Genomic DNA, 72089 nt, shown 5'->3' on the forward strand with positions numbered 1-72089 from the left:
TACTTCTCTTTGAAGTATGAAGGCTAGCAAGTTTTTTGAAAAATAATGCAAGATAACAAGTTGGTAAGATACAATGTTTTACATGAAGCAAGCTAACAAGTTTTGTATTTTTTTGTGATATGTACGTTTGCAATTTTTGCTTCTCTTTAGATGTGTTAGCAAGCAAGTTTTTCTCCTTACAATTTGTGAGCTAGCAAATTTTACACATATGAAAGTTGGCAAGATTTATGCATCATTTTGAGATGAGCAAGCTTTTGCTTCTTCTTGAAGTATGCAAGCTAGCTAGCAAGATAGCAAAATTTGCTCCCCCTATGTCATTGTCAAAAAGAAGGGAAGAATACAATTTTGTATCTCTTTTTCTTTTTATATCAATTTCTAAACTATGACAAAGGTAAATAGCATAGATAAAAATTAAAGTCATGAATGTCGAAACAATTTTTCATCATGAATATTTCATCATTGCATGCATCATTATCATAAGTTGAAGTATTGCATGCATAATATCAAATCATCATTCATAAGTACATCAATGTTTCAATCATTATTTCAATCATGAAAGATTAAGTCTAAAATTCGAGAAATCAAGAGAAACCATGATCCATTTTAATAAATCTCCTCTTAAATAATTAATGAAAAGAATTCTTAGGAGATCATGATATAGATAATCAAATGAAATTTTAAGTCATGAATTTTGAAAAAGATATTCTCTTTTATAAATCGTAAGAGGAAATGTAGGAGAAAAAGATTTCAATTCATGCATAAGAAATCTTATGATTTACATAGAAAAATATTCTCTTTAGTAAAATACCAAGAAAAATTGTAGGAGTACAAAGAAGAGATCTTGATTAAAAAAAATCTCAAGTAATTCCAAATAAATCAAGATCATGATTTTGATAATACTTATTCAAATTATATCATCAAAATCATCAAAATCTTAACCTTTCTTTCAAGAGATTCAAAATAGCATAAATAATTTTGTTGGTCCCTTAGTGAAAAATCGATAAAATAGAGAAAAAAGAAATTTTTAAGAAAAATGCTTTTCTCATTTTGTTTCAACTTATTGATTGATTTTACATATACATGTTCTTTTCTTTTAAAACCATGCATCATTCATTAATACCAGAAAAGAACTTTCAAAAGATCGCAAAAATTATCATGCATAAGTTCAAAATATAAACTCGTTAAGCATGCTTTCAAATCATCATCATATTTTCATTAAGACTTCAAGCATGGTTTCGTTGAATATAATGTTGAATGATTCTTGAAGATATCTAAACCTCTTTAGTTTCAATTTGTTTGATTGACTTTATATTAGTATGCCCAAATATTTGTTCTTATGTCAAAACCATGCATTAATAGAAAGATAAAAAATCATCAAGATCAAAAAGTGTAATGCATAATTTCAAAACATATGATTTCAAATCATTACTTCAAGTCCTCATGCATAAAAATCATCAAGATACAAACATTTTTATTTATTTATCATAAAACATATAATTTTCATGATCATTTTCAAAATTACTAGAAAGATAAGCATGATCCTAATTTTTTAGTATTTTCATTATATTATTAAACATGTAATTTTCAAGAAAAATAATTTTTCTAAACTAAAATAACTCATGAGAAGCATTATGTAATTTCGAAATACGGCAAAGGGGTTTTGATTACCTCATTGTAGAAAGTCATTAAGGCATAGTTTGCTACCTCGCCTTTATTGATTTTGTTTTCGTCTTCGGAGGAGCTCGATTCATCCCAAAGTGCTTCCCTCTTATTGCGTTCATAGCAAGTAGTTGTATTCTTTTTGTTCTTTAATTTTTATTTCATGAACTTTTTAAATTTCATAGTGAGGAGTTCAAGTTCACCATCACTTGAGCTTATGCTCGAGTGGGCTTCAATTGTTCTTTGGAAGGTGGTTCTCAAATTCTTCACGTACATTGCGCGTCATTACAGAGGTCATCAAATACCATATAACTTCTTCAATTGGTAAATGGTTCAAGTTCTTTGATTCTTGTATTGCTGTTATTTTCAAATCCTAATTTTTAGAAAATGATCATAAAATCTTATTAACGAGTTCAAAATCTGAAAAACTTCTACCAAGTGCTTTTAAACCATTAACGACATCCGTAAAACAAGTGAACATGTCTCCAATAGTTTCTCTTGGTTTCATATGAAATAGTTCAAAATAATACATTAAAAGATTGACTTTAGAATCTTTTATACTACTCGTGCCTTCGTGTATGATTTCGAGAGTGTGCCATATTTCGAAAGCCTTTTCGCAAGTAGAAACCCGATTAAACTCAGTTTTATCCAAAGTGTAAAATAGAGCATTCATAGCTCTAGTATTTAAGGAAAAAATCTTCTTCTCCAAATCATTCCAATGGTTCATTGGAAGAGAAGACCTTCGAAAACCGCTTTCGACAATATTCTATAAATTCAAATCCAACGAAAGCAAAAAAACTCTCATTCAAGTTTTCCAATATGTGTAGTCTGTCTCGTTGAATAAAGGAGGACGAATGAGAGAGTGACCCTCTTGAAAGCCGAAAAGAGCCATTTCTATTTGGGTGTTAAACCAAATATGAAAAACGAGGCTCTGATACCAACTATTAGGAACAAGTCAGCACTAAGAGGGGGGGGGGGTGAATTAGTGCAGGGGTAAAAATTACATCGGTTTGAAAATCTTCGTATGTTAAAACCAATTTCAATGAAAACTATTTCGTAACGATCTTAGCTTGAAACACGTTCATAAATATATTGAAAGCAGTAAGCAAGTAAAGTAGTTTGTAGTTAAAGTAGATTCTCAAGATAAAATGCAAACCAGATTTTATAGTGGTTCGGTCGTCATGACCTACATCCACTCTACCGATTCTTCTTCCGTCGAGGCCATTAGCATCCACTATCGGTCTTCCTTTAATAGGCAAAGACCAACCATCTTTTATAATTTGATTCTCCTTTTACTGGGTTTAGGAGAAAACTCTTACACCCCACTTACTCCTCTCTTAAACTATTCTAACACATAGAAATTTTGAGAGGAGTTCACACAAGATTGCAGCAGCGTTTCTTTTATTTTTACTCTCAAGTCTTGTGTTTTTGAACCAGAGATGAGAGAGGTATTTATAGGCTTCAAGTTGATTCAAACTTGGAGCCAAAAAATATCTCATCCCGAGTTTCTCAGGTACAGGCAGTACCACTGCCTAGTATCCTAACAATGGGTGGTACCACTGCCTGACAAAGCTCAGAGACCGAGCTCTAGCGGTACCACTGCCTGATAGGGGCGGTACCACCGCCGGCGGCATTTACTACTGGCGATACCACCGCCCAGACCAGCTAGGAGACTGAGTCTCTCAAGGTCAGGCTTTCAGCATTCTGGTTGGGCCTTGAATCCGACCCAAACCAGCCCAACTTCGGGCCCAGTTGGCCCCTAATAGAGTTGATGGGATTACCTCCCAATCCCAACTCCAATTATGTGATAACTACGATTCCTAAGACATTCTAAGCATTTTAGTTTCGGTATGTCAAATGCTCTTCTGGCGAGCTTCCGACGAACTCCCGATAATGCTCTGGTAGACTCCTAGTAAGCTCCTGGGCTTCACGATGATCTTCTTGGTGAGTTCCGATAAGCTTCTTTGGCAACCTCCTGGACTTCTCAGTTGGTTCCGACAGAACTTCTAACAAACGTCCGGACTTTCGACGAACTCTCAAACTCCCAATGAAATCACGTTCTTGACTTTGAAACTTCATTTTGCTTTATGCCTTACTATCGTAGTTAATCCTGCACACATTAAAACAATTTCAATTTAGATAATCATTACAAAGCTTTGAATCATTTTGTCCGGCATGTCATTGGGTCTTCGACGCTTCGTCCGATTCTTCGGCGTATTATCCTCTCTTACGGCCTATTGCCCAATCGGCCAATTGACCTCTGCAACTCCGATATCCTTGGAGCAATATCCGATTTTCTTGGCTCGATGCCCGAATTCATGGCTTGAAGCCTTCTGCCGATACATCGATAGATCCTCCGGCCCGACGTCCAATCTTCTAACATGTTTGCTCCGGCCCAACATGATTCTTCCTGCTTCAATTATCTCTCCTTAATCAAAGCTTCCTACCTCACTCAAAATACATATCAAATCATAAACATATATCAATTTGTTTTATCATCAAAATGCGAGATCCAATAGGGCCGGAGAAATATGTCAAAAGATTGGACGTCGCATCGAATGATCGGTCGACATATCGACAGAAGGCTTTGGGCCACGGTTTTGGACATCGGGCCAAGAAGAATGGATATTATGCCAAGTATATCAGAGTTACAAAGGTCAACTGGTTGATTAGACAATAGGCTACAAGAAAGGATGATGCGTCAAAGAATCGGATGAAGCGTCGATGGACCAATGACATGCCGGACAACATGATTCATGCTTACTAATAATTGTCTAGATCTAAGTGTGTTTTACATGTGCAAGATTAACTATGATAGCAATGCATAAAGAAAAATGATGTCCCAGAGTCAGGAACGCGATTTTGTTGGGAGTTCGAGAGTTCGTCGGAAGTCCGAACATTCATCGGAAGTTCTATCGGAATTGATCGAGAAGTCCAAGACCTTGCCAAAGAAGCTCATCAGAACTCACTAAGAAGATTATTGTGAAGTCCAGGAGCTTGCCGGGAGTCCGCTGAAACATTTTCGAGAGATCGTTGAAAGTTCACCGGAAGAATCGCCGGAAGCTCATCGGAAGAAACTAGACTTACGGACTTGTTTAGCTTAGTATATGTCTTAGAATTCATAGTTAGCACATAATTAGGATTGGGCCAACCCAATTAGGGGCTAGTTGGGCCCATGTATGAATTATGTTGGGCCCAATGAAAGGCCCAAACAATGACCTAAAAGGTGACACTGTTATGGCACAGTCTCCGAGACTATGTCAAGCAGTGGTACCATCGGTCTGGGTGATGGTACCGCCTAGACAGCCTCTGAGAGGCTGCAAGCGTTGATACCGCCCAGTGGTAGGGTGCCAGGCGGTGGCACCGCCCAGTGTCAGACTGACACTGGCGGTGGCACCGCCCAGTGTCAGACTGACACTGGCGGTGGTATCGCCCAGCATAGGCGGTGGTACCACCCATACCCAGGAAACCCGGGATGGGATATTTTTAGGCTCCAAGTTTGAATCAACTTGAGGCCTATAAAAACCACTCTCATCCTTGGTTAAACACACAACTGAGAGCAAACAAGAAAGAAAACTCTATTGTAATTATGTGTGAAACTCCTCTCAAAGTTCTAAGTGTTAGAATAGTTTGAGAGAGGAGTAAGTGGGCATGTAAGGGTTATCTCCTAAACCCAGTAAATAGAGGATCAAGCTATAAAAGGTGGTTGGTCTTCGCCTATTAAAGGAAGACTGATAGTGGATGCCGATGGCCTCGATGGAAGAGGAATCAGCAGAGTGGATGTAGGTCATGACGACCAAACCACTATAAAATTTAGTTTACATTTTATTTCTTGCAATTTACTTTTATAGTAAACTACCTTTCCTCCTTATTGTGCTTTTACTACGCCGACACTTACGATCAAGCATTGAATTTCAAGTTATCTTCTGAGTTTGGTTTTTATCGTATGAATCATTTTTTGAATCTATGATTTTACCGTTGCACTAATTCACCCATGTCGACTCGTTCCTAACAGTTCGGATTAAATAGTTCGGATTAAGAGAGAAAGTGTTCTCTAGGAGAATCTAATTAGAGTGAGACTCGAGCAGAAACCGTATGAGTTTGACAACACCATACCCATTATATGGTCTCTAGGATATTAGATGGAAGAGGGACTATAGGTATACGGCAACTGAGGAAAATAGGTCCAATAGATTGGATTCTCCAGTATTGTCGAGGGACTATGGCTCAGTGGCCTAGTACATCTGCAATCGATGAGTCAAGTGAATTATTATGGAGATAATAATTCAAGAAGCCCGAAAGAGTTCTTACAGGTAAGACTCATGGCGAGGTCGATATTGGGCCTAGAGGGTCATACACATATTGCTAGTCATAGGTGCCCAACAAGCCAATCACAAGAATCTCTTTGTGAATCTTTTGCTAAAACTATGAGTCTTGAATTCGAAATGAGCTTAATGGGAGAATTAACATTCTTCTTAGGTTTACAAATCAAACAACTAAGCAATGGCATCTTTATTAGTCAAACTAAATATGCCATGAATTTATTAAAAAGGTTTAATATGAACAACTCAAAGGCTAGTAACACTCCTATGAGCACCTCCACTAAGTTAGAAATTGATGAAAGTGGAGAAAGCTTTGATCAAAAAACTTATAGGGGTATGATAGGAAGTTTACTTTACCTCACTGCCACCAGACCAGACATCATGTTCAGTGTAGGACTTTGTGCTAGATTTCAATCAAACCCTAAGATATCTCATCTCAAAGCAGTTAAAAGAATACTTAGATATCTTAATGGAACCACAAATCTAGGATTATGGTACCCAAAATCAAAAAATTTTGAGTTAACAGCTTATGCTGATGCGGACTTCGCTGGCTGTAGACTAGATAGAAAAAGCACATCAGGATCATGTCAATTTTTAGGACATGCCCTTGTTTCCTGGTCATCTAAGAAACAAAGCTCGGTTGCTCTATCAACAACCGAAGCTGAATATATTGCAGCAAGTGCATGCTGTGCACAAGTTGTATGGATGAAAAACACTTTAGAAGATTACAAAGTTAATCTTAAAGATATTCCCATTAAATGTGATAACACGAGTGCAATATGCTTAACTAAGAATCCTATACAACACTCAAGAACAAAACACATTGATATTAGACATCACTTTATACGAGATCATGTCACTAATCATGACGTAACCATAGAGTTCATTGATACTAAACATCAACTAGCTGACATTTTTACAAAACCTTTAAGTGAAGAACAATTTGATTTCATTCGAAGAGAATTAGGAATGTTGATGTGTCCGAATAGATAAATTTGTTAAAATTATTTTTTAGACTATATTGAATGATCAAATCACTTGATTGCCATGTTTCTATGATTATATGTGAAAATCTGCAACAAAATCTTGTCCAAATGCATCTTATTTATTCGAATGCTATAAAACAGATTTTCTCGTACACCTTCATGAGAAATAAGTTTCTGAAATAGATTTGATGAAGTGATTCATGTGTATGTATTCCATCCTGCAAAATCTTTACATAGACAATTGATTATAACAAAAAGGGGAAGAAGTATTTAAAGCAATCTATGTAAAATTCCTCTATAAGCTTGCTATTATTATTTTCCTGGCATCAAAATTACTATGCTTTTTGTTGATGACAAAGGGGGAGATATATGAATTGATAAACACTGCCATGATTAGAAATACTATGAGTGATGCTATAAACACACTGCTATGATTATGCCATCCTTGCATCACCAAGAGATATATGAACATGTGCTAAAGTTTACATTATGTTTGCATTATGCCCTGAGTTGATATCTTATCATGTGAAGAAAATGCAAAACTTGCTAGAATATTTCAAATGTGTGCATCACGTAATAGTGCTTCACAGCTTTAAATGATAATGTTCAAACTACATGATGAATAGTTACAAACACAATCATACAAACTTGATGATGTATGTCAAGCCTTGACATCATCTTTGAAGAGATACATCATGATGAGTATCATGATGGGAGTATTGATAAGTTTAACTGATCTAACTTATCAATACGTCACTTGAATTCTTAGGTCTTGAATTCAAGGTTGACTTATCTCAACTATGGCATATAGACAGGGGGAGTTAAGGATAACTCCATTATCAATTGATTGTCATCATCAAAAAGGGGGAGATTGTTGAATCTCGGATTTTGATGATGAAGTCAATTGTCATTTGTTGTCTAATCTATGTGTTGAGATAAGTGTGCAGAATTAACTACGATGAAAGTTAGACAAGCAGCAGGAGTTGCGCCGGAGTCAAGTTCATGATCACGTTGGGAGTTCGAGAGTTCGATGGAAGTTCGGACGATCGTCGGAGGTTCTGCGAGAACAGATCCGAGAAGTCCAGAAGCTTGCCAAGCGAAGCTCGTCGGAACTCGCCAAGTGGATCGTCGCAAAGTGCAGGAGTTTGCCGGAAGTCCGCAGGAGCATCACCGAGGGTTCATTGGATGATCGACGGAAGTTCGCCGGAAACTCGCCGGAAGAAGCGATTGACGCACCGAAGCAAAGCTGCAGAAATTGTCTTAGATCTAATCGTAGTTAGCACGTTGATTAAGTTGGAAAATGGGAGGTGATCCCATTAGCTTAATCTTGGGGCAATTGGGCCCCTGAAAGACTGAAATTGGGCCGAATGGAGCTAACCATTCGGACCCTGATTGCACCAGGAGGTGCAACCGCCTAGGCTAGGAGGTGGCACCGCCTGGGCTAAGCCTCCCAGCGAGACTGGGCGGTGCAACCTCCCCAGCCAGGAGGTGGCACCGCCTGAGCTCAGTCTTCGAGCTAGACTGGGTGGTGCAACCTCCCTGATAGAGAGGTGGCACCGCCTAAGCTCAGTCTTCGAGCTAGACTGGGCGGTGCAACCTCCCTGATAGAGAGGTGGCACCGCCTGAGCTCGGTCTTTGAGCTTTGGCAGAGAGGTGCAACTGCCTCAATCAAGAGGTGGCACCGCCTGGGCTCAGTCTTCGAGCTCTACCAGGCGGTGCAACCTCTCCAGTCAGAAGGTGCAACCACTTGATCCCGGAATTCCGGGATTTGATCGTTTTGAGCTCCAAATTTGAATTGGGTTGGGGCCTATAAATACCCCACCCATTCAGCACTGAAAAGATACAGACCTACACTGAATTCTTGATCTTTTCTGTGATTCTAAGAGCTCAAATTTGTGTAAAGTCCTAAAGTTCTCCTCTTTCTGTTCTTCAAGTCTTGAGTTGTAAAGAGAGGAGAGAAAGGTCCTGTAAGGGTTGTCTCCTGAGTCCATCAAAAGGAGTGAATCTGTAAAAGGGCAGTTGGCCTTCGCCTATTGAAGGAAGGCCTCTAGTTGACGTCGGTGACCTCGTCGGTGGAGGAAGCCAAAAGTGGAGTAGGTCAAGACTGACCGAACCACTCTAAATCTCTGGTTTGTGTTTATTTTGAGCACTTATCATTACTGCAAACCTCCTACATAGCTACTGCTCTCTGCGCCTTTACGAACAAGTTTCTAAGTGCTGATCTTTCCGAATCTGCATTCAGACATAAATCGGTGTTTTCATACGTTACAGTTTATGTTTACGTTCTGATTCTGCAAAACTGTCTTCTGCGCTTTTACGAATGAAGTTTCTAAGTTCAGATCCCTTTAAAACTACGTTTAGACGTAAAACTGTGTTTTTGACGTAAATTGCGCAAACTGTGTTTAAAGGTAAAACTGTGTTTTAGACGTAAACTACTTTTAAACGTAAAACTACGTTTAGATGTAAAACTGCGTTTAGACGCAAACTGCGTTTAGACGTAAAACTACGTTTAGACGTAAAACTGCGTTTAGACGCAAACTGCGTTTAGACGTAAAACTATGTTTAGACGTAAAATTGTGTTTAGACGTAAAACTGCGTTTAGACGCAAACTGCACTGCGCTTAGACGCAATCTGATCTTAGACGCAAACTGCACTTAGACGCAATCTGCATTTAGACGCAAACTGCATTTAGACGCAAACTGCGCTTAGACGCAAACTGTGTTTAGACATAAATTGCACTTAATCATAAGTATTCTTAGAATCAGCTTTTGCATCAATATGGTTTTTATCAAACGAACACAGCTTTCGTTTTTAATCGCTGAAAGATTTCCGCTGCACTAATTCACCCCCCCCCCCCTCTTAGTGCTCTCGATCCTAACAATTGGTATCAGAGCCCAGTTAACTCTCAAATGGATTAAAATCCAAGAGAGATGGCTTACGCCGGAAACTAAGAGGGCCATTCCATTACACGTCCACCCATGTTTAATGGGACGGACTACACCTATTGGAAGACCCGAATGAGGATCTTCCTTATTTCTATGGACGTAGAACTCTAGAATCTTGTTGAGAATGGTTTTTCAAAGTCTTCTCTTTCAATGATCGATTGGAACGATTCGGAAAAGAAGGCTTTCGCTCTTAATGCAAAGGCTATGAATGCCTTATTTTGCGCACTTGACAAAAACGAATTTAAACGTGTTTCGATTTGTGAAACTGCATTTGATATTTGGCACACACTCGAAGTGACTCATGAAGGCACAAGTAGAGTGAAAGAGTCAAAAATCAATCTCTTGTTACACTCTTTTGAACTTTTTCGGATGAAACCGAGTGAGACTATTGGCGACATGTTTACCCGCTTTACGGATGTTGTCAACGGTCTAAATGGACTCGGAAAAAGTTTTTCAGATTTTGAGCTCGTAAATAAGATACTAAGATCCCTTCCTAAGAGTTGGGATCCTAAAGTCACTACTATTCAAGAGGCAAAAGATTTAAACAACTTCCCTCTTGAAGAACTAATTGGGTCATTAATGACCTATGAGATGACTTGCAAAGCTCATGAAGAGCAAGAAGACATCCTTCAAAAGAACAGGAAGGATATGGCACTTAGAACTTTGGAAGATCACTTGAGAGAAAACTCAAGTGATGAGGACTGTGACGATGACTTGGCACTTCTAACTAGAAAATTTAAAAAATTCATTAAAAGAAACAAGTTTAAGAATGATACTAAAAATAAACTTGAACCCAAGAAGGATCAAGTTATTTGCTATGAGTGCAAAAAGCCGGGACACTACAAGAGTGATTGTCCCCAAGCCAAAAAGAGAACAACAAAGAAGAAGGCGCTCAAAGCAACATGGGATGATTCGAGCGCATCTGAGGAAGAGGAGTCCAACACCGAGCAAGTTGCTCATTACGCCTTAATGGCCATCGGAGAGGAGGTAACGAATTCATTAAATGCTGATTTATCTTTCGATGAATTATTAAATGCTTTCAATGACTTATTTGATGAATGCAAGAGTATCAGTAGAAAATACAAATTGCTGAAAAAGGTGCATGATAGTCTTACTTGTGATTTTGACAAGTTAAAAGTTGAACATCATGATAGTTTAAATTCATGTATCAAATGTCATGATTTAGAAACTTTCCAAAAAGAAAACCTGCTACTCAAGGACACCTTGAAGAAATTCGAGGTTGGTAGCAAGTCATTAAATATGATCCTTGCAAACAAGGGTCACGTTCCAAAAAGAAGTGGAATTGGATTTATGAGAAGTCCTCACCTAAATCCAACCACTTTTATAAAAGGCTCCATCTTACATGTTCAACACCAAGCAAAATGCAACTTTTGTTACAAAATTGGACACAGGACACATTATTGTCCATTCAAGAAAATTAGTCCAAACAAATTGATTTAGGTTCCTAAAGGAACCATGATAAACTCTATGCAACATGATAAACAATGTAGATCTATCTTTGAGGCACCCAAAAGCAAATGGGTACCTAAAAATTATCCTTTCTTGTAGAAACCCACACCATCCCAAGCTAGGAGCAAGAGATGGTACCTTGATAGTGGATGCTCAAGGCATATGACCGGAGATCCATCTCAATTCTCTAAGCTCACTAGCATAGATGAAGGCTATGTTTCCTTCGGAGACAACAACAAGGGTAAAATCATTGGCAAAGGAACCATAGGTAACAAATCCAACTTCTTTATTGAAGATGTTTTGTTAGTTGATGGTTTAAAATATAATCTCTTGAGCATTAGTCAATTATGTGATAAAGGATACATTATCAAATTTGAATCTAATGCTTGTATCATTGAAAAACCCCATAAAAACATGTCTATGATTGCATTAAAACAAAATAACGTATACACTATTGACATCAATGATTTGTGTAATGAAATGTGTTTTTGAGTTTTAAATGAGGATGCTTGGCTATGGCATAGAAGATTAGGTCATGCTAGCATGAAACTAATCACTCAAATATCATCTAAAGAACTTGTAAGAGGAATTCCTCATATCAAGTTCATCAAAGATAATGTATGTGATGCTTGCCAATTAGGTAAACGGATTAAGGGTAGTTTCAAGACTAAAAATCAAATAAGTACCTCTAGGCCCTTACAATTGATCCATATGAACTTGTTCGGACCAATCTCTTCATCAAGTCTAGGAGGTAGCAAATATGCCTTTGTCATTGTTGATGACTATAGCAGATATACATGGACCTACTTCTTAAAACAAAAAAATGAATGCTTTAGATATTTTACCAAGTTCTGTAAACTTGTTCAAAATGAGAAGGGTTCTATGATTTTGTCAATAAGAAGTGATCATGGTGGAGGATTTCAAAACCATGATTTCCAAGAATTCTGTGAACTCAATGGATATAACCATAATTTCTCTACTCCAAGAAATCCTCAACAAAATGGGGTAGTAGAAAGAAAAAATCGAAATCTACAAGAAATGGCAAGAACCATGTTGAATGAACACAGCCTACCCAAATACTTTTGGGCCGAAGCTGTAAACACTACATGCTATATTTTGAATAGAGTACTAGTAAGACCCTTACTCACCAAAACTCCTTATGAGTTATAGAATAACAAAAAACCCAATGTTTCATATTTTAAAGTCTTTGGGTGTAAGTGTTTTATCTTAAATGAAAAGGATAACTTAGGAAAATTTGATGCTAAATCCGATGAAGGAATCTTTCTTGGTTATTTTTCGGTTTCTAAAGCTTTTCGTATCTTCAATAATAGAACTTTAATTATTGAAGAATCCATTCATGTTGTTTTCAATGAGATTTCCGAAATTAAGAAAAATGATCTTGATGATGATGTTAATTTTGATTCCTTAAATTTAAATGAAACCCCTTCTCCAACTAGCAACTTGGATGCATCCACTTCCGAAATATCCTTACCCAACGATTGAAAGTATGTAGATGCTCATCCTAAGGAGCTAATATTAGGAGACACATCAAAGGGGGTTCAAACACGATCTTCTTTTAAAAATTTTTGTGCCAACGCCGCCTTTCTCTCCCAAATTGAACCCAAATGTGTTGATGAAGCCATGAAAGATGATTCATGGATTATCGCTATGCAAGATGAATTGAATCAATTTGAGAGAAATGAGGTGTGGACGCTTGTTCCTAGGCCAAATGACCATTTAGTAATTGGTACTAAATGGGTTTTCAGAAACAAGCAAGATGAAAATGGTATCGTGGTTAGAAACAAGGCTAGATTAGTGGCCAAAGTTTTCAACCAAGAAGAAGGTATCGATTACGAAGAAACCTTCGCACCTGTGGCTCGATTGGAAGCCATAAGGATGCTCCTTGCCTACGCTAGTAGTAATAATTTTAAGTTATTTCAAATGGATGTTAAAAGCGCTTTTCTAAATGGCTTTATTTCCGAAGAAGTTTATGTTGAACAACCTCCTGGATTTGAAAATAATAACCTCCCTAAACATGTGTTTAGATTAACTAAAGCTCTCTATGGTTTAAAACAAGCCCCAAGGGCTTGATATGAGAGACTTAGTTCTTTCTTTATCAAAAATAACTTTACAAAAGGCAAGGTTGATACTACATTGTTTATCAAGAATTTTGAAAATAATTTTCTCATTGTTCAGATTTATGTTGATGATATCATCTTTGGCTCTACAAAAGAATCTCTTTGTGAATCTTTTGCTAAAACTATGAGTCTTGAATTCGAAATGAGCTTAATGGGAGAATTAACATTCTTCTTAGGTTTACAAATCAAACAACTAAGCAATGACATCTTTATTAGTCAAACTAAATATGCCATGAATTTATTAAAAAGGTTTAATATGAACAACTCAAAGGCTAGTAACACTCCTATGAGCACCTCCACTAAGTTAGAAATTGATGAAAGTGGAGAAAGCTTTGATCAAAAAACTTATAGGGGTATGATAGGAAGTTTACTTTACCTCACTGCCACCAGACCAGACATCATGTTCAGTGTAGGACTTTGTGCTAGATTTCAATCAAACCCTAAGATATCTCATCTCAAAGCAGTTAAAAGAATACTTAGATATCTTAATGGAACCACAAATCTAGGATTATGGTACCCAAAATCAGAAAATTTTGAGTTAACAGCTTATGCTGATGCGGACTTCGCTGGCTGTAGACTAGATAGAAAAAGCACATCAGGATCATGTCAATTTTTAGGACATGCCCTTGTTTCCTGGTCATCTAAGAAACAAAGCTCGGTTGCTCTATCAACAACCGAAGCTGAATATATTGCAGCAAGTGCATGCTGTGCACAAGTTGTATGGATGAAAAACACTTTAGAAGATTACAAAGTTAATCTTAAAGATATTCCCATTAAATGTGATAACACTAGTGCAATATGCTTAACTAAGAATCCTATACAACACTCAAGAACAAAACACATTGATATTAGACATCACTTTATACGAGATCATGTCACTAATCATGACGTAACCATAGAGTTCATTGATACTAAACATCAACTAGCTGACATTTTTACAAAACCTCTAAGTGAAGAACAATTTGATTTCATTCGAAGAGAATTAGGAATGTTGATGTGTCCGAATAGATAAATTTGTTAAAATTATTTTTCAGACTATATTGAATGATCAAATCACTTGATTGCCATGTTTCTATGAATATATGTGAAAATCTGCAACAAAATCTTGTCCAAATGCGTCTTATTTATTCGAATGCTATAAAACAGATTTTTTCGTACACCTTCATGAGAAATAAGTTTCTGAAATAGATTTGATGAAGTGATTCATGTGTATGTATTCCATCCTGCAAAATCTTTACATAGACAATTGATTATAACAAAAAGGGGAAGAAGTATTTAAAGCAATCTATGTAAAATTCCTCTACAAGCTTGCTATTATTATTTTCCTGGCATCATAATTACTATGCTTTTTGTTGATGACAAAGGGGGAGATATATGAATTGATAAACACTGCCATGATTAGAAATACTATTAGTGATGCTATAAACACACTGCTATGATTATGCCATCCTTGCATCACCAAGAGATATATGAACATGTGCTAAAGTTTACATTATGTTTGCATTATGCCCTGAGTTGATATCTTATCATGTGAAGAAAATGCAAAACTTGCTAGAATATTTCAAATGTGTGCATCACGTAATAGTGCTTCACAGCTTTAAATGATAATGTTCAAACTACATGATGAATAGTTACAAACACAATCATACAAACTTGATGATGTATGTCAAGCCTTGACATCATCTTTGAAGAGATACATCATGATGAGTATCATGATGGGAGTATTGATAAGTTTAACTGATCTAACTTATCAATACGTCACTTGAATTCTTAGGTCTTGAATTCAAGGTTGACTTATCTCAACTATGGCATATAGACAGGGGGAGTTAAGGATAACTCCATTATCAATTGATTGTCATCATCAAAAAGGGGGAGATTGTTGAATCTCGGATTTTGATGATGAAGTCAATTGTCATTTGTTGTCTAATCTATGTGTTGAGATAAGTGTGCAGGATTAACTACGATAAAAGTTAGACAAGCAGCAGGAGTTGCGCCGGAGTCAAGTTCATGATCACGTTGGGAGTTCGAGAGTTCGAGAGTTCGACGGAAGTTCGGACGGTCGTCGGAGGTTCTGCGAGAACAGATCCGAGAAGTCCAGAAGCTTGCCAAGCGAAGCTCGTCGGAACTCGCCAAGTGGATCATCGCAAAGTGCAGGAGTTTGCCGGAAGTCCGCAGGAGCATCACCGAGGGTTCATCGGATGATCGACGGAAGTTCGCCGGAAACTTGCCGGAAGAAGCGATTGACGCACCGAAGCAAAGCTGCAGAAATTGTCTTAGATCTAATCGTAGTTAGCACGTTGATTAAGTTGGAAAATGGGAGGTGATCCCATTAGCTTAATCTTGGGGCAATTGGGCCCCTGAAAGACTTAAATTGGGCCGAATGGAGCTAACCATTCGGACCCTGATTGCACCAGGAGGTGCAACCGCCTAGGCCAGGAGGTGGCACCGCCTGGGCTAAGCCTCCCAGAGAGACTAGGTGGTGCAACCTCCCTAGCCAGGAGGTGGCACCGCCTGAGCTCAGTCTTCGAGCTAGACTGGGCGGTGTAACCTCCCTGATAGAGACGTGGCACCGCCTGAGCTCAGTCTTCGAGCTAGACTGGGCGGTGCAACCTTCCTGACAGAGAGGTGGCACTGCCTGAGCTCGGTCTTCGAGCTCTGGCAGAGAGGTGCAACCACCTCAGTCAAGAGGTGGCACCACCTGGGCTCAGCCTTCGAGCTCTGCCAGGCGGTGCAACCTCTCCAGTCAGGAGGTGCAACCGCCTGATCCCGGAATTCTGGGATTTGATCGTTTTGAGCTCCAAATTTGAATTGGGTTGGGGCCTATAAATACCCCACCCATTCAGCACTGAAAAGATACAGACCTACACCGAATTCTTGATCTTTTCTGTGATTCTAAGAGCTCAAATTTGTGTAAAGTCCTAAAGTTCTCCTCTTTCTGTTCTTCAAGTCTTGAGTTGTAAAGAGAGGAGAGAAAGGTCTTGTAAGGGTTGTCTCCTGAGCCCATCAAAAGGAGTGAATCTGTAAAAGGGCAGTTGGCCTTCGCCTATTGAAGGAAGGCCTCTAGTTGACGTCGGTGACCTCGTCGGTGGAGGAAGCCAAAAGTGGAGTAGGTCAAGACTGACCGAACCACTCTAAATCTCTGGTTTGCATTTATTTTGAGCACTTATCATTACTGCAAACCTCCTACGTAGCTACTGCTCTCTGCGCCTTTACGAACAAGTTTCTAAGTGCTGATCTTTCCGAATCTGCATTCAGATGTAAATCGGTGTTTTCATACGTTACAGTTTATGTTTACGTTCTGATTCTGCAAAACTGTCTTCTGCGCTTTTACGAACGAAGTTTCTAAGTTCAGATCCCTTTTAATCTACGTTTAGACGTAAAACTATGTTTTTGACGTAAATTACGCAAACTGTGTTTAAAGGTAAAACTGTGTTTTAGACATAAACTACTTTTAAACGTAAAACTACGTTTAGACGTAAAACTGCGTTTAGACGCAAACTGCGTTTAGATGTAAAACTACGTTTAGACGTAAAACTGCGTTTAGACGCAAACTACGTTTAGACGTAAAACTACGTTTAGACGTAAAACTGTGTTTAGATGTAAAACTGCGTTTAGACGCAAACTGCACTGCGCTTAGACGCAATCTGATCTTAGACGCAAACTGCGCTTAGACGCAATCTGCATTTAGACGCAAACTGCATTTAGACGCAAACTACGCTTAGACGCAAACTGTGTTTAGACATAAACTGCACTTAATCATAAGTATTCTTAGAATCGGCTTTTGCATCAATATAGTTTTTATCAAACGAACACAGCTTTCGTTTTTAATCGCTGAAAGATTTCCGCTGCACTAATTCATCCCCCCCTCTTAGTGCTCTCGATCCTAACAATAACTATTGCATAAATGCATATATATATTGTGATGTCCTTTGATTTGTGCAATGGGAATCGGATCGTGATGAGATCACAATAATGAGATTGATTCACCTTTAAACACATATCCTAAATAATCACGGTCATAGGTTACTCGAGAGAGACATCGTGATAACCGGATAGACTAGTATGCAGTATACCCATCCATATGATGGATGCAGTTGGTCTCATAGCTGCTCGTGTAGGGACACTAGGGATACAATATAGGTGCTCATTGGAGAATGAGTTCACTGATTGATCCGCTTACGAAATGCTAGATGGTTGATGATGCCTTATTATCAGATAGTGATTCCCTAGTCCTAGTGGTATATCTGGTCCTTAGACTTGAGACACCAAGGATGTCCTATATGAGTGCTCCACTCTTTGATACCAGACTTATAGGTTTGGCAGTCCCAGATCTAGTACAGTTGGTCATTGGGAGGGGTAGTCGACCTTACGAGGGCTATTGAGTGTCGATAGAGGATCATCCACTCTTGGCGTCATGGGAGGAATATCTCATGTGTTCTTGCTCAAACAAATCCCTGGCCAGGGTCATTCGGGTTGAGAGAGAAAGAGTTCTCCGGGAGAATCCAATTAGAGCGAGACTCGAGTAGAAACCGTATGGGTTTGACAGCACCATGCTCGATATACGGTCTCTGGGATATTAGATGGATGAGGGACTATAGGTACATGAAAACTGAGGATAGACAGGTCCAATGGATTGGATTCCCCTATATCGTCTGGGGACTATGGCGTAGTGGCCTAGTACGTTCGTAGTTGATGAGTCAAGTGAATTATTATAGAGATAATAATTCACTGAGTTAGAAGGAGTTCTGATAGGTATGACTCACGGCCAGCTCGATATTGGGCCTAGAGGGTCACACACATATGGTAGGTATTACGATAAGTAGAGGTTCGGATATGAGATATCCGACGGAGCCCTTGTCTTATTGGATGCAGATCCAATACCCACTAGGGGAGGACCCATTAGGGTTTGACAGGGGACCTCTATAAATACGAGGGATTCAGAGCCTCATAGGCTAGAGCCTTTGCTTGCCTTTCCTATTCTCCTCTCCCTCTCCACCTCAGAGTAGGCCTGGAGTTTTGAGGAGCGTCGTCGCAACCCTGCTGTGTGGATCACCGCTAGAGAGGAGGACGCTTGACCTCCTTCACCCTCTCCTAAGGATCTGCAAGGAAACAGGGATATACGATCTCCCTAGGTAACACAATCTACTCTATACATAGTTTTAAGTTTCGCGGATTTTGCGCACCAATCTTCGCATGACGACGAACATCTCTTTGGGAATCGGGGAATTTGTTTTCTTGTTCTTCCGTTGCGCATGTGATGTCGCCCCCAAGATTTCCCAACAGTGGTATCAGAGCTAGGTTGTTCGTGCGAATGATTGGTTTTGAACTGCGAGTGTTGTGTTTAGGAAGAATTTTGATGTCAAAATCGTTGATGCAAAAGTGAGAAAGGGCAGCAATAGTTGCTGCCCTCGATCTGCATGCGTGCAGCGCAGTCGTAGGCAGGCAGTATAGGGGTTGCGTCTGCAGCAGCCGACCGGCGGCCTGCTTGCAGTGGGATTGCGTCCGGCGGGGCTGGCAGCCCGCGGGCAGAGGCGCATGCGGTCGCTTCTCCCGCAGGGTGAGGCATCGCAGGGCAGCGACGCATGCCGCCGCTGCTCCCGCGGGGGCAGCGCCGCCTGCAGGGGTGGCCGCCCAGCGAGGCAGCACGGCCTGCAGGCGTTGCCTCGCGGGTAGAATCGCCCATGGAGGTGGTAGCGCCCGCGGGCAAAAGCACCCGCGGAGGCGGCAGCGCCTGCGGGGCCGCCAAGTTGCGGGGGTAACGCCACCCGCAGGGGCGCCAACCCACGGTGGCGCCCACCTACAGGGGCGGTGCCCCCGCCCCGTCGCACAGGCCGCCGCCAGCAGGGTGGCGGCAGCGGCAGCAGCAAAGGGGAGTAGGGCATTAGGGTTTTCTGGGCAAAAGATAGTTTTGCCCCTCGGAATTTGAGAAATTCTAGTTTCTATTTTTTGTCCAAATTATGAAAATACCCTTATGAATTCAGAAATTCCCTATATGTCCTTGATTTCATAAAATACTAATTAATTAAAAGGTTTAGTTGATTATTATTTTTTATCATTATCTAGTAGTCCTACATGATGATGATTATTTATACATGTGATGTATGATGTGTGGACGGATGATCATGGACCGTGTGATGTGTGTACTTATGATTATTATTATTAAGGTCTGCGTGCCTCCATTATATTTCTCGGTTATTGTCGGGCCTGCATGCTTATGATTAAGTTGTAATCATATGAGGAGGCGCAGTGGGAGCGTGGATGCGATAGCGGGACCCACGAGATGGACGATCACAGGGCATGGAGATGCACCGTTGCACAAATAGATCTTGATGTGAGTGATTAGGCCTACTAGCTCGGGCCTAATCACATTAAGTTGTAGTCCATGATCATCTGGTGTGATTATTTATACACATACTAGATATGTATATATATTTGCATGCGATGTAGATATATATTATATATGTATATGTGTGACATGTCATATTAGGAGACCAAATCATAGAAACATCTCTCGATAATATTAAGTCGGTAAACGTGAGGCAATTAGATTGACCCACGTGGCCTTCCATCGTTATAAGTAGGAATCGATTCCCGGTGTAGGTTGAGTTGGTCGAGTCCCTCGAGACTCACCTATATCGCGGTTCGCTATCTTGCTTACGAAATAGAGATGTCACCGGTGACCTGAGGGCATGCTATGCTTGGTCGAGTCCCTCGAGGGTATATCATCAAATCAGACTCATCTTGTAACGAAGGTGTTAACTTAACCGAGCATCATGGTTGGTCGAGTCTCTCGAGGCCATGGTGATTCGGAGGCCGAACAGGACGGGAATCACAAGGAGTTGTGATCGGCAAGAGTTGCCTACCTTTTAGGCTTAGTGTGATTGATCGAGTCCCTCGAGGTTATACTAAGATGCTGATTGGATCCTGATCCCCACTAGAAGTCTGTCGGAGACTTCCGTTTCATGTGCTGAGGGTGTCGTGTGACTCGTTAGTAAAATAGTGGGAGTATATTAAGATAGAAGTCCATATCTTGATAGTTTATTTCTTGCAAAATCTGTATGTTATTCATTTCTGCTGCATCTTTATTTTCAGAAAATGTCGCTTTCAAATCCCTTATGTGGCATACTTGATGTCAACCGCCTCACTGGTCCAAGTTATATGGATTGGCTCCGTAACTTGAGAATTGTTCTCACAGCGGAGAAAATCGTGTATGTCCTTGATACAATGATGCCTACGCCCGAAGAAGGGGCAAGTGAGGATGAGATCGCTCGCTACGTGAAGTACATTGATGACTCCACTCTTGCTTAGTGCTATATGTTGGGCTCTATGACTCCTGAGTTACAGAGACAACATGAAAAGATGGATACCAGATCCATTCTCCTACATGTCCACAAATTGTTTAAGGAACATGGAAGGACTCAGTGATATGAGATATCCAAGAGCCTCTTCCGCGCTAGGATGACTGAGGGGACACCGATTCAGAACCATGTCCTAAAGATGATCGAGTAGATAGAGAAACTCACAGGTCTAGGAATGGTTCTAGAGGATAACTTATGTGTGGACATTGTGTTTCAATCCCTACCCGATTCCTTTTCACAGTTCATAATGAATTTTAATATGAACAAGCTTGAGGTGACTCTCCTAGAGCTCCTCAATATGTTGAGGGAGGCAGAGAGTACTATTAAGAAAGAGAAGCCAGTTCTCTACACTAGTGAGACCAGAAAGAAAAGGAAAGCAGAAAGGTCCCTTAAGAAGGGAAAGGGCAAGGGCAAACTAGGTAAAGCAAAGGTTGCTAAGAAAGACCCAGCAAAGGACAAAGGCCAATGCTTCCACTGTGGTAAAGATGGGCATTGGAAGAGGAACTGCAAAGAGTACCTTGCAAAAAGGGCGAAACAAAAGCTTGATGAAGCTTGAGGTATATTCATGATCAGTCTCCATTTGTTAGACTCTTATGATAACACATGGGTATTGGATACTAGTAGTGCTTATCATATATACAATTCGTTGTAGGTTCTGACAAGGCCTAGGAGACTAGAGAGAGGTGAGATGGACCTCAAGATGGGTAATGGAGCAAAAGTTGTTGTAGTAGCTGTTGGCGAGGTCACCCTACATCTGCCTAGTGGAGCTTTTATTGCATTAGATGCATATTATTTTGTTCCTTCTATTATCAAAAATATTATCTCCATTTCTTGTTTAACAGTTAGTGGATATAAATTTATTTTTGAGAACAATGGTTGTTCGATATTATTAGATGATAAGATCATCACGAAAGGAACATTGCATAATGGTTTATTTATATTAGACACTACTCCACATATCATGAATGTAAATGTGTCCAAAAGGAAACGAGATGAGATGAACAGTGCATACCTGTGGCATTGTAGGCTAGGTCACATCCATGAAAGAAGGATTCAAAAGTTGCTAAATGATGGATATCTAGATCCATTCGACTATGTGTCATATGCAACTTGTGAGCCTTGCATTCGTGGAAAACTGACCAACTCTCCATTTAGTGGAACTAGAGAGAGAGCCACTGAGTTGTTGGAACTCATACATAGTGATGTATATGGACCCATATCAACTCATGCCATTGGTGGTTACTCCTACTTCATTACATTTACTGATGATTTCTCAAGGTATGGATATGTGTACTTAATGAAGTACAAGTCCGAGGCCTTTGAGAAATTCAGAGAGTATAAGAATGAGGTGGAGAACCAGACTGGAAAGAGTATCAAAACTCTTCGATCAGATTGAGGAGGTGAGTACTTAAGTACAAAGTTTACTCAGTTCCTCAAGGACCATGGGATATTATCCCAATGGACATCTCCTTATACACCTCAGCTCAATGGTGTCTCTGAAAGGAGAAATCATACGTTATTAGACATGGTACGATCCATGATGAGTTTCGCTGACCTACCCATCTCATTCTGGGGATATGCCCTAGAAACCGCAGCTTACCTTCTGAACAGAGTTCCAACTAAGTCGGTAGTGTCTACACCATATGAGATATGGAAAGGGAAGAAGCCTGATCTTAAGGTTGCTAAGATTTGGGGCTGCCTTGCCCACGTTAAAAGACACAACCCCGATAAGCTAGAATCAAGGATAGAGCGATGCAAATTTGTGGGATACACCAAGGAAACTTGTTGGTATTATTTCTTTCATCTGGAGAACCAAAAGATCTTTGTAGCTAAGAGAGCAGTGTTCCTTGAGAAGGAACATATTTTTGACGGAGATAGTGGGAGAATGATAGTGTTGAGTGAGGTTGGCGAACCAAGCTCAAGCACCACTGTACAGCCCGAATCTGTTCAGGTACATAATACACAAGTTTCAACTTTATGCAGGTCTGATAGAGTATCCCATCCTCCTGAGACATGTGTGGTACATATTAGAGGAGAGGATGTTGAGGATATTGATCCTCAGACCTACGAGGAGGCTATTATGAGTATAGACTCCGGGAAGTGGCAAGAAGCCATGAATTCTGAGATGGATTCTATGTACTCCAATAAGGTTTGGAACCTAGTTGATGCGCCCGAAGGTATTGTACCCATCGGTTGCAAATGGATCTTTAAGAAAAAGATCAGAGTAGATGGAAATGTAGAGACCTATAAAGCAAGGCTAGTGGCTAAGGGGTATCGTCAAAGGCAAGATATTGACTACGACGAAACCTTCTCACCTGTAGCAATGCTAAAATCCATCAGAATTCTATTGGCTATTGTAGCACACTATGATTATGAGATCCAGCAGATGGATATAAAAACCGCATTCATCAATGGGAACCTCGAGGAGGAGGTGTATATGATGCAACCTGAGGGATTCGTGTCCAAGAACTGCCCAGATAAGGTGTATAGGTTGCTTAGATCCATTTATGGACTAAAGCAAGCTTCCCAAAGTTGGAACATAAGATTTGATGAAGCAATAAGATCTTATGACTTCGTTAAGAACGAAGATGAGCCTTGTGTGTATAGGAATGTAAGTGGGAGCGCTATCACCTTTTTGGTGTTATATGTTGATGACATCCTGATCATTGGGAATGACGTAGGAATGCTATCCACAGTAAAGGCTTGGTTATCTAGACACTTCTCTATGAAGGACTTAGGGGAAGCATCCTATATCTTAGGGATTAGAATCTATAGAGATAGATCCAAGAGGATACTTAGCTTGTCCCAGTCCAGGTACATAGAAATCATTGTCAAAAGATTTGGCATGGAAAATTCCAAGAGAGGTCTCATACCAATGAGACATGGGATATCGCTTTCTACGAGTATGTCCCCAAAGACTCTAAAAGAAAGGGCGAACATGAATATGATACCTTATGCCTCAGCAATAGGGTCTATCATGTATGTCATGCTATGTACTAGGCCTGATATAGTGCATGCTCTGAGTGTCACGAGCAAGTATTAGGCGGATCCAGGCTTGGAGCACTGGAAAGCAGTAAAGTGTATCCTTAAGTACTTGAGAAGGACTAAGGATCTTTTACTAGTATATGGAAGTAATAACCTTAAGGTTGAAGGCTACATTGACTCAAGTTTTCAGTCTGATGTCGATGATAGCAAGTCGAATTCAAGGTATGTGTACACCTTGAATGGAGGAGCAGTGTACTAGAAGAGTTCCAAGCAAGATACCACTACTGACTCGACCACAAAGGCGGAGTACATTGCTGCATCAGATGCAGCAAAGGAGGGAGTCTGGGTGAAGAAGTTCATCACAGATTTGGGATTCGTGCCGGGTAGCAAGGAGCCGATCTCCTTATATTATGATAACAACAGGGCGATTACTCAAATAAGGGAACCCGGGTCTCATCAGAAGTGTTCTGAGGAGGTTCCAACTTATCAGAGAGATCGTAACCCGAGTAGATGTAGCAGTGGAAAGAGTTCCATCCGAAGATAACATTGTAGATCCACTGACAAAGCCGTTGTCTCAGATTGTCTTTGAGCGTCATGGGAGTCTGATGGAGATCAAACACATAGGTGATTGGCTTTAGGTCAAGTGGGAGATTGCTAGTCATAGGTGCCCAGCAAGCTAATCACGTGAGTGATGTCACGTATGACTTGATACAAAATCTTTTTGCTTATTATATTTTGGCGTATATCACTTTATAACTATTACATAAATGCATATATATATTGTGATGTCCTTGGATTTGTGCAATGGGAATCGGATTGTGATGAGATCACGATAATGAGATCGATTCACCTTTAAACACATATTCTAAATAATCCCAGTCATAGGTTACTCGAGAGGGACATCGTGATAACTAGACAGACTGGTGTGCTGTATACCCGTCCATATGATGGATGCAGTTGGTCTCATAGCTGCTCGTGTAGGGACACTAGGGATATAGTATAGGTGCTCATTGGAGAATGAGTTCACTGATTGATCCGCTTACGGAATGCTGGATGGTTGATGATGCCTTATTGTCAGGCAGCGATTCCGTAGTCCTAGTGGTATATCTGGTCCTTAGACTTGAGACACCAAGGATGTCCTATATGAGTGCTCCACTCTTTGATACCAGACTTATAGGTTTGGCTGTCCCAGATCTAGTACAGCTGGTCATTGGGAGTGGTAGTCGACCTTATGAGGGCTATTGAGTGTCGATAGAGGATTATCCACTCTCGACGTTATGAGAGGAATATCCCATATATTCTTGCTTAGACAAATCCCTGGCCAGGGTCATTCGGGTTGAGAGAGAAAGAGTTCTCCGGGAGAATCCAATTAGAGTGAGACTCGAGTAGAAACCGTATGAGTCTGATAGCACCATTCTCGATATACGATCTCTGGGATATTAGATGGATGAGGGACTATAGGTAAACGGTAATTGAGGACAGACAGGTCCAATGAATTGGATTCCCCTATATTGTTTGGGGACTACGGCATAGTGGCTTAGTACATCCGTAGTTGATGAGTCAAGTGAATTATTATAGAGATAATAATTCACTGAGTTAGAAGGAGTTTGTTAGGACTCTAGCTAGGAGAGTCCTAATTGAGATGGACATTCATGTAAAACCTACCTAAGCCGACCCCTATTAAAGAGGTGAAGAGGCCGGCTAGGGTTAGGAGGTTGTTTATTAGAGATGAATTAGGAGTTGTAAAGGAATATGAGTCTTGAGTAGAAGTCCTATTAAGAGTTGGTTAGAAGTAGGAGTCTTGAGTAGGAGTCATATTAGGAGTTAGGGTTTAGAAACCCTATAAATAGCCATGTATTCCTCCTCTTTTGATAAGCAATAGATGAATCTTTTCTGTAGCCTTTGAGCAGCAACTTGGAGGGAGGAACCCCTATAGAGTTCCAAGGAGGCAGATTCCCTAAAGAGATCAATCCCAAGTTTAGAATCTACAAGGGTTCTAATACCTGGTATTAGAGCAGCGTTCTTGGCGTCTCGCTGCCCTTCCACAACCATCCATTAACCCTCCACAACCGTCCAAAGCAATTCCCACAATTGCTTAAAATATCGTCACCGAATTCCACCATCATCTCCACCACCGCGGATCATCCTTTGATCTCCCCGTGAATTGCAACAGGTTCTGGTTTCCTGCCTTACTGCTGCTGCAATTTAGTTATCCTTATTCGAAAATCTTAAAAAAAAAAAAAATTGTTCCTATATTGCTACATAAACTTTTTGTCACAAAGTTTTCATCTCTACGACGAAAGATACATTGCAGAATTCCAGCCACATAACACCATCTGTTTGATCTTGCTACAATACTTTTTCTATCCAAATTTCTACGAAATTTTTATGACATCTTTGAAACTTCCTAACAGTGGATTTTCCTTTGGTTTCATCGAAAAATTCTCAATATAAACTACTGATCTTTTATGTCCAATCTGCTACACTTGAAAATCTATGGTGCAGAAAATTTTAGCCGCATATTGTTGCCTTAACCCATCTATTTACAATCTTTTTTGAATAAAATTTCTTATATACTTCATAGATCATCTTGGCTTCCATCTAAGATTGATCTATTGAGAAATTCATCCCTAAAAACGATTTTGTGTTGCTGCAAATTTTCATCGTAAACCGCTGAAATTTTTCGACGAGAATTCTGCTATCGCAACTCTCACTAATTTCCTTGCTGTTATACTGCCGAAATTCTCTTGATTAAATTAGACATCCTTGCTGTCATATAAACTATGATTTTTCTATCAATTCCCTCCTCAATTCTCTCAAGTTTTTGGTAGAAATTACATCGAGAAACCATTGTTTCTTCGACGATAATTCTACTCTTACAAGACAACACATACTTGCTGCAACTTCCACTGATTTCTATTAAACCTTTGCTACTATCTACCACAGATCCAAAACTTTTATCCACAGCCCTAAAACTTCACCAAACCACACCCTCAAACTGCACCCAAAACAGCCACAAAACAAGCCTAAATCGTAGCCTACATCAACCGATCCACCAACCCTTTCAACCATCACTTCTCTCAACCTATACATGCCTTTAACCTGACAACAAAAGAGAGATCTTAATATCATAGATTTGAAGGCATATACTATGGCATCTAAGGAGGCAATCAATGCTAAATTCGAAGCCTTGGAGGCGCGAATGGAGGATAAGATTCGGATGCTCTTTACCGAACTCAGATTGGGCCGACCACTAAGCCCGAAAAAATCATATCACGGAGAGAGCATTGCCCAATCACACCAGACCCGAAGAGATGAGTTCCAAGGGAGGGGAGGCTCTATGACTGACCCAAACTATCCATGCATGAGAGTGGACTTCCCCAGATGGGAAGAAGGAGACCCGATTGGTTGGATCTCGCGCGCGGAGCGATATTTTCAGTACCACAAAACCGCGGATGCATCTATGGTGAAAATTGTAGCTATACATCTTAAAGGGGATGCTATACAGTTGTTTGACTGGTTTGAACACACTTATGGAGTCCTTTCATGGCAATAATTCAAAGAAGGACTACTGATCCGCTTCAGACCAACCGATTACGAGAATATTGACGGACAACTAGCAAAGATCCGACAAACCTCCACCATTCAGGAGTACCAATCTAGGTTTGAAAAGTTATCTAATCAAACTCATGATTAGTCTCAAAAACAGCTATTGAGGATCTTCATTGAGGGCTTGAAGCCGGAGATCCGAGGAGAAGTTAAAGTGCAACAACCGTATACGCTTATGGCAGCCATCTCTTTCGCACGACATCAAGAGGAGCAATTGAACCATGAAGCTCGGAGGACTAGGGTCGCTCCTCAACTAGTAATATTGAAGCCCTCAGCCCCCCCTACTATCGACCAAGTCCCTACACCAAAGAGGTTAACAAGAGAAGAGCTTCGGGAGTGATATGCGAAGGGGTTATGTTGGCATTACGACGAGCCATGGAGTCGTGAGCATCGTTGTAGTAAAGGGAGACTTCTTATGATTGAACCAGTAGAAGAAGAGGTCATTGAACATCCAGAAGAGAGCCTTGAACATAAAAAAGAAGATGCAGAAGAAGAGCCACAACCAACCGAAGTTACGGTATATGCACTAGCCGGTTACTCAAACCCGCAAACGATGAAAGTTGGAGGCCTTCTCAAACAACAACCGATCACTGTTCTCATCGACATGGGCAGTACTAATAACTTCTTAAACAGTAAGGTTGCTGTCATGCCCCTCAAAATATTGATGATATTAAAGATTTTTCAACACAAATCCATCCAGGATCCAATCACACATTTGAGGTCACTAAGAAAATATTCAGATCAAAATTTCACCTCTATAATCTACAAATTTATAAACCCTGTGCAGTTCATAAACATACAACACATCGCTCGATGATTCATAAAATCTGAACCCAACTCACCAAAATAATAACCACAACATAAATTCACAAGTATGGGAGTCTAAATAGTCACAAAACCAACGTTTACCATAAGTTCATAACATTACACGAATTAAACTTAATATTCCAGAATCCTAGACATGAGAGGTCCTTTAAACTTATACAAAATCTACAAGTTTAGATTCATCGTCAACATTTCATTAGATGCAGAGTGTGCTTATACAACAAAAACATATATACTAATAAAGATCTGCCCAAAATCTTTTAGCTTTCCACTGCCTCAGCCCAATCTTAACATTTAAGTGAGCGACAAGCTATCCTGAAAAATTTATACAGCAACGGGGTGAGCATATAAAGCTCAGCAAGTGACTAACATATCCATGGTAAAAGAGGAAAATTTTCAAACAAATAAGCTTTCATAATGCAAGGCAGAATATAAGAATCCATAGACATAATCTCATTAGGTGTAGAATCACAAATATCATTTTAATCAAGTATAATTGGTTCATATAGATGGAGCATAGAGTAATTGGAGCATATCAATAGCATGAGAAATGTTCCGGAGCATATCAAAAACCTATGAAACATTTCGAAGCATAACAATAACAAATGAAACATTTTGGAGCATATCAAAGGCGTACGAAATGTTTTGGAGCATATCAATGATAAGTAAAACATTTCGGAACATATCAATGGCATATGGACCATTTCGGAGCATTTCAAAGATAAATACGAAATAGAAGCTCAAATGTCGAATTTGACGTTGCATTCATATCATTCATATCCAAAGCATGTATAGAAACACATAACCAAAGCTCTGGATACCATATCAAACATACAGAAGGTGAAGTGGGACCATAACATAATATAGTACATCCATTTCTGAATGACCACCAAACATAAGTCTCCCACGTCTAGGAGGTCTCCCACGTCTGAGTGAAGTCATAGGGGCCGGCAGAGCATCTCAGGCTCTATGTATAACTCCCTTCATCATTTCTGGCGAAGGTTCACAATATCCCACAAACACCAGAGTACAAAAGGATAGTACGAATAATGAATAGCACATATCAGAAGCACATGCGGAACAACAAAACGTACATGTGCCTTTACGAGTCAATACGAAGTAAGCAATAATTTTCACAATTATATTCAGATTTGAAAGGAATTGAAAGCAAGGGCACACATGGAATCCAAGAAATCACATACAACTCAATTCAAATAAGAAGGTTAGATGAATTCGATATCTAAAGGAATGAAACTAGAATAGGCACACATCAAAAGCAAATGCGGAACAATGGGTTATACATGTGCCTATATAAGTCAATGTGATATAGCATAAACGTTAAACAATATGTTCAGAAATGGTAATAATTTATCGACAAGAGCAAACGAGAATTCAAACATTAATATAAGCCACAATTGAGTGAAGGGAACTGAACAAAATCTATTTCCAAATGAACGAAAACAAAAGATGCGAAATCGATCAAAGCTCGATTTCTGACAGAATTCGAGAGGCTCATTGGATGAATACTTCAGATTATCAATTATGCTCCAATACCCCCAAGAAGGCTAATGTCGAAAGATATATCAATCTATTTTCTGTTAAAACAAGTTTCGTACGAATCATGGTTTCCAACAAGGAGTTACCTTTGATTTGGTAACACAAGGTCAAAAACAAAATCACTGTTTTGCAGAATTCATAGGATCGGATTCAACAGATAATAGGGTAGGCATTTGAATTCTAAATTTTTCAATCTTTATTTTAAAAGAAAGGTCTACAAGTCTAGTTTAGAACGAAGTTAGTTTGGTACAAATCAGAACTTCCATCAGGGACTTATAGGTATTTTAGTATCAAAAGGTCAGAAATTTTGATCCCTGTTCTGCAGCATCTATAGGCTCATTTGAAACAAACGTTTGGGTAAGTATTCGGTTTCCAAAATCTACAAAATCAGTGTCAAAAGAAAGATATAAGAGTCTAATTTCAAACGAGCTAGGTCCTGCCTGAATCTACATTTGGTGCTAAAAATTATAGTTGAAATAGTGTATAGGGGTCAGTTTACCAAAAAAATTTCAGATCCTTGGTTTTATGTCCAAAGAGAGAAATATTTCTAAGCATAAATCTTTCAGAATCAATATAGGAACATAGATTAATACTTCTGTAAGATGGGGTTAGAACACTTGTCTTTGAGAATTATGACCCCAATTGAGAAGATTTGAGTAAGAAACCTCAAAGCCCCAATTTTTTTCTTCTTCTTCCCCATTTTCTTTCCTCTTCTTCTTTCTTTATTTCTCTGTTCATCCACGTAGCTACCTTCTCTGGTTCCTTAAACGAAGGCAGAGAGGCTTAAATGGTGGGATTTGTATTTTTGTGCATTTTGCAGTTTAGTCCTTGTATTATTATATTTACGATTAGGTCCTCAAGGTTTACATATTGGTCCTCAGATTTTTTTTTTCTTTTTGAACAAATCCCCCAAATCTTATGAATAAGTTCTCAGATTCATATTTTTGTTATTTTATCAAATTTAAAATAGATACTTACATTACAACTAGAAACTTATACGAAAATTCAGAAATGAGGGATGTTACACTCTCCCCCCCTTAAAAGAAAAATTTAGTCCTCTAAATTTTGTTAGGATCGAGAGCACTAAGAGAGGGGGGGGTGAATTAGTGCAGCGGAAATCTTTTAGCGATTAAAAACACAAGCTGCATTCGTTCGATAAAAATCAGTTTTGAAGCAAAAGCCGATTCTAAGATAACTTATGATTAAGTGCAGTTTACGTCTAAACGTAGTTTACATCTAAACACAATTTACGTTTAAATGCAGTTTGCGTCTAAATGCAGTTTTACGTCTAAATGCAGATTTACGTTTAAACGTAGATTTACGTCTAAACGCAGATTTACGTCCAAACTCAGTTTACGTCTAAAACGTAGTTTTACGTCTAAACGCAGATTTACGTCTAAATGCAGATTTACGTCTAAACTCAGATTTACGTCTAAACTCAGATTACGTCTAAGACGTCTAAACACAGTTTGGACAGTTTTACGTCTAAACACAATTTTACGTCTAGACGCAGTTTCAAAGGGATCTGAACTTAGAAACTCGTTCGTAAAAGCGCAGAAGACAGTTTTGCAGAATCAAGGCGTAAACGTAAACTGCAATGTAAATATCGCACGAAAACACTGGTTTACGTCTGAAAACAGATTTGGAAAGATCAGCACTTAGAAACTTGTTCGTGAAGACGCAGAAGACAGTTTTGCAGAATCAAAACGTAAACGTAAACTGTAATGTACGAAAACACCGATTTACGTCTGAATGCAGATTCTGAAAGAATAGCACTTAGAACTTGTTCATAGAAGCGCAGAAAGCAGTAGTTATGAAGGAGGTTTGCAGTAATGATAAAGTGCTCAAAATAAACGCAAACCAGAGATTTAGAGTGGTTCGGTCAGTCTTGACCTACTCCACTTTTGGCTTCCTCCACCGACGAGGTCACCGACGTCAACTAGAGGCCTTCCTTCAATAGGCGAAGGCCAACTGCCCTTTTACAGTTTCTCTCCTTTTGACAGGCTCAGGAGACAACCTTTACAGACCTTTCTCTCCTCACTTTACAACTCAAGAACTTGAAGAATAGAAGGAGGAGACTTAAAGGCTTTACAACACTTTTGAGCTCTTAGAATCACAGAAAAGATCAAGATTTCGGTGTAGGTCTGTATCTTTTCAGTGCTGAATGGGTGGGGTATTTATAGGCCCCAACCCAATTCAAATTTCGAGCTCAAAACAATCAAATCCCGGAATTCCGGGATCAGGCGGTTGCACCTCTTGACTGGAGAGGTTGCACCGCCTGGCAGAGCTCGAAGACCGAGCTCAGGCGGTGCCACCTCTCTGTCAGGGAGGTTGCACCGCCCAGTCTTGCTCGAAGACTGAGCTCAGGCGGTGCCACCTCTCTGTCAGGGAGGTTGCACCGCCCAGTCTTGCCCGAAGACTAAGCTCAGGCGGTGCCACCTCCCGGCTGGGGAGGTTGCACCGCCCAGTCTCGCTGGGAGGCTTAGCCCAGGCGGTGCCACCTCCTGGCCTAGGCGGTTGCACCTCCTGGTGCAATCAGGGTCCGAATGGTTAGTTCCATTCGGCCCAATTTCAGTCTTTCAGGGGCCCAATTGCCCCAAGATTAAGCCAAAGGGATCACCTCCCATTTTCCAACTTAATCAATGTGCTAACTACGATTAAATCTAAGACAATTTCTGCAGCTTTGCTTCGGTGCATCAATCGCTTCTTCCGGTGAGTTTCCGGCGAACTTCCGTCGATCATCCGATGAACCCTCGGTGATGCTCCTGCGGACTTCCGGCAAACTCCTGGACTTTGCGACGATCCACTTGGCAAGTTCCGACGAGCTTCGCTTGGCAAGCTTCTGGACTTCTCGGATTTGTTCTCGCAGAACCTCCGACGACCGTCCGAACTTCCGTCGAACTCTCGAACTTCCAATGTGATCATGAACTTGACTCCGGCGTAACTCCTGCTGCTTGTCTAACTTTCATCGTAGATAATCCTGCACACTTATCTCAACACATAGATTAGACAACAAATGACAATTGACTTCATCATCAAAATCCGAGATTCAACAATCTCCCCCTTTTTGATGATGACAATCAATTGATAATTGAGTTATCCTTAACTCCCCCTGTCTGTATGCCATAGTTGAGATAAGTCAATCTTGAATTCAAGACCTAAGAATTCAAGTGACGTATTGATAAGTTAGATCAGTTAAACTTATCAATACTCCCATCATGATACTCATCCTGATGTATCTCTTCAAAGATGATGTCAAGGCTTGACATACATCAACAAGTTTGTATGATTGTGTTTATAACTATTCATCATGTAGTTTAAACATTATCATATAAAGCTGTGAAACACTATTACATGATGCACACATTTGAAGTATTCTAGCAAGTTTTGCATTTTCTTCACATGATCAATTTAGGGCATAATGCAAACTTCAGCACATGTTTATAACTATTCATCATGTAGTTTAAACATTATCATATAAAGCTGTGAAACACTATTACATGATGCACACATTTGAAGTATTCTAGCAAGTTTTGCATTTTCTTCACATGATCAATTTAGGGCATAATGCAAACTTCAGCACATGTTCATATGTTCATATATTTCTTGATGATGCAAGGATGGCATAATCATAGCAGTGTTTATCAATTCATATATTTCTCCCCCTTTGTCATCAACAAAAAGCATAGTAATTATGATACCAGGAAAATAAATATTAGCAAGCTTATAGAGGAATTTTTCGTAGATTGCTTTAAAAACTTCTTCCCCCTTTATAAAGATTGCTTTAAAAGCTTATAGAGGAATTTTGGAGTACATACATATCACTTCATCAAATTTATTCATGAAAGTGTACGAGAAAATCTGTTTTATAGCATTCGAATAAATAAGATGCATTCGGACAAGATTTTGTTGCAGATTTTCACATAGAAACATGGCAATCAAGTGATGCAATATAGTCCGAAAAATAATTTTAGCAAGTTTATCTATTCGGACATATCAACATTCCTAATTCTCTTCTTATGAAATCAAATTGTTCTTCACTTAGAGGTTTTGTAAAAATGTCAGCTAGTTGATGTTTAGTGTCAATGAATTCTATGGTTATGTCATGATTAGTGACATGATCTCGTATAAAGTGATGTCTAATATCAATATGTTTTGTTCTTGAATGTTGTATTGGATTCTTGGTTAAGCAAATTGCACTTGTGTTATCACATTTAATGGGAATATCTTTAAGATTAACTTTGTAATCTTCTAAAGTGTTTTTCATCCATACAACTTGTGCACAGCATGCACTTGCTGCAATATATTCAGCTTCGGTTGTTGATAGTGCAACCGAGTTTTGTTTCTTTGATGACCAGGAAACAAGGGCATGTCCTAAGAATTGACATGATCCTGATGTGCTTTTTCTATCTAATCTACAACCAGCAAAGTCTGCATCAGCATAAGCAATTAACTCAAAATTCTCTGATTTTGGGTACCATAATCCTAGATTTGTGGTACCATTAAGATATCTAAATATTCTTTTAACTGCTTTGAGATGAGATATCTTAGGGTTTGATTGAAATCTAGCACAAAGTCCTACACTGAACATGATGTCTGGTCTGGTTGCAGTGAGGTAAAGTAAACTTCCTATCATACCCCTATAAGTTTTTTGATCAAAGCTTTCTCCACTTTCATCAATTTCTAACTTAGTGGAGGTGCTCATAGGAGTGTTACTAGCCTTTGATTTGTTCATATTGAACCTTTTTAATACACTCATGGCATATTTAGTTTGACTAATAAAGATGCCATTGCTTAGTTGTTTGATTTGTAAACCTAAGAAGAATGTTAATTCTCCCATTAAGCTCATTTCGAATTCAAGACTCATAGTTTTAGCAAAAGATTCACAAAGAGATTCATTTGTAGAGCCAAAGATAATATCATCAACATAAATCTGAACAATAAGAAAATTATTTTCAAAATTCTTGATAAATAATGTAGTATCAACCTTGCCTTTTGTGAAGTTATTTTTGATAAGAAAAGAACTAAGTCTCTCATACCAAGCCCTTGGGGCTTGTTTTAAACTATAGAGAGCTTTAGTTAATCTGAACACATGATTAGGGAGGCTATTATTTTCAAATCCAGGAGGTTGTTCAACATAAACTTCTTCGGAAATAAAGCCATTTAAAAAAGCGCTTTTAACATCCATTTGAAATAACTTAAAATTATTACTACTAGCGTAGGCAAGGAACATCCTTATGGCTTCCAATCGAGCCACAGGTGCGAAGGTTTCTTCGTAATCGATACCTTCTTCTTGGTTGAAACCTTTGGCTACTAATCTAGCCTTGTTTCTAACCACGATACCATTTTCATCTTGCTTGTTTTTAAAAACCCATTTAGTACCAATTACTAAATGGTCATTTGGCCTAGGAACAAGCGTCCACACCTCATTTCTCTCAAACTGATTCAATTCATCTTGCATTGCGATAATCCATGAATCATCTTTCATGGCTTCATCAACGTATTTGGGTTCAATTTGGGAGAGAAAGGCGGCGTTGGTACAAAAATTTTTAAAAGAAGATCGTGTTTGAACCCCCTTTGATGTGTCTCCTAATATTAGCTCCTTAGGATGAGCATCTACATACTTCCAATCCTTGGGTACGGATGTTTCGGAAGTGGATGCATTCAAGTTGCTAGTTGGAGAAGGGGTTTCATTTAAGTTTAAGGAATCAAAATTAACATCATCATCAAGATCATTTTTCTTAATTTCAGAAATCTCATTAAAAACAACATGAATGGATTCTTCAATAATTAAGGTTCTTTTATTGAAGATACGAAAGGCTTTAGAAACCGAAGAACCTCCGGACTGTTCTTTTATTGGCAAGCTTCTGGACTTCTCGGATCTGTTCTCGCAGAACCTCCGACGACCGTCCGAACTTCCGTCGAACTCTCGAACTTCCAATGTGATCATGAACTTGACTCCGGCGCAACTCCTGCTACTTGTCTAACTTTCATCGTAGATAATCCTGCACACTTATCTCAACACATAGATTAGACAACAAATGACAATTGACTTCATCATCAAAATCCGAGATTCAACAAATTTATCATACCTCTATTGGTGAAAAGATGGGGATAAACCTTTTTCATTTTCTCCTCTAGCTCCCAGGTTGTTTCCTCTCCAGAATGATGTCTCCAAATTACTTGCACTAGAGTGATGACCCGATTCCTTAGGATCTTTTCCTTCTTATCAACAATTTGAGTGGGCTCTTCCACATAAGAAAAATCTTTATCGATCTCCATCTGCTCATACTCAATGATATGAGAAGGATCATGTATATACTTCATAATCATCGAAACATGAAATATATCATGGATATGGCACAATGCTGGTGGCAAGGCAATCCTGTAAGCGACAGAACCAACCCTCTCAAGAACCTCAAAAGGTCCAATAAATCTTGGGTTTAACTTTCCTTTCTTCCCAAACCTTATAATACCTTTGGAAGGGGGGACCTTTAAGAATACAAAATCTCTGATTTCAAACTCAATATCTCGTCTTCTATTGTCAGCATAACTCTTTTGACGACTCTGAGCAGTTTTTAACATTTTCCTTATAACTTGAATTTTCTCGGTAGTTTCTTGTACTTTGTCCGGTGCTAACAACTTTCTATCACCAACTTCCTCCTAACATATAGGTGTTATGCACTTTCGCCCATATAAAGCTTCATAAGGAGTCATCTGAATACTTGAATGATAACTATTATTATAAGTGAACTCAATAAGTGAAATATCTTTATCCCATTCACCTTTCCAATCCATAACATAGGCTCTAAGCAAATCCTTAAGTGTTTGAATTATTCTTTCTGACTAACCATCAGTCTGAGGATGATATGCAGTACTAAACTTGACTTTAGTGCCCATAGATTCCTGTAATCTTCTCTAGAATCTAGAGAGAAATCTGGAGTCACTATCAGAGATAATCTCCTTTGGAATACAATGAAGTCTTACTATTTCATTGACATATAAATCTGCAAGTCTATCAAGCGAATAAGTCATATTAATCGATAGGAAATGTGCAGATTTTGTTAACCTATCAATGATAACCCAAATAGCATCATGCTTTTTAGAGGTTCTGGGTAGTCCTGAAACAAAATCCATAGTAATACATTCCCATTTCCATTCAGGAATATCTAAAGGTTGCAACAAAATCCATTTTGAAATATACATTGCAATTTCCTTCTTCATGCCTTCCCACCAATAATGACTTTGAAGATCTCTATACATCTTAGTACTCCTAGGATGCATGGTGTACTTTGAAGTATGACTTTCCTTTAGGATTTGATTCTTGATATCTGGTTCATTTGGTACACATACTCTCTCCCCAAATCTCAATAGGCCATCCTTTGAAACTTGAAATTTTGGCTTCAATTCCTTTTCTACTTCATTCCTCAAGTAGATTAAATGTGGATCTCATAATTGTCCTTCCTTAATTTGTTGAATAAGATCAGATTGCACTTGAATGGAGGCCATCAATATCATCGAGTCTTGCTCTTTCCTCAAAGTTTTCAAATCAAAATTTTCTTCTAATAACTTCCATTGCTTCACGACTAGACTAGCCATAAAACTTGTAGATTTTCTACTAAGTGCATCAGCTACAACATTGGCTTTGCCCGGGTGATAACGGATGGCACAATCATAATCCTTCAGAAGTTCTATCCATCTTCGCTGCCTCATGTTTAACTCTTTCTGAGTGAAAATATATTTTAAACTCTTGTGATCAATAAAGATTTCAAATTGTCGACCATACAAATAATGTCTCCAAATCTTTAGAGCAAAAATAATTGCTACCAATTCCAAATCATGAGTTGGATAATTCAATTCATAACCTTTTAGTTGGCTGGAAGCATAAGCAATTACTCTCCCTTCCTGAATCAAAACACATCCAAGGCCCTTTCTTGAAGCATCAGTATAAACTACAAATCCCTCACTACCACTTGGAATAGTGAGAATAGGGGCATTAGTCAATCTTCTTTTTAACTCTTGAAAACTTTGCTTACAATCATCACCCCATACAAATTTCACATTCTTTTTAGTGAGGTTGGTGAGAGGTTGAGTGATTCGAGAAAATCCCTCCACAAATCTCCTATAATAACCTGCCATGCCCAAGAAGCTTCTAATTTCTATTACATTTGTTGGTACTTCCCATTCAACTATAGCTTCTATTTTCTTTGAATCAATAGATATACCTGTTAGGATCAAGAGCACAAAGAGGGGGGGGGGGGTGAATTAGTGCAGCGAAAATCTTTCACTATTAAAATCGAAAGCTGCGTTCATTTGATAAAAACGATTTCGATGTAAAAGCCGATTCTAAGATTACTTTAACTTAAGATTAAGCGAGATGACGTTAAAGTAAATCTACGAAGGTAGTTTGCAGTTTATGATGAAAATCAGAATGCAAGCGCAAACTGAAACGCGACGTTCGTACGATAAAACCGGTTTACGTCTAAATGCCAATTTTGAAGATACTGAACTTTGAGATATGTTTTATAAATGCGCAGAAGGCAGTTTGCAGTTATGATTGAAATCAAAACGTAAACGTAAACTGAAATGTAATGATCGTACGAAAAAGCCGATTTACGTCTAAACGTAGATTCGGAAAGCTCTGAACTTAGAAACTCGTTCGTAAAAGCGCAGAAGGCAGTAGCTATTTAGGAGGTTTGCAGTAAAGATAAAATGCTCAAAGTAAATGCAAACTGAGATTTAGAGTGGTTCGGTCAATCTTGACCTACTCCACTTTTGGCTTCCTCCACCGACGAGGTCCCCGACGTCAACTAGAGGCCTTCCTTCAATAGGTGAAGGCCAACTACCCTTTTACAGTTTCACTCCTTTTGACGGGCTTAGGAGACAATCCTTACAGAAATTTTCTCTCCTCTCTTTACAACTCAAAACTTTGAAGAACAGAGGGAGGAGAACTTTTGGCCTTTACAACAATTTTGAGCTCTAAGAATCACAGAAAAAGATCAAGATTTTGAGTGTGAGTTCTGTGTTTTCAGTGCTGAATGGGTGGGGTATTTATAGGCCCCAACCCAGTTCAAATTTGGAGCCCAAAACTGTCAATTCCCGGAATTCCGGGATCAGGCGGTTGCACCTCCTGACTAGGGCAGTTGCACCGCCTGGTAGAGCTCGAAGACTGAGCCTCTGGGCGGTGCCACCTCTGTCAGGGGCAGTTGCACCTCTCTGCCAGAGCTCGAAGACCGAGCTCAGGCGGTTGCACCTCCTGACTGGGGCGGTTGCACCGCCTGCCAGAGCTCAAAGACCGAGCTCAGGCGGTGCTACCTCCTGTCAGGGGAGGTTGCACCACCCAGTCTCACTCGGAGACTGAGCCCAGGCGGTGCTACCTCCTGGCTGGGGCGGTTGCACTGCCCAGTCTCGTTGGGAGACTTAGCCCAGGCGGTGCTACCTCCTGGCTTGGGCGGTTGCTCCTCCCACAGCAATCAGGGTCCGAATGGGTAGATCCATTCGGCCCAATTTGGGTTTTTTAGGGGCCCAATTGCCCCAAGATTAAGCTAATGGGATCACCTCCCATTTCCAACTTAATCAATGTGCTAACTATGATTATTCCTTAGACATTTACTATAGCTTGCTCTAGTGCGTCAATCGCTTCTTCCAGCGAGCTTTCGACGAACTTCCGTCGATCATCCGATGAACCCTCGGTGATTCTCCTGCGGACTTCCGGCAAACTCCTAGACTTGCGACGATACACTTGGCGAGTTCCGACGAGCTTCTTTTGGCAAGCTTATGGACTTCTCGGATTTGTTCCCGCAGAACCTCCGACGACTGTCCGAACTTCCGTCGAACTCTCGAACTCTCAACGTGATCATTGTCTTGACTCCGGCGCAACTCCTGTTGCATGTCTAACTTTCATCGTAGTTAATCCTGCACACTTATCTCAACACATAGATTAGACAACAAATGACAATTGACTTTATCATCAAAATCTGAGATTCAACAATCTCTCCCTTTTTGATGATGACAATCAATTGATAATGGAGTTAACCTTAACTCCCCCTATCTATATGCCATACTTGAGATAAGTCATTCTTGAATTCAAAACCTTAAGAATTCAAGAGACATAAGTTAAAATCATTTGAACTTATCAATATTTCCATCATGATTCCTATCATGATGTATCTCTCTGAAGATGATGTCAAGGCTTAACATTCATTTTCAAATTTTACATTACAAGTTTGAATGATGGTAATAGTAACAATTCATCATATTGTAAGATATCAGCATGTAAAACTGTGAAGTATGATTTTGATATCATTACATGATGTACACATTTCAAGTACACATTTCAAATATTTTAGCAAGTATTGCATTTCATCACACGGTAAGATATCAACTCGTAAAATTACGATGCAAGTTTTTGTTTGATATCTTGACACGATACAAGGCATAATGCAAATCATAGCATTTATTCATATATCTCTTGGTGATGCAAGCATGGCATAATTATAGCATCAGTGTTTATAGTATCAATTCATATATTTCTCCCCCTTTGTCATCAACAAAAAGCATGGTAGTTGTGATATCAGGAGAACAATACAAGTAAATTTTGAGTATAAGTGCGATGATTATTTCATGCCTTTACTTGATTCATGTTATTTCCAATAGTAAATGATAGGAAATTAATTGTTCAAGCACATAAAGGAAAACATGATATGTTGATTGCTTTGATTCATGTTGTTTGTGAGTTTGCTTTGAGTCAAGATATGTGAAACAACTTTTTGTAAATAGAAATACTATCTTCCATATTTCAAGATGGAATCATTTCATCAAATCCATTTCAGAAAAATATTTTTCATAAGAGTGTACGAGAAAATCTGATTTTTAGCATTTCAATTGTTAAGCGAATCCGAAAATGAAATTAACTCTTTCATGCATTCGAGTTTTCAAATACAATCAAAAGACAAAACACATAATTTCCAACATGTTATTTAGGCATGTAATGGCAGTCAAGTGATTTGATTATTCAATAAAGTCCGAAAGATAATTTTAACTAGTTTATGTGTTCGGACACATCAACATTCCTAATTCTCTTCTTATGAAATCAAATTGTTCTTCACTTAGAGGTTTTGTAAAAATATCGGCTAGTTGATGTTTGGTGTCAATGAACTCTATGATTACATCATGATTAGTAACATAATCTCGTATAAAGTGATGTCTAATATCAATATGTGTTGTTCTTGAGTGTTGTATAGGATTCTTTGTTAAGCATATTGCACTTGTGTTATCACATTTAATGGGAATATTTTTAAGATGAACTTTATAATCTTCTAAAGTGTTTTTCATCCATATAACATGTGCACAGCATGCACTTGCTGCAATATATTCAGCTTCGGTTGTTGATAGTGCAACCGAGTTTTGTTTCTTAGATGACCAGGAAACAAGGGCATGTCCTAAAAATTGACATATTCCTGATGTGCTTTTTCTATCTAGTCTATAGCCACAAAGTCTGCATCAGCATAAGCAATTAACTCAAGATTTTTTGATTTTGGGTACCATAATCTTATATTTATGGTACCATTAAGATATCTAAGTATTCTTTTAACTACTTTGAGATGAGATGTCTTAGGGTTTGATTGAAATCTAGCACAAAGTCCTACACTGAACATGATGTCTGGTCTAGTTGCAGTGAGGTAAAGCAAACTTCCTATCATACCCCTATAAGTTTTTTGATCGATACTTTCTCCACTTTCATCAATTTCTAACTTAGTGGAGGTGCTCATAGGAGTGTTAATAGCTTTTGAGTTATTCATATTAAACTTTTTTAGTAAATTCATAGCATATTTAGCTTGACTAATAAAGATGCCATTGCTTAGTTGTTTGATTTGTAAACCTAAGAAGAATGTTAACTCTCCCATTAAACTCATTTCAAATTCAAGACTTATAGTTTTAGCAAAAGATTCACAAAGAGATTCATTCGTGGAACCAAAGATAATATCATCAACATAAATCTGAACAATAAGAAAATTATTTTCAAAATTCTTGATGAATAATGTAGTATCAACCTTGCCTTTTATGAAATTATTTTCAATAAGAAAAGAACTAAGTTTCTCATACCAAGCCCTCGGAGCTTGTTTTAAACCATAGAGAGCTTTAGTTAATCTAAACACATGATTAGGGAGGCTATTATTTTCAAATCCAGGAGGTTGTTCAACATAGACTTCTTCAGAAATAAAACCATTAAGAAAAGCGCTTTTAACATCCATTTGAAACAGCTTAAAATTATTACTACTAGCGTAGGCAAGGAGCATCCTTATGGCTTCTAATCGAGCCACAAGAGTGAAGGTTTCTTCGTAATCGATACCTTCTTCTTAGTTGAAACCTTTAGCCACTAGTCTAGCCTTGTTTCTAACCACGATACCATTTTCATCTTGCTTGTTTCTAAAGACCCATTTAGTACCAATAACTAAATGGTTATTTGGCCTAGGAACAAGCTTCCACACCTCATTTCTCTCAAATTGATTTAATTCATCTTGCATTGCGATAATCCATGAATCATCTTTTATGGCTTTGTCAACGCATTTGGGTTCAATTTGGGAGAGAAAAGCGGTGTTGGCACAAAAATTTTTAAGAGAGGATCGTGTTTGAACCCCCTTTGATGTGTCTCCTAAGATTAGCTCCTTAGGATGAGCATCTACATACTTCCAATCCTTGGGTAAGGATGTTTCGGAAGTGGATGCATTCAAGTTGCTAGTTGGAGACGGGGTTTCATTTAAATTCAAGGAATCAAAATTAACATCATCATCAAAATCGTTTTTCCTGATTTCGGAAATCTCATTGAAAACAACATGAATGGATTCTTCAATAATTAAGGTTCTTTTATTGAAGATACAAAAAGCTTTAGAAACCGAAGAATAACCAAGAAAGATTCCTTCATCGGATTTAGCATCAAATTTTCCTAAGTTATCTTTTTCATTCAAGATAAAGCACTTACACCCAAAGACTTTAAAATATGAAACATTGGATTTTTTGTTGTTCCATAACTCATAAGGAGTTTTGGTGAGTAAGGGTCTAACTAGAACTCTATTCAAAATATAGCATGCAGTGTTTACGGCTTTGGCCCAAAAATATTTGGGTAGGCTATGTTCATTCAACATGGTTCTTGCCATTTCTTGTAAATTTCAATTTTTTCTTTCTACTACTCCATTTTGTTGAGGATTTCTTGGAGTAGAGAAATTATGGTTGTATCCATTGAGTTCATAGAATTCTTGGAAATCATGGTTTTGAAATTCTCCACCATGATCACTTCTAATTGACGAAATCTTAGAACCCTTCTCATTTTGAACAAGTTTACAAAACTTGGTAAAAGATCTAAAGCATTCATTTTTCTGTTTCAAGAAGTAAGTCCATGTGTATCTACTATAGTCATCCACAATGACGAAGACGCATTTGCTACCTCCTAGGCTTGATATAGAGATTGGTCCGAACAAGTCCATATGGATCAATTGTAAGGGCCTAGAGGTGCTTATTTGATTCTTAGATTTGAAACTACCCTTAATTTGTTTACCTAATTGGCAAGCATCACATACATTATCTTTGATGAACATGATATGAGGAATTCCTCTTACAAGATCTTTAGATGATATTTGAGTGATTAGTTTCATGCTAGCATGACCTAATCTTCTATGCCATAGCTAAGCATCCTCATTCAAAACCGAAAAACACATTTCATTATACAAATCATTGATGTCAATAGTGTATACGTTATTTTGTTTTAATGCAATCATAGACATGTTTTTGTGTGGTTTTTCAATGATGCAAGCATTAGATTCGAATCTAACAATGTATCCTTTATCACATAATTGACTAATGCTCAAGAGGTTATGTTTTAAACCATCAACTAACAAAACATCTTCAATAAAGAAGTTGGATTTGTTACCTATGGTTCCTTTGCCAATGATTTTACCCTTGTTGTTGTCTCCGAAGGTGACATAGCCTTCGTCTATGCTAGTGAGCTTAGAGAATTGAGATGGATCTCCGGTCATATGCCTTGAGCATCCACTATCAAGGTACCATCTCTTGCTCCTAGCTTGCGATGGTATGGGTTTCTACAAGAAAGGATGATTTTTAGGTACCCATTTGCTTTTGGGTGCCTCAAAGATAAATCTACATTGTTTGTCATGTTGCATAGAGTTTATCATGGTTCGTTTAGGGACCCAAATTAATTTATTCGGACTCATCTTCTTGAATGGCCAATAATGCGTTTTGTGTCCAAGTTTGCAACAAAAGTTGCATTTGCTTTGGTGTCGAACATGTAAGATGGCGCCTTTTATGAAGGTGGTTGGATTTTGGTGAGGACTTCTCACAAATCCAATTCCACTTCTTTTGGGAACGTGACCCTTGTTTGCAAGGATCATGTTTAATGACTTGCTACCAACCTCGAATTTCTTCAAGGTGTCCTTAAGTAGCAAGTTTTCCTTTTGGAGAGTTTCTAGATCATGGCATTTTATGCATGAGCTTAAACTATCATGATATTCAGCTTTTAACTTATCGAAATTACAAATAAGACTATCATGCTCCTTTTTTAGCAATTTGTATTTTCTACTAATTGTCTTACATTCATCAAATAATTCATGGAAAGTATTTAATAATTCATGATAAGGTAAATCTGCATCAATTAAATCCGTTACCTCTTCTCCGATGGCCATTAGGGCGTAATGAGCAACTTGCTTGGTGTTGGACTCCTCTTCTTCGGATGCGCTCGAATCATCCCATGTTGCTTTGAGCGCCTTCTTCTTTGGTGTTCTCTTTTTGATTTAGGGACAATCACACTTGTAGTGTCCCGGCTTTTTGCACTCATAGCAAATGACTTGGTCCTTTTTGGGTTCAAGTTTGTTTTTTGTGTCATTCTTAAACTTGTTTCTTTTAATGAATTTTTTAAATTTTCTTGTTAGAAGTGCTAAGTCATCGTCACAGTCCTCATCACTTGAGTTTTCTCTCAAGTGGTCTTCTGAAGTTCTAAGTGCCATATCCTTCCTGTTCTTTGGAAGGATGTCTTCTTGCTCTTCATGAGCTTTGCAAGTCATCTCGTAGGTCATTAATGACCCAATTAGTTCTTTAAGAGGGAAGTGTTGAATCTCGTATTTTGATGATGAAACTACTTGATATATGTTTATGATTTAATCTATGTTTTGAGTGATGCAGGATGCCTCGATCAAGATGAGATAATTAAAGCAGGAAAATCATGTTGTGCCGGAGGAACATGTCAGAAGATTGGACGTCAGGCCAGTGGATCGGTCGACGTATCGACAGAAGGCTTCGGGCCGTGGACTCGGGCATCGGGCCAAGAAGAGTGGGTATTGTGCCAAGGATATTGGAGTTGTGGAGCCAACTGGTCGATTGGGCAATAGGCCGTAGGAAAGAACGATGCGCCGAAGAATCGGACGAAGCGTCGAGGGACCAGTGACATGCCTGACAACTTGGTTAATTGCTTAGGATTAATTGTCTCGATCGAATTTTTGTTTACATGTGCAGGATTAACTATGATGAAAGTAAGACATGCAGTAGGAGTTGCGCCGGAGTCAAGACAATGATCACGTTGGGAGTTTGAGAGTTCGACGAAAGTTCGGAGAGTCGTCGGAGGTTCTACGGGAACAAATCCGAGAAGTCCATAAGCTTGCCAAAGAAGCTTATTGGAACTCGCCAAGTGGATCGTTGCAAGTCCAGGAGTTTGCCGGAAGTCCGTAGGAGCATCATCGAGGGTTCATCGGATGATCGACGGAAGTTTGCCGGAAGCTCGCCGGAAGAAGCGATTGACGCACCGGAGCAAGTTGCAGGAAATGTCTTAGAAAATATCGTAGTTAGCACAATGATTAAGTTGGAAATGGGAGGTGATCCCATTAACTTAATCTTGGGGCAATTGGGTCCCTAAAAAACCCAAATTGGGCCGAATGGATCAACCCATTCGGACTCTGATTGCTGTGGGAGGTGCAACCGCCCAGGCCAGGAGGTAGCACCACCTAGGCTAAGTCTCCGAGTGAGACTGGGTGGTGCAACCGCCCCAGCCAGGAGGTGGCACCGCCTGGGGCTTAGTCTCCGAGCGAGACTAGGCGGTGCAACCTCCCTTGACAGGAGGTGGCACCGCTTGAGCTCAGTCTTCGAGCTCTGCCAGGCGGTGCAACCGCCTCAGTCAGGAGGTGCAACCGCCTGAGCTCAGTCTTCGAGCTCTGGCAGGAGGTGCAACCACCCCTGACAGGAGGTGGCACTGCCCAGAGGCTCAGTCTTCGAGCTCTGCCAGGCGGTGCAACCGCTTCAGTCAGGAGGTGCAACCGCCTGATCCCGGAATTCTAGGAATTGACTGTTTTGAGCTCCAAATTTGAACTGGGTTAGGGCCTATAAATACCCCACCCATTCAGCACTGAAAGAGCACAAACACACACCGAAATCTTAATATATTTCTGTGATTCTTAGAGCTCAAAATTGTTATAAAGGCTAAAAGTTCTTCTCCCTCTTTTCTTCCAAGTTCTGAGTTGTAAAGAGAGGAGAGAAAATTCTGTAAGGGTTGTCTCCTAAGCCCGTCAAAAGGTGTGAAACTGTAAAAGGGTGGTTGGCCTTCGCCTATTGAAGGAAGGCCTCTAGTTGACGTCGGTGACCTCGTTAGTGGAGGAAGCCAAAAGTGGAGTAGGTTAAGATTGTCCGAACCACTCTAAATCTCGGTTTGTAGTTACTTTAAGCATTTTATCTTTACTGCAAACCTCCTAAATAGCTACTGCCTTCTGCGCTTTTACGAACGAGTTTCTAAGTTCAGAGCTTTCCGAATCTGCGTTTAGACGTAAATCAGCTTTTTCGTACGATCATTATATTTCAGTTTACGTTTACGTTTTGATTTCAATCATAACTGCAAACTGCCTTCTACGCATTTATAAAACATATCTCAAAGTTCAGTATCTTTAAAATTGGCATTTAGACGTAAACCGATTTTATCGTATGAACTTTGCATTTTAGTTTGTGCTTGCATTCTGATTTTCATCATAAACTGCAAACTGCCTTCGTAGATTTACTTTAACGTCATCTCGCTTAATCTTAAGTTAAAGTAATCTTAGAATCAGCTTTTACATCGAAATCATTTTTATCGAACGAACGCAGCTTTCGATTTTAATAGTGAAAGATTTCCGTTGCACTAATTCACCCCCCCACCCTCTTAGTGCTCCTGATCCTAACAATTGGTATCAGAGCCCGGTATTTCTCATTTTAGATTTACACCCGAGAGAAATGGCTCTTCAAGAGGGCTTATCGGTTGTTCGTCCACCGTTGTTTAACGGATTGGACTACACTTATTGGAAAACTCGAATGAGAGTTTTCTTGATTTCTATGAATATGGATTTATGGAATATCATTGAAAACGGTTTTCAACTTCCCTCTAAACCGATGAACAAATGGTTGGATTTGGAGAAGAAGTATTTTTCTTTAAACGCAAAGGCTATGAATGCCTTATTTTGCGCTTTGGACAAAAATGAGTTCAATCGGATTTCTACGTGCGAAACGGCTTTTGACATTTGGTGAACACTTGAAATCATGCACGAGGGAACTAGTAGAGTCAAAGACTCGAAATTTAACTTTTTATTGCATGATTTTGAGCTTTTTCGAATGCAACCAAGCGAGACTATAGGCGACATGTACACCCGTCTCACGGATGTCGTCAATAGTTTAAGAGCTCTTGGAAAATGTTTTTCGGATTTTGAACTCATAAACAAGATTTTTTGTTCTCTTTCTAAGAAGTGGGATTCAAAAGTAACTGTAATACAAGAAGCTAAAAACCTAAACAACTTACCACTTGAAGAACTAATTGGTTCGTTGATGACATATGAAATGGTGCACAATGCACATGATGAACATGTTGAACACAATCACCTTCCAAAGAACAGGAAGGATTTGGAACTCTGAACAAATGAATGCCACTTGAGCGATGACTCAAGTGATGAGAACAATGATGAACTTGAACGAAGGAAGAGGCCAAAGAAGAGGAAGGCAACCAAGGATGAATCAAGAACTTCCAAAGGTGAAACGGCGAATTGGGCTTTTTGACGGGCTTCGATTACAAGGTAAGTAACCTAACTCTCTTGAATTATTTCGAAATTACATGATGCTCTTCATAATACATTTTCTTTTTAATATAGAATTAATTTTCTTGAAAATTACATGTTAAAAAAAAATGATGAAAATGCAAAATTTATGATCATGCTAAGTAATTTCGAAAATGATAATATTGCATATTTTATGATAAACAAATAAAATGATCTTGATTAAAAATATGAAATCATGGTTAAGAAGTAATAATGTGTATTACGTTGATTTCCATTGTTATTTCTCGATTTTGATTAAAAATCATGTTTAATTTGAAGAAATGCATAATGATGAAATTAAATATTTTGATTAACAATTCTATGCATGAGATTTTAAAAATCGTGTTTATTGGTTTTATAATTATGGATGATGAATCTTGCGATTTTTGATTTTCACGGTAATGAAAGTGCCTTATTGATCTTTGTGGTAATAAAACTTGCACTTTCGATTTTAAAACATGCTACATGTTTGGCATAGATGAAATAAAATCATATGAACTAAAACAACTAAAAAGAGAAAAGTATTTTTCTTGAAAATTTATTTTTCTCTACCGTATTGACTTTTTTCACTAAGAGATCAATAAAATTATCTATACCATTTTGAATCTCTTGAAAGTAATGTTGAGATTTTGATGATGTGTTCTTATTGAAATTTATTAAAATGAATCGTGATTTCTTGGAATTATAACTTGAGAATTATTTTTATAAATCAAAATAATTTACTGTGATTCTTTCTTTTTGCTATTTGAGTTATCTAAAAAGAATCATAATATGTCTCTTAATATTCATAATTTGTCTACATGATTCGTAAATCTCATTACCAACTCTTCTTGATATTCCTTATGTGATGATATGAATACATGAAATATTCATTAATTTATTTTGATGTATACAAATGAAAAGTTATGATCATGCATGGTAAGATATAATTTGACAAAATTGATACCATCATGATATGAAGCATTTATGATTTGTAATGATGCATGCAATACTTGAGCTTTTTAATTATGATGTGATGTATTGCATATGATGTAAATCATGATTTAAAATGCTATGAGTTGTTACTAAAATGATGTATGTTGATTTAATGTCATGAATACTCTAAATGATGAATGTTTGGTATCATGATCAAAATGTTGATAAATAGTTAAAAATTTATGATATGCTCATAATATTGATTGATTTATTCAGTATCATGAATGAATAAAATATAAGGTTTTTGAAATTGTGCATGTTCGAATTTGAAAATATAATAATGCACAAATAAGATTGAAACCTTCCCTTGTCATGATTTAGAAATTAATGTAAAGGGTCTTCCCTTCTCTTTCCCAATGACATAGGGGGAGAAAGAGTTGCTAATGTGCATATCTCAAAGAGAAAATTGCTAGCTTTCGTGTCTTAAAATGTTGAAAAGTTTTTTGCTAGCTTGTATATTGTAAACTTGCTATCGTACTATCATGATGATGAGCATGTCTTATCTTCATAATTGTATTTGAAAAACTATGGCAAAAATATGTCCGAATGATTGAACTTGTTAAAATTAATTTTCGGACTTTCTTGATTGAATGATCAAATCACTCGACTGCCATGATGATTTTACACAATTACATACCCTAATAACAGGTTGGAAATTATGTGCTTTGGATACAAAAATTTCCATGATAATAAGCATGTTTTGTCCTCGTGATTGTATTTGAAAATCAATAGCACAGCCTTGTCCGAATGCATGAAAGTGTTAATTTCATTTTCGGATTCTCTTAACTATTGGCATCCTAACAATTGGATTTTCAAATTATCATCTTCCAGACTTAATAAGCATATGTCATATCAAGTTTAATTCATATCATTAATTTTTGACATATGGAATCAATCAGCAAATACATCTCTTATACACTTATCATGTGAATAATATTTTGTTTTGAGAAATGGATTTGATGAAATGATTCCTGTTTATAAATTCCTTCTTGAAAAAGGAAGTCATTTTTACGTACAAGGATTTGATACATATCTTGATACTTGTAAAAATGAAGAGTGCTTTAATATCTTATCGATTTTAACTTCATTCGAGTAAGCTCAGAAATAGCTTTCCTCCGTCATGCAAAAGGAAAATAACAAATAAAATGGAAAAAGTTTTCAAAGCTATCTCCATGTCATGTTTTCCTTGAAATGTTTGAATATTTGGTATCTTATCACTTTTTGTTGAAAAATGACATGAATCTGCTTATGGCATCGCACTTATATTTAAAATTTGCTTATATCGTTCTCCTTTTTATTGACGACAAAGGGGGAGAAATATATGAATTGATGCTATGAACACTGATGTTATGATTGCCAAATTTGCATTATGCCATGTCTGCATCATGTGTTAAGATGTCAAGAACTTGTATCGTAATTTTACGCGTTGATATCTTACCATGTGATGAAATGCTACAATTGATAAACACTTGAAATGTTTGCGTTATGATATCAAAAGCTTACATCGCATTTTTACATGTTGATATTTGATAATAGCAAACTTGCATTATGATAAAACTTGATATTATGTTTTTCATGCAATGAGTTGAACTAATATCACAAACGTTTGATTGTGGTACTTCTCCTTTTTGTTGATGACAAAGGGGGAGAAGTATGATGTTATACATAAGTTTATGCATAAGTTCATGATGACGTGTTGCAAGTATTCATGATGAATATTGCAATGACTTGAATTCAGTTTGAATTCAAGGTTTTATCAATATGGCATATTGATAGGGGGAGTTTGTTTAAACTCCGAGAGTTAAGTTTAACTCCGTCATCAAGTGGTTGTCATCATCAAAAAGGGGGAGATTGTTGAATCTCGTATTTTGATGATGAAACTACTTCATATATGTTTATGATTTAATCTACGTTTTGAGTGACGCAGGATGCCTCGATCAGGATGAGACAATTAAAGCAGGAAAATTATGTTGTGCCGGAGGAACATGTCAGAAGATTGGACGTCGGGCCGGTGGATCGGTCGACGTATCGACAGAAGGCTTCGGGCCGTGGACTCGAGCATCGGGCCAAGAAGAGCGGGTATTATGCCATGGATATCGGAGTTGCGGAGCCAACTGGCCGATTGGGCAATAGGCCGCAGGAAAGGACGATGCGCCGAAGAATCGGACGAAGCGTCGAGGGACCAATGACATGCTGAACAACTTGGTTAATTGCTTAGGATTATTTGTCTCAATTGAATTTTTGTTTACATGTGCAGGATTAACTACGATGAAAGTAAGACATGTAGTAGGAGTTGCGCCGGAGTCAAGACAATGATCACGTTGGGAGTTTGAGAGTTCAACGGAAGTTCGGACAATCGTCGGAGGTTCTGCGGGAACAAATCCGAGAAGTCCATAAGATTGCCAAAGAAGCTCGTCGGAAATCACCAAGTGGATCGTTGCAAGTATTAGAGTTTGCCGGAAGTCCGCAGGAGCATCACCGAGGGTTCATCGGATGATCGACGGAAGTTCGCCGGAATCTCGCCGGAAGAAGCGATTGACGCACCGGAGCAAGTTGCAGTAAACGTCTTAGAAAATATCGTAGTTAGCACAATGATTAAGTTGGAAATGGGAGGTGATCCCATTAACTTAATCTTGGGGCAATTGGGCCCCTAAAAAACCTAAATTGGGCCGAATAGATCAACCCATTCGAACCCTGATTGTTGTGGGAGGTGCAACCGCCCAGGCCAGGAGGTAGCACCGCCTAGGCTAAGTCTCCGAGTGAGCTTGAGTGGTGCAACCGCCCCAGCCAGGAGGTGGCACCGCCTGGGGCTTAGTCTCCGAGCGAGACTGGGCGATGCAACCTCCCCTGATAGGAGGCGGCACCGCCTGAGCTCAGTCTTCGAGCTCTGCCAGGCGGTGCAACCGCCTCAGTCAGGAGGTGCAACCGCCTGAGCTCAGTCTTCGAGCTTTGGCAGGAGGTGCAACCGCCCCTGACAGGAGGTGGCACCGCCTAGAGGCTCACTCTTCGAGCTCTGCTAGGCGGTGCAACCGCTCTAGTTAGGAGGTGCAACCGCCTGATCCCAGAATTCCGGGAATTGATAGTTTTGAGCTCCAAATTTGAACTGGGTTGGGGCCTATAAATACCCCACCCATTCAGCACTGAAAGAGCACAGACACACACCGAAATCTTGATCTTTTTCTGTGATTCTTAGAGCTCAAAATTGTTGTAAAGTCTAAAAGTTCTTCTCCCTCTTTTCTTCCAAGTTCTGAGTTGTAAAGAGAGGAGAGAAAATTCTGTAAGGGTTGTCTCCTAAGCCCGTCAAAAGGAGTGAAACTGTAAAAGGGTGGTTAGCCTTCGCCTATTGAAGGAAGGCCTCTAGTTGACGTCGGTGACCTCGTCGGTGGAGGAAGCCAAAAGTGGAGTAGGTCAAGATTGACTGAACCACTCTAAATCTCGGTTTGCTTTTACTTTAAGCATTTTATCTTTACTGTAAACCTCCTAAATAGCTACTGCCTTCTGCGCTTTTACGAACGAGTTTCTAAGTTCAGAGCTTTCCGAATCTGCGTTTAGACGTAAATTGACTTTTTCGTACAATCATTACATTTCAGTTTACGTTTACGTTTTGATTTCAATCATAACTGCAAACTGCCTTCTGCACATTTATAAAACATATCTCAAAGTTCAGTATCTTCAAAATTGGCATTTAGACGTAAACCGATTTTATCGTACGAACGTTGCATTTCAATTTGCGCTTGCATTCTGATTTTCATCATAAACTGCCTTCATAGATTTACTTTAACATCATCTCGCTTAATCTTAAGTTAAAGTAATCTTAGAATCGACTTTTACATCGAAATTGTTTTTATCAAACGAACGCAGCTTTCGATTTTAATAGTAAAAGATTTCCGTTGCACTAATTCACCCCCCCCCCCTCTCGATTTTAATAGTGAAAGATTTCCGCTGCACTAATTCACCCCCCCCCCCCCTCTTAGTGCTCTTGATCCTAACAGGAAGTTGTTTAGATCTTTCGCCTCTTGAATAGCAGTGACTTTAGGATCCCAACTTTTAGTAAGGGATCTTAGAATTTTATTTACGAGCTCAAAATCTGAAAAACTTTTTCCGAGTCCTTTTAGACCGTTGACGACATCCGTGAAACGGGTAAACATGTCGCCAATAGTCTCACTCGGTTTCATCCGGAAAAGTTCAAAAGAGTGCAACAAAAGATTGATTTTTGACTCTTTCACTCTACTTGTGCCTTCATGAGTCACTTCGAGTGTGTGCCAAATATCAAATGCGGTTTCACAAATTGAAACACGATTAAACTCGTTTTTATCAAGTGCACAAAATAAGGCATTCATAGCCTTTTCATTAAGAGTGAAAGCCTTCTTCTCCAAACCATTCCAATCAATCATTGGAAGAGAAGACTTCAAAAAACCATTTTCGACAAGATTCCAAAGTTCAAAATCCATAGAAATAAGAAAGATCCTCATTCGGGTCTTCCAATAGGTGTAGTCCGTCCCATTGAACATGGGTGGATGTGTAATAGAATGACCCTCTTGGTTTCCGGCATAAGCCATCTCTCTTGGGTTTTAATCCGTTTGAGAGTTAACCCCGCTCCGATACCAATTGTTAGGATCAAGAGCACTAAGAAGGGGGGGGGGGGGGGGGGGGGGTAAATTAGTGCAACGGAAATCTTTCACTATTAAAATCGAAAGCTGCTTTCGTTTGATAAAAACGATTTCGATGTAAAAGCCGATTCTAAGATTACTTTAACTTAAGATTAAGCGAGATAACGTTAAAATAAATCTACGAAGGCAGTTTGCAGTTTATGATGAAAATCAGAATGCAAGCGCAAACTAAAATGCGACGTTCGTACGATAAAACCGGTTTACGTCTAAATGCCAATTTTGAAGATACTGAACTTTGAGATATGTTTTATAAATGCGCAGAAGGCAGTTTGCAGTTATGATTGAAATCAAAACGTAAACGTAAACTGAAATGTAATGATCGTACGAAAAAGCCGATTTACGTCTAAACGCAGATTCGGAAAGCTCTGAACTTAGAAACTCGTTCATAAAAGCGCAGAAGGCAGTAGCTATTTAGGAGGTTTGTAGTAAAGATAAAATGCTCAAAGTAAATTTAAACCGAGATTTAGAGTGGTTCGGTCAATCTTGACCTACTCCACTTTTGGCTTCCTCCACCGACGAGGTCACCGATGTCAACTAGAGGCCTTCCTTCAATAGGCGAAGGCCAACCACCCTTTTACAATTTCACTCCTTTTGACGGGCTTAGGAGACAACCCTTACAGAAATTTTCTCTCCTCTCTTTACAACTCAAAACTTTGAAGAACAGAGGGAGGAGAACTTTTGGCCTTTACAACAATTTTGAGCTCTAAGAATCACAGAAAAAGATCAAGATTTCGAGTGTGAGTTTTGTGTTTTCAGTGCTGAATGGGTGGGGTATTTATAGGCTCCAACCCAGTTCAAATTTGGAGCTCAAAACTGTCAATTCTTGGAATTCCTGAATCAAGCGGTTGTACCTCCTGACTAGGGCAGTTGCATCGCCTGGTAGAGCTCAAAGACTGAGCCTCTGGGCGGTGCCACCTCTGTCAGGGGCGGTTGCACCCCTTTGCCAGAGCTCGAAGACCGAACTCAGGCGATTGCACCTCCTGACTAGGGCGGTTGCACCGCTTGCCAAAGCTCGAAGACTGAGCTCAGGCGGTGCTACCTCCTGTCAGGGGAGGTTGCACCGCCCAGTCTCCCTGGGAGACTTAGCCCAGGCGGTGCTACCTCCTGGCTTGGGCGGTTGCACCTCCCACAGCAATCAAGGTCCGAATGGGTAGATCCATTCGGCCCAATTTGGGTTTTTTAGGGGCCCAATTGCCCCAAGATTAAGCTAATGGGATCACCTCCCATTTCCAACTTAATCAATGTGCTAACTACAATTATTCCTTAGACATTTACTGCAGCTTGCTCTGGTGCGTCAATCGCTTCTTCTGGCGAGCTTCCGGCGAACTTCCGTCGATCATCCGATGAACCCTCGGTGATTCTCCTGCGGACTTTCGGCAAACTCCTGGACTTGCGGCGATACACTTGGCGAGTTCCGACGAGCTTCGTTTGGCAAGCTTATAGACTTCTCGGATTTGTTCCCGCAGAACCTCTGACGACTGTCCGAACTTCCATCGAACTCTCGAACTCCCAACTTGATCATTGTCTTGACTCCGGCGCAACTCCTGCTGCATGTCTAACTTTTATCGTAGTTAAGCCTGCACACTTATCTCAACACATAGATTAGACAACAAATGACAATTGACTTCATCATCAAAATCCGAGATTCAACAATACCCTTCCCTGAAATCACATGGCCTAAGAAAGCAACTTCATTCAACCACAATTCATATCTATTGAACTTTGCATACAACTTCTTTTCTCTTAGTATGGATAATACATTTCTCAAGTGTTCCTCATGCTCCTGATTACTCCTTGAATACACCAATATGTCATCAATGAATACAATTACACAGTCATCTAAGAGCGGTTGAAATATCCTATTCATTAGTTCCATAAAAGCTGCAGAGGCATTAGTTAAACCAAAAGGCATCACCAAGAATTAATAGTGACCATATCGAGTTCTGAAAGTTGTTTTTGGAATATCCTCCTCCTCGATCTTCAACTGATAGTAACCTGACCTCAAATCAATCTTAGAGAATACTTGTGCACCCTGCAGTTGATCAAACAAATCATCAATTCTGGGTATGGGATACTTGTTTTTTATGGTCACTTGATTCAACTGTCTATAATCAATACAAAGCCTTAATATTCCATCCTTCTTCTTCACTAATAATACCGGAGCACCCAATGGTGAAACGCTAGGTCGTATGAAGCCTTTATCTAATAATTCTTGTAGTTGCTTCTTTAATTCCTCTAGCTCGAGTGGTGCCATTCTGTAGGGAGGCTTAGATATTGGGATTGTCCCAAAGATCAAATCAAAAGCAAAGTCACGTTTTGGAGGTAATTCGGGCAAATCATCCTAGGATACATTAGGCAAGGAGATAAATCATGTCCAATACTTTCAAAATAAAAGATAAACTGATCGAATATGCAAAAAGTGATCATTTGTTATATAACAATCCATACTGGTATGATAAAAAGATAGCCAATCCATACCAAGTATAATATCAAAACTCTAAATCTCTAGGAGAACTAAATCAGCAAAAAGTTCAAGTTCTCCAATAAAAATCAAACAAGAGGACCAGATTCAAGTTCATTATCAAAGAATCTCCCATAATCGTATTTACATATATCACATAATACAGTGGTCTAGGTTGAATACCCAAGTGATAGGCAACATGTTACGAATCAAATTGTAAATATAACCCATGGTCAAACAAATATTTGCATTCTTTCATAAACATGCATAATACCTTCGATCACTAATTCAGAAGTTTTAGAATCATATTCAGTGATAGCATACACTCTGACATGGGCTGATGATCTATGCGGCAGTGACTCTTTTTTTCTTGTTCAAGGGGCAGTCTTTTATTTTATGATCCAACTTTCTACAAATAAAATAGACTCCAGTCACCCGAAAGCACAAACTTGTTTCATAATTTAACTTGCAATTCACACGTGATTGAGTCTTTTGTAGTGACTTCCCATTTCAAATCCAAATGTCTTGACCCTTTTGTTATTACTTTCTGATTCATTTTCAATCATATTTTTATTGGTAAACTTGTCCTTATTATTCTTGCCACATATCTCCAAAAATTCTTTTCATTGTTGCCATTAATAATCAGCCTCTACTTCCAATATAAGGTAGCAAAAGAAATCTTTCGATTATCAAAATAATTTTGTACATCAAATATCTTCTTTGTTTGCATCATCCGTTTTTCTACCACCAATGAAATTAGGTGCACCATGCTTCTACTGCACCACTCTGATTTAATATCTTCGATCAACCCTTTCATCCCCCTTAATTAATCAGAAACAACTGAAATAGGAGGACCAAATTGCCTCATCATCCTTGATTCCTAAAATACATCAAAGAAAATTTTCACCAATCACTATAGTTCACTAGACCTCAATATATTTTACACGTCAATATATCAAATATTTCAGTGATCCTTAAACTATGCTCTAATACCACCTCTGTCACGCCCCTCAAAATATCGATGATATTAAAGATTTTTCAACACAAATCCATCCAGGATCCAATCACACATTTGAGGTCACTAAGAAAATATTCAGATCAAAATTTCACCTCTATAATCTACAAATTTATAAACCCTGTGCAGTTCATAAACATACAACACATCGCTCGATGATTCATAAAATCTGAACCCAACTCACCAAAATAATAACCATAACATAAATTCACAAGTATAGGAGTCTAAATAGTCACAAAACCAACGTTTACCATAAGTTCATATCATTACACGAATTAAACTTAATATTCCAAAATCCTAGACATGAGAGGTCCTTTAAACTTATACAAAATCCACAAGTTTAGATTCATCATCAACATTTCATTAGATGCAGAGTGTGCTTATACAACAAAAACATATATACTAATAAAGATCTGCCCAAAATCTTTTAGCTTTACACTGCCTCAGCCCAATCTTAACATTTAAGCAAGTGATAAGCTATCCTGAAAAATTTATACAGCAACGGGGTGAGCATATAAAGCTCAGCAAGTGACTAACATATCCATGGTAAAAGAGGAAAATTTTCAAACAAATAAGCTTTCATAATGCAAGGCAGAATATAAGAATCCATAGACATAATCTCATTAGGTGTAGAATCACAAATATCATTTCAATCAAGCATAATTGGTTCATACAGATGGAGCATAGAGTAATTGGAGCATATCAATAGCATGAGAAATGTTCTGGAGGATATCAACAACCTATGAAACATTTCGAAGCATAACAATAACAAATGAAACATTTTGGAGCATATCAAAGGCGTACGAAATGTTTTGGAGCATATCAATGATAAGTAAAACATTTCGGAACATATCAATGGCATATGGACCATTTCGGAGCATTTCAAAGATAAATACGAAATAGAAGCTCAAATGTCGAATTTGACGTTGCATTCATATCATTCATATCCAAAGCATGTATAGAAACACATAACCAAAGCTCTGGATACCATATCAAACATACAGAAGGTGAAGTGGGACCATAACATAATATAGTACATCCATTTCTGAATGACCACCAAACATAAGTCTCCCACGTCTAGGAGGTCTCCCACGTCTGGGAGCTCCATCCACCCACGTCTGAGTGAAGTCATAGGGGCCGGCAGAGCATCTCAGGCTCTATGTATATAATTCCCTTCACCATTTCTGGCGAAGGTTCACAATATCCCACAAACACCAGAGTACAAAAGGATAGTACAAATAATGAATAGCACATATCGGAAGCACATGCGAAACAACAAAACGTACAAGTGCCTTTACGAGTCAATACGAAGTAAGCAATAATCTTTCACAATTATATTCAGATTTGAAAGGAATTGAAAGTAAGGGCACACATGGAATCCAAGAAATCACGTACAACTCAATTCAAATAAGAAGGTTAGATGAATTCGATATCCAAAGGAATGAAACTAGAATAGGCACACATCGAAAGCAAATGCGGAACAATGGGTTATACATGTGCCTATATAAGTCAATGTGATATAGCATAAACATTACACAATATGTTCAGAAATGGTAATAATTTATCGACAAAAGCAAACGAGAATTCAAACATTAATATAAGCCACAATTGAGTGAAGGGAACTGAACAAAATCTATTTCCAAACGAACGAAAATAGAAGATGTGAAATCGATCAAAGCTCGATTTCTGACAGAATTCAAGAGGCTCATTGGATGAATACTTCAGATTGTCAATTATGCTCCAATACCCTCAAGAAGGCTATTGTCGAAAGATATATCAATCTATTTTCTGTTGAAATAAGTTTCGTACGAATCATGGTTTCCAACAAGGAGTTACCTTTGATTTGGTAACACAAGGTCAAAAACAAAATCACTATTTTGTAGAATTCATAGGGAAGGATTCAACAGATAATAGGGTAGGCATTTGAATTCCAAATTTTTCAATCTATATGTTAAAAGAAAGGTCTACAAGTCTAGTTTAGAACAAAGTCAGTTTGGTATAAATCAGAATTTCCAACAGGGACTTATAGGTATTTTAGTATCAAAAGGTCAGAAATTTTGATACCTGTTCTGCAGCATCTATAGGCTCATTTGAAACAAACGTTTGGGTAAGTATTCGGTGTCCAAAATCTACAAAATCAGTGTCAAAAGAAAGATATAAGAGTCTAATTTCAAACGAGCTAGGTCCTGCCTGAATCCACATTTGGTGCTAAAAATTATAGCTGAAACAATGTATAGGGGTCAGTTTACCGAAAAAATTTCAGATCCTTGGTTTTATGTCCAAAGAGAGAAATATCAGGTTCTAAGCATAAATCTTTCAGAATCAATATAGGAACATAGATTAATACTTCTGTAAGATAGGGTTAGAATACTTGCCTTTGAGAATTATGACCCCAATTGAGAAGATTTGAGTAAGAAACCTCAAAGCCCCAATTTTTTTCTTCTTCTTCTTCCCCATTTTTTTCCTCTTCTTCTTTCTTTCTTTCTCTGTTCATCCACATAGCTGCCTTCTCTGGTTCCTTAAACGAAGGCAAAGAGGCTTAAATGGTGGGATTTGTATTTTTATGCATTTTACAGTTTAGTCCTTGTATTATTATATTTACGATTAGGTCCTCAGGGTTTACATATTGGTCCTTAGATTTTTTTTTCTTTTTGAACAAATCCCCCAAATCTTATGAATAAGTTCTCAGATTCATATTTTTGTTATTTTATCAAATTTAAAATAGATACTTACATTACAACTAGAAACTTATACGAAAATTCAGAAATGAGGGATGTTACAGTTGCTGTCCAGATAAACTTACCTATTGAGAATTGCAGTAGGTTTGTCATTAAGGTAGCCAACGGACGGATTTTGAAGTGTGATCATAGGTGCCTGCAGGTGAAACTATTGCTGCAGGACCAAGAGATAATTGCAGATTTCTTCCTCCTCCCTCTTGATGATCATGAGGCCATGCACAGAATTGAATTGTTGATGACATTAGGTGATGTTTCCTGGAATTTTATGAAACTAATTATGAAATTTTATAGTAAGGGGAAACAAGTGATACTGCACAAGAAATGTGGCGGCGACATAATAACGATTTGCACACAACAAATGGAGAATATTTTGCATAAAGTATGCAGCGGCTTTTTTGTTGGCAAATCATAGGGGGGGCGACATCATATGCGCAGCGGAAGAACAAGAAAACAAAAATCCCCGATTCCCAAAAAGATGTTCATCGTCGTGCGAAGATTGGTGCGCAAAATCCGCAAAAACACAAAACTGCGTATAGAGATTGTGTTACCTAGGGAGATCGTATATCCCTGTTTCCTTGCAGATCCTTAGGAGAGGGTGAAGGAGGTCAAGCGTCCTCCTCTCTAGCGGTGATCCACACAGCAGGGTTGCGACGACGCTCCTCAAAACTCCAGGCCTACTCTGAGGTGGAGAGGGAGAGGAGAATAGGAAGGGCAAGCAAAGACTCTAGCCTATGAGGCTGTGAATCCCTCCTATTTATAGAGATCCCGTGTCAAAACCCTAATGGGTCCTTTCCCTAGTGGGTATTGGATCTGCATCCAATAAGACAAGGGCTCCGTCGGATATCTCATATCCGAACCTCTACTCATCGCAATGCCTACCATATGTGTGTGACCCTCTAGGCCCAATATCGAGCTGGCCGTGAGTCATACCTGTCAGAACTCCTTCTAACTAAGTGAATTATTATCTCTGTAATAATTCACTCGACTCATCGACTACGGAAGTACTATGCCACTACGCCGTAGTCCCCAGACGATACAGGGGAATCCAATCCATTGGACCTGTCTGTCCTCAGTTACCATGTACCTATAGTCCCTCATCCATCTAATATCCCAGAGACCGTATATCGAGCATGGTGCTGTCAGACCCATACGGTTTCTACTCGAGTCTCGCTCTAATCGGATTCTCCCGGAGAACTCTTTCTCTCTCAACCCGAATGACCCTGGCCAGGGATTTGTCTGAGCAAGAACACATGGGATATTCCTCTCATGATACCGAGAGTGGATGATCCTCTATCGACACTCAATAGCCCTCGTAAGGTCGACTACCACTCCCAATGACCAGCTGTACTAGATCTGGGAACAGCCAAACCTATAAGTCTGGTATCAAAGAGTGGAGCACTCATACAGGACATCCTTGGTGTCTCAAGTCTAAGAACCAGATACACCACTAGGACTACGGAATTGTTGTCTGACAATAAGGCATCATCAACCATCCAGCATTCCGTAAGCGGATCAATCAGTGAACTCATTCTCCAATGAGCACCTGTACTGTATCCCTAGTGTCCCTACACGAGCAGCTATGAGACCAGCTGCATCCATCATATGGACGGGTATACAGCACACCAGTCTATCCGGTTATCACGATGTCCCTCTCGAGTAACCTATGACCGGGATTATTTAGGATATGTGATTAAAGGTGAATCGATCTCATTATCGTGATCTCATCACGATCCGATTCCCATTGCACAAATCCAAGGACATCACAATATATATGCATTTATGCAATAGTTATAAAGTGATATACGCCAAAATATAATAAGCAAAAAGATTCTGTATCAAGTCACACGTGCCATCACTCACGTGATTGGCTTGCTGGGCACTTATGACTAGCAATCTCCCACTTGACCTAAAGCCAATCACCTATGTGTCTGATCCCCATCAGACCCCTGTGACGCTCAAAGACAATCTGAGACAATGGCTTTGTTAGTGGATCTGCAATGTTATCTTCGGATGGAACTCTTTCCACTGCTACATCTCCTCGGGTCACGATCTCTCTGATAAGGTGGAACCTCCTCAGAACATGCTTAGATTTCTGATGAGACCTAGGTTCCTTCGCTTGAGGAATTGCCCCGTTGTTGTCGCAATATAGGGAAATCGGCTCCTCACTATCCGGCACGACTCCCAAATCTGTGATGAACTTCTTCAACCAGACTCCCTCCTTTGCTGCATCTGATGCAGCAATGTACTCCGCCTCTGTGGTCGAGTCAGCAGTGGTATCTTGCTTGGAACTCTTCCAGCACACTGCTCCTCCATACAAGGTGTACACATACCCTGAATTCGACTTGCTATCATCGACATCAGACTGAAAACTTGAGTCAGTGTAGCCTTCAACCTTAAGGCTATTACCTCCATATACTAGTAAAAGATCCTTAGTCCTTCTCAAGTACTTAAGGATACACTTTACTGCTTTCCAGTGCTCCAAGCTTGGATCCGCCTGATACTTGCTCGTGACACTCAGAGCATGCGCTATATCAGGCCTAGTACATAGCATGGCATACATGATAGACCCTATTGCTGAGGCATAAGGTATCATATCCATGTTCGCCCTTTCTTCTGGAGTCTTTGGGGACATACTCGTAGAAAGCGATATCCCATGTCTTATCGGTATGAGACCTCTTTTGGAATTTTCCATGCCAAACCTTTTGACAATAGTTTCTATGTACCTGGACTGGGACAAGCCAAGCATCCTTTTGGATCTATCTCTATAGATTCTAATCCCCAAGATATAAGATGCTTCTCCTAAGTCCTTCATGGAGAAGTGTCTAGATAACCAAGCCTTTATTGTGGATAGCATTCCTATGTCATTCCCAATGATGAGGATGTCATCCACATATAACACCAAAAAGCTAATAGCGCTCCCACTTACCTTTCTGTATTCACAAGGCTCATCTTCGTTCTTAACGAAGTCATAAGATCTGATTGCCTCATCAAATCTTATGTTCCAACTTTGGGAAGCTTGCTTTAGTCCATAAATGGATCTAAGCAACCTACACACCTTATCTGGGCAGTTCTTGGACACGAATCCCTCAGGTTGCATCATATACACCTCCTCCTCCAAGTTCCCGTTGAGGAATGCGGTTTTCACATCCATCTGCCAGATCTCATAATCATAGTGTGCTGCAATAGCCAATAGAATTCTGATGGATTTTAGCATTGCTACGGGTGAGAAAGTTTCGTCGTAGTCAACACCTTGCCTTTGACGATACCCCTTAGCCACTAGCCTTGCTTTATAGGTCTCTACCTTTCCATCTACTCCGATCTTTTTCTTAAAGATCCACTTGCAACCGATGGGTACAATACCTTCGGGTGCATCAACTAGGTTCCAAACCTTATTGGAGTACATAGAATCCATCTCAGAATTCATGGCTTCTTTCCACTTCCCGGAGTCTATACTCATAATAGCCTCCTCGTAGGTCTGAGGATCAATATCCTCTACATCCTCTGCTCTAATATGTCCCACATATCTCTCAGGAGGATGGGATACTCTATCAGACCTGCGTAAAGTTGAAACTTGTGTATTAGATACCTGAACAGACTCGGGCTGTAGAGTGGTGCTTGAGCTTGGTTCTCCAACCTCGGTCAATTCTATCATTCTCCCACTGTCTCCGTCAAGAATGTGTTCCTTCTCAAGGAACACTGCTCTCTTAGCTACAAAGACCTTTTGGTCCTCGAGATGATAGAAGTAATACCCACAAGTTTCCTTGGGGTATCCCACAAATTTACATCGCCCTGTCCTTGATTCTAACTTATCGGGGTTGTGTCTTTTAACATGGGCAGAGCAGCCCCAAATCTTAACTACTTTAAGATCAGGCTTCTTCCCTTTCCATATCTCATATGGTGTAGACACTACCGACTTAGTTGGAACTCTGTTCAGAAGGTAAGCTGCGGTTTCTAGGGCATATCCCCAGAATGAGATGGGTAGGTCAGCGAAACTCATCATGGACCGTACCATATCTAATAATGTATGATTTCTCCTTTCAGAGACACCATTGAGCTGAGGTGTATAAGGAGGTGTCCATTGGGATAATATCCCATGGTCCTTGAGGAAGTGAGTAAACTCTGTACTTAAGTACTCACCTCCTCGATCTGATCGAAGAGTTTTGATACTCTTTCCAGTCTGGTTCTCCACCTCATTCTTATACTCTCTGAATTTCTCAAAGGCCTCGGACTTGTACTTCATTAAGTACACATATCTATACCTTGAGAAATCATCAGTAAATGTAATGAAGTAGGAGTAACCTCCAATGGCATGAGTTGACATGGGTCCACATACATCACTATGTATGAGTTCCAACAACTCAGTGGCTCTCTCTCCAGTTCCACTAAATGGAGAGTTGGTCAGTTTTCCACGAATGCAAGGCTCACAAGTTGCATATGACACATAGTCGAATGGATCTAGATATCCATCATTTAGCAACTTTTGAATCCTTCTTTCATGGATGTGACCTAGCCTACAATGCCACAGGTATGCACTGTTCAACTCATCTCGTTTCCTTTTGGACACATTTATATTCATGATATGTGGAGTGGTGTCTAACATAAATAAACCATTATGCAATGTTCCTTTCGTGATGATCTTATCATCTAATAATATCGAACAACCATTGTTCTCAAAAACAAATTTATATCCACTAACTGTTAAACATGAAATGGAGATAATGTTTTTGATAATAGAAGGTACAAAATAACATGCATCTAATGCAATAAAAGCTCCACTAGGCAGATGTAGGGCGACCTCGCCAACAGCTAATACAGCAACTTTTGCTCCATTACCCATCTTGAGGTCCATCTCGCCTCTCTCTAGTCTCCTAGGCCTTGCCAGAACCTGCAACGAATTACATATATGATAAGCACTACCGGTATCTAATACCCATGTGTTATCATAAGAGTCTGACAAATGGAGACTGATCATGAATGTACCTGAAGCTTCATCAAGCTTTTGTTTCGCCCTTTCTGCAAGGTACTCTTTGCAGTTTCTCTTCCAGTGCCCATCTTTACCACAGTGGAAGCACTGGCCTTTGTCCTTTGTTGGGTCTTTCTTAGCAACCTTTGCTTTACCTTGTTTGCCCTTGCCCTTTCCCTTCTTAAGGGACCTTTCTGCTTTCCTTTTCTTTCTGGTCTCACCAGTGTAGAGAACTGGCTTCTCTTTCTTAATAGTACTCTCTGCCTCCCTCAACATATTGAGGAGCTCTGGGAGAGTCACCTCAAGCTTGTTCATATTAAAGTTCATTATGAACTGTGAAAAGGAATCTGGTAGGGACTGAAGCACAATGTCCACACACAAGTTATCCTCTAGGACCATTCCTAGACCTGTGAGTTTCTCTATCCACTCAATCATCTTTAGGACATGGTTCTGAACCGGTGTCCCCTCAATCATCCTAGCGCGGAAAAGGCTCTTGGATATCTCATATCGTTGAGTCCTTCCCTGTTCCTCAAACAATTTACGGACATGTAGGAGAATGGATCTGGCATCCATCTTTTCATGTTGTCTCTGTAACTCTGGAGTCATAGAGCCCAACATATAGCACTGAGCAAGAGTGGAGTCATCAATGTACTTCACGTAGCGAGCGATCTCATCCTCGCTTGCCCCTTCTTCGGGCGTAGGCATCACTGTATCAAGGACGTACACGATTTTCTCCGCTGTGAGAACAATTCTCAAGTTACGGAGTCAATCCGTATAATTTGGACCAGTGAGGCGGTTGACATCAAGTATGCCACGTAAGGGATTTGAAAGCGACATTTTCTGAAAATAAAGATATAGCAAAAATGAATAACATGCAGATTTTGCAAGAAATAAACTATCAAGATATGGACTTCTATCTTAATATGCTCCCACTATTTTACTAACGAGTCACGCGACACCCTCAGCACGTGAAACGGAAGTCTCCGGCAGACTTCTAGTGGGGATCAGGATCCAATCAGCGTCTTAGTGTAACCTCGAGGGACTCGACCAATCACACTAAGCCTAAAAGGTAGACAACTCTTGCCGATCACAACTCCTTGTGATTCCCGTCCTGTTCGGCCTCCGAATCACCATGGCCTCGAGGGACTCGACCAACCATGATGCTCGGTTAAGTCAACACCTTCGTTACAAGATGAGTCTGATTTGATGATATACCCTCGAGGGACTCGACCAAGCATATCATGCCCTCAGGTCACCGGTGACATCTCTATGTCGTAAGCAAGATAGCGAATCGCGATATAGGTGAGTCTCGAGGGACTCGACCAACTCAACCTACACCGGGATTCGGTTCCTACTCATAACGATGGAAGGCCACGTGGGTCAATCTAATTGCCTCACGTTTACCGACTTAATATTATCGAGAGATGTTTCTATGATTTGGTCTCCTAATATGACATGTCACACATATACATATTTAATATATATCTACATCGCATGCAAATATATATACATATCTAGTATGTGTATAAGCAATCACACCAGATGATCATGGACCACAACCTAATATGATTAGGCCCGAGCCAGTAGGCCTAATCACTCACATCAAGATCTATGTGTGCAACGGTGCATCTCCATGCCTTGTGATCGTCCATCTCGTCCTCGTTGGTTCCGTCGACATCTTGATGCATCTTCATGCATCACGATCGTCCGTCTCGTGGGTCCCGCTATGGCTTCCACACTCCCGCTGCGCCTCCTCATGTGATTACAACTTAATCATAGGCACGCAGGCCCGACAATAAACGAGAAATATAATGGAGGTTCGCAGACCTCAATAATAATAATCACAAGTACACACATCACACGGTCCATGATCATCCGTCCACTCATCATACATCACATGTATAAATAATCATCATCATGTAGGACTACTAGATAATAATAAAAATAATAATCAACTAAACCTTTTAATTAATTAATATTTTCTGAAATCAGGGATATATAGGGAATTTCTCAATTCCTAAGGGTATTTTCATAATTTGGACAAAAGACAGAAACTGGAATTTCTCAAATTCCGAGGGGCAAAACTGTCTTTTGCGCAGAAAACCCTAATACCCTTTCCCCTTTTCGCTGCTGCGCCACCGCCGCCGCCACCCTGCTGGCGGCGGCCTGTGCAGCGAGGGCGAGGGCATTGCCCTCGCCTGCAGGTGGCACGCCCGCTGGGGTCGCTGCCGCTGCAGGTGGGCGCCCACGCGGGCGCCGCCGCCTTCGCGGGCGGTTCTGCCCGCGAGTCAGCGCCCGCAGGTGGTGCTGTCTCGCTGGCGGCCGCCCCTGCGGGGTTTTTTGCCCGTGGGAGCAGCGGCCACAGGCGCCGCTGCCCTGCGGTGCCTCAGCCCGCGCTGCTGCCCCGCGGCGCCTCTGCCCGCGGGCTCAGTGGCCGCAGGCGCTTCTACCGAGCGGGCTCCCAGCCCCGCCGGCCGCAAGCCTGCTGCAAGCAGACCGCCGGCCGGCTGCTGCAGGCACAGCGCTTGCGCATGCGCCGGCGCTGTGCTGCCTGGCTGCGGCTGCGGCTGGCTGCAGGCATGCAGATCGAGGGCAGCAACTGTTGCTGCCCTTCCTTGCTTTTGCGTCAACGATTTTGACGTCAATATTCTTCCTAAACACAACACACGCAGTTCAAAAACCAATCATTCGCACGAACAACCTGGCTCTGATACCACTGTTGGCAAATCATAGGGGGGGCGACATCATATGCGCAGCGGAAGAACAAGAAAACAAAAATCCCCGATTCCCAAAAAGATGTTCATCGTCGTGCGAAGATTGGTGCGCAAAATCCGCAAAAACACAAAACTGCGTATAGAGATTGTGTTACCTAGGGAGATCGTATATCCCTGTTTCCTTGCAGATCCTTAGGAGAGGGTGAAGGAGGTTAAGCGTCCTCCTCTCTAGCGGTGATCCACACAGCAGGGTTGCGACGACGCTCCTCAAAACTCCAGGCCTACTCTGAGGTGGAGAGGGAGAGGAGAATAGGAAGGGCAAGCAAAGACTCTAGCCTATGAGGCTGTGAATCCCTCCTATTTATAGAGATCCCGTGTCAAAACCCTAATGGGTCCTTTCCCTAGTGGGTATTGGATCTGCATCCAATAAGACAAGGGCTCCGTCGGATATCTCATATCCGAACCTCTACTCATCGCAATGCCTACCATATGTGTGTGACCCTCTAGGCCCAATATCGAGCTGGCCGTGAGTCATACCTGTCAGAACTCCTTCTAACTAAGTGAATTATTATCTCTGTAATAATTCACTCGACTCATCGACTACGGAAGTACTAGGCCACTACGCCGTAGTCCCCAGACGATACAGGGGAATCCAATCCATTGGATCTGTCTGTCCTCAGTTACCATGTACCTATAGTCCCTCATCCATCTAATATCCCAGAGACCGTATATCGAGCATGGTGCTGTCAGACCCATACGGTTTCTACTCGAGTCTCGCTCTAATCGGATTCTCCCGGAGAACTCTTTCTCTCTCAACCCGAATGACCCTGGCCAGGGATTTGTCTGAGCAAGAACACATGGGATATTCCTCTCATGATACCGAGAGTGGATGATCCTCTATCGACACTCAATAGCCCTCGTAAGGTCGACTACCACTCCCAATGACCAGCTGTACTAGATCTGGGAACAGCCAAACCTATAAGTCTGGTATCAAAGAGTGGAGCACTCATACAGGACATCCTTGGTGTCTCAAGTCTAAGAACCAGATACACCACTAGGACTACGGAATTGTTGTCTGACAATAAGGCATCATCAACCATCCAGCATTCCGTAAGCGAATCAATCAGTGAACTCATTCTCCAATGAGCACCTGTACTGTATCCCTAGTGTCCCTACACGAGCAACTATGAGACCAGCTGCATCCATCATATGGACGGGTATACAGCACACCAGTCTATCCGGTTATCACGATGTCCCTCTCGAGTAACCTATGACCGGGATTATTTAGGATATGTGTTTAAAGGTGAATCGATCTCATTATCGTGATCTCATCACGATCCGATTCCCATTGCACAAATCCAAGGACATCACAATATATATGCATTTATGCAATAGTTATAAAGTGATATACGCCAAAATATAATAAGCAAAAAGATTCTGTATCAAGTCACACGTGCCATCACTCACGTGTTTGGCTTGCTGGGCACTTATGACTAGCATTTTTGGTACAACTTGAGCAGCAAACTAAGGGAGAGCCAACAGAATTTGAAGATCCAAATCTACTTCCTTTGCTTGCTGAATTTTTAGATATATTTGATGAACCGCGCAGCCTACCTCTTACTCTTCGGTTTGATCATTATATAACGATTCTTCTAGGCAAATGTCCAGCAAATACTCAGCCATATCAGTATCCACATCTCCAGAAGGATGAAATAGAAAGGATTATAAAAGTGATGCTCAAAACAGGAGTTATTTGACCAAGTTGCAACCCCTACTCTTCACTGGTGCTCCTCGTACGAAAGAAGGACGGAACATGGCCATTGTGTATTGATTACCGAGCTCTCAATGGCATAACCGTCAAGGACAAATACCCTATTCCAATAGTAGATGAATTGCTAGATGAAAGGGAGCACAAATCTTCACAAAGCTGGACCTTTGATCCGGGTATCATCAAATACGAGTGTGCGAAGAAGACATACCGAAAACCACCTTTTGAATACACAACAACCACTACGAATTTTTGCTTTCCTCAACAGAAGGTGGAATATCTTGGGCATATCATATCAGAGGAAGGTGTAGTAGTGGACCCCTCCAAAATAGAAGCAATGCAGAACTGGCCGACCCCGAGGAACATAAAATTGCTGCATGAATTTCTGGGTTTAACAGGCTACTACCGCAAGTTCATGAAAAACTATGGAAAGATCAGTGCACTACTTACTTCCTTACTAAAAAAAGATATCTTTCAATGGTCGGACAGAGCCTCCGCTGCCTTCAACAAACTTAAGGTAACCATGACGACGACGCCGGGGCTAGCACTACCAGATTTCAACCGACCCTTCATTATTGAGGTCGACGCATTTGGAGTCAGAATTAGAGTCATTCTCATGCAAGATGGTCAACCACTCGCATACACTAGCAAGGCATTATCTCCCTCCCATCAAAATAAGTCAACATATGATAAGGAGATGCTCGCCATTATGCGCGCAGCAATGAGGTGGAGACCCTACTTGATTGGTCGACGATTTCAAATTAAAATTGACCATAAAAGCCTCAAGTACTTTTTTGAGCGAAAGATATCATCCCCTGAGCAGCAAAAATGGGTAACAAAACTTCTTGGATTTGATTATGAAATAACTTACAAAAAGGGGAAAGAGAATGTTCTTGCAGATGCGCTTTCGCAGCTACTCGAGCAAGCTGAAGTTTCGGTCGTTTCACTTCCGACCAGTGACTTCCTTGAAGATATTAAGATGGAATGACAGGAAGATTCAAAGACTAGTAAGATTATAAAAAAATTGGAGGAAGCACCAAGCTTCGTGGCTCATTACAATTGGGACTCAAAAGAATTACACTGTAAGGGACGCATTGTGCTTATGATAAATTCTACTTGCATCTTCACGAACAGATTTTGGATAAAGTTATTCCATATGCAGGGTACTAAATTAAAAAGGAGTACGGCATATCACCTACAAATCAACGGCTAGACAAAAGTTGTAAATAGGTGCTTGGAGACAGCCCAAAGCCACCCACCAAATATGATTATCCAAGAAGAACTCCAGACCCAGCCAAGTGCCATTATTGATCGACGGATCGTGACTCGACGACGACGACCCACTACTAAAGTGCTAATACAGTGGGTGAACCTACCAACAGAAGATGCCACTTGGGAGAACTATGACGACTTGAAGATCAAATTCCCAAAATTCATGAATCGTCAGCCTCGAGGACAAGGCTGATTTAAAGAGGGCGGGTCTATTAGGACTCTAGCTAGGAGAGTCTTAATTGAGAGGGACATTCATGTAAAACCTACCTAAGCCAACCCCTATTAAAGAGGTGAAGAGGTTGGCTAGGGTTAGGAGGTTGTTTCTTAGAGACGAATTAGGAGTTGTAAAGGAATAGGAGTCTTAAGTAGAAGTCCTATTAGGAGTTGGTTAGAAGTAGGAGTCTTGAGTAGGAGTCATATTAGGAGTTAGGGTTTAGAAACCCTATAAACAGCCATGTATTCCTCCTCTTTTGATAAGCAATAGATGAATCTTTTCTACAGCCTTTGAGCAGCAACTTGGAGGGAGGAACCCCTATAGAGTTCCAAGGAGGCCGATCCCCTAAAGAGATCAACCCCAAGTTTAGAATCTGCAAAGGTTCTAACAGAGTTCTGACAAGTATGACTCATGGCCAGCTCGATATTGGGCCTAGAGGGTCACACACATATGGTAGGTATTGCGATGAGTAGAGGTTCGGATATGAGATATCCGACGGAGCCCTTGTCTTATTGGATGTAGATCCAATACCCACTACGGGAGGACCCATTAGGGTTTGATAGAGGACCTCTATAAATAGGAGGGATTCAGAGCCTCATAGGCTAGAGCCTTTGCTTGCCTTTCCTATTCTCCTCTCCCTCTCCACCTCAGAGCAAGCCTGGAGTTTTGAGGAGCGTCGTCGCAACCCTGCTGTGTGGATCACCGCTAGAGAGGAGGACGCTTGACCTCGTTCACCCTCTCCTAAGGATCTACAAGGAAACAGGGATATACAATCTCCCTAGGATACATAATCTACTCTATACGTAGTTTTAAGTTTCGTGGATTTTGCGCACCAATCTTCGCATGACGACGAACATCTCTTTGAGAATCGGGGATTTTATTTTCTTGTTCTTACGCTGCGCATGTGATGTCACCCCCAAGATTTCCCAACACATATGGTATGCATTGCGACGAGTAGAGGTTCAGATATGAGATATCTACCAGAGCTTCTATCTTATTGGATATCCAATAAGCCCTTGAATTATTGGATCCTATGGATGAGATCCAATAAGAGCCAATCAAAGATTATTTGATAGAGATTCACTAATCTAAAAGGCTTGGGTAGTTGGATAAAGATCTAGTACCCAATAGGGCAGGATCCATTAGGGTTAAGTTAACATGTGACCTTTATAAATAAGTGGGAACCAAAAGCTCATAGGAAAGATCTTCTCTTGGTTATCATCTCCTATTCTCCTTTCCCCTTCTCCTTCTTAGATAGCAGGCCTGGAGATTTGAGAAGCATCGTTATAGCCATGCTGTGTGGATCATCGCTATAGAGGAGGGCGCTTGACTTCC

The sequence above is a fragment of the Musa acuminata genome, chromosome BXJ1-9, assembly GCF_036884655.1.
Source record: "Musa acuminata AAA Group cultivar baxijiao chromosome BXJ1-9, Cavendish_Baxijiao_AAA, whole genome shotgun sequence".
Taxonomy (NCBI): domain Eukaryota; kingdom Viridiplantae; phylum Streptophyta; class Magnoliopsida; order Zingiberales; family Musaceae; genus Musa; species Musa acuminata.